The 72,089-nt window shown below is 38.3% G+C and overlaps 4 protein-coding genes and 3 long non-coding RNA genes across 7 annotated transcripts in view; 4 read left to right on the top strand and 3 right to left on the bottom strand.

The window, feature by feature from the left end:
• The window catches only part of LOC141621991 (uncharacterized), a 2,236-nt gene extending 1,144 nt beyond the window's left edge, over positions 1-1,092 (bottom strand). Inside the window, exons 1-2 of the long non-coding RNA XR_012532816.1 lie at positions 953-1,092; positions 746-854 (exon numbers count right to left, since the gene is read on the bottom strand). This is a non-coding gene — a long non-coding RNA (uncharacterized LOC141621991). The remainder of the gene's footprint in view (positions 1-745; positions 855-952) is intronic.
• Positions 1,093-5,814: 4,722 nt separating this feature from the next.
• LOC141621990 (uncharacterized) lies at positions 5,815-7,717 on the top strand. The gene has a single exon (XM_074438085.1). The coding sequence runs from the start codon at positions 5,835-5,837 to the stop codon at positions 7,695-7,697; it is 1,863 nt and encodes a 620-aa protein (XP_074294186.1). The 5' UTR covers positions 5,815-5,834; the 3' UTR covers positions 7,698-7,717.
• Positions 7,718-31,070: 23,353 nt separating this feature from the next.
• LOC141617761 (uncharacterized) lies at positions 31,071-33,416 on the top strand. The gene has a single exon (XM_074434916.1). The coding sequence runs from the start codon at positions 31,251-31,253 to the stop codon at positions 33,294-33,296; it is 2,046 nt and encodes a 681-aa protein (XP_074291017.1). The 5' UTR covers positions 31,071-31,250; the 3' UTR covers positions 33,297-33,416.
• Positions 33,417-36,037: 2,621 nt separating this feature from the next.
• Positions 36,038-42,039, bottom strand: LOC141620600 (uncharacterized). Its single transcript, XM_074437428.1, has 3 exons — positions 42,031-42,039; positions 40,177-41,583; positions 36,038-40,066 (listed from the first exon to the last, which is right to left on the bottom strand). The coding sequence occupies exons 1-3, from the start codon at positions 42,037-42,039 to the stop codon at positions 36,038-36,040; spliced, it is 5,445 nt and encodes a 1,814-aa protein (XP_074293529.1).
• Positions 42,040-44,652: 2,613 nt separating this feature from the next.
• On the top strand, positions 44,653-53,610 carry LOC141617759 (uncharacterized). The gene is made up of 3 exons (XR_012531200.1): positions 44,653-44,758; positions 44,789-44,866; positions 53,545-53,610. It is a non-coding gene; the product is annotated as an uncharacterized LOC141617759 (long non-coding RNA).
• On the top strand, positions 51,319-52,858 carry LOC141617760 (uncharacterized). The gene is made up of 2 exons (XR_012531201.1): positions 51,319-51,796; positions 52,364-52,858. It is a non-coding gene; the product is annotated as an uncharacterized LOC141617760 (long non-coding RNA).
• Positions 53,611-54,897: 1,287 nt separating the features above from the next.
• Positions 54,898-58,182, bottom strand: LOC141620599 (uncharacterized). Its single transcript, XM_074437427.1, has 2 exons — positions 58,063-58,182; positions 54,898-55,902 (listed from the first exon to the last, which is right to left on the bottom strand). Exons 1-2 carry the CDS (start codon positions 58,180-58,182, stop codon positions 54,898-54,900), a joined length of 1,125 nt encoding a protein of 374 aa, XP_074293528.1.
• Positions 58,183-72,089: the final 13,907 nt, after the last annotated feature.

Here is a 72,089-nt window from a genome sequence, read left to right as displayed (position 1 = left end):
CAATAAGCTATACATGTGAACTAAAGCTTGATAAATGGCCTAAAACAAGAAAAAGGCCGATTATCTAAATCATTCAACCGAATTTTTACCCGCAACCCCAGCCCTGCGACAGGTACGGGTCAAATTGCGGCTGACCAATCACTCAATTAACTGACATCGCATCAGTCAAAGGGACTAAGGCTCAGGTTTCGGCACAATCAACAAAGCATTACAATTATCCCTATACAATTCATTCTGAGCCTATTATTTACAAATTCATTTTGTAAACTATCCTAACATGTGATAACTATTAATATAAGCACAATTTTTTCCATTAACATAATTTTTGTTACTAGTATGCTTCAATTCAAATTACTACCCTTTTGTTACTTATACTATCCTAATATTAATTAACCCGAAAAGACCAAGATTGTACGAAGACCCGCGAAACAAGCACGGACCAACCCGGGCCAACCCCAAGACCGGTCGTGGCTGCCGTGGGCTGGCTTTGCTTTGCCGGCCGCCGCACCATTTCTCCTCTTTTTTTTTCATTTTTATACATTATAAGACCGTCTGAACATTAATTAATCGTTCCCAATTCAACTTTGTTAATTTAAACAAACAAAAGGCATAATTTAAGCTAACAATTGACATGCATGCAACCATTCTAAACATGTGAAAACTAACTCTCAAACAAAAATTCACCAAACATACAAAAATCAAAAACATGTGACGATCTTTCGTCGAGTAACTCGAAATATGTTACCTTAAGCTAGAAAATGAGCAATTAGCACCTCAAAACCGAAACCCTAACAACAACTAGCCGCTATCCTCTATAATATACGAGTCCCCGAACTCGTCCTCCAAATCTTCACCTAATTAAACAATAAAAACACACTAATTAAGCATAAAAACCGAAATTACCGAATTTTGGTCTTAAAAAAACTTAATGAAAACTGAAATTAAATTATACCAAGTTGTAGATCGCGACGAGAGGATTCCGGAAAGGTAAATTATGCGAAAAACGGACTAGTAACGAAGAAACTATGGTGATTTTAGCTTGGAATTTGTGAAAATGGTGTTTGGAACAAAGAAGGAGATGAAGGAAAGATGAAAACCAGAAAAATAGAAGGGGAAGGGGCTGGTCACGCGGGAAAGGGAAGAGGAAAGGAGAAGAGCGGGATTTTTAGTCGGGATTTTTACGAGTCGGGTTTGACCCGTTTCAATAATAATTAAATCCGTAAGTCAAATGCAAATTCCGTCAAGACCAAAGTTTTTAAACACGAGATTACAATAAAATTGAGTATTCATACTACCCATTTCCAAATTCGTTTACCCAACGTTCAAAAGAATTGTCATTTCCCCCCGATACGCCCTTATTTCGAAATAAAAGATTTTACACGGTTTAAACTATTTTTAAACATTTCAAAACTATCAAAATAAATACTTTTCCTCAAAATATAATAAAATTATATTTCTTTGAATTATTTTTACTTTATATATATTATTATCAAATTTTATTTGATTACTAAATTATTTTCGAAATATATTAACGGTCCAAAATTACGGGGCGTTACAATAAACACCACCCACTCCTTCGCACCCATCTCACGCCCAGCCTCCTCCAACCAATCCCTTACCAACTCAAACCCCTCTGCATCTCTTACCTCCACCCCTAACCCCTCCCAGACCGCATCCACCCACCCACAACCTCGGATAACATGGAGACATGTTTCCGTTCTTGATTTGCATTGTGCGCACTCAACATCAACCGAACCCACCCGCTTGGAAAGATTCATCCTGGTTGCTAACGCGTCGTTACATAATTGCCAAAAAAACACTTTTATCCTAGGCAAGACTGACGCATTCCAAATACGATTCCAGAGCATCAACTCGCGAGCACTATCCGACTGACCGGCCATATCCACACCATCCGCTACTAGAAATTTATAAACAGATCGAACCGAATATACCTCATCCCTCTCCGCATCCCAACACCATTCATCCAAGGGTCGAGCCTCACTAATCCTAATACTCAGCACACGTTCACATTCAAAAGGAAGAAAACACTCCCTAACCTTCTCCTCATCCCAATCATTCCCCTCCTCATTCATAAGCTCCACTACACACATCCCCTCCGGCTGCACACGCCTAGGCGAAATGACCCGCCTTGTCTGCGTCCCAGGCAGCCAAGGGTCCTGCCAAACCCGCGTCGACACTCCATCCCCTATCCTCTTTCGAACTGCAAGTTGTAACACGGACCGTGCCTCCCAAATACTGCGCCATGTGTAACTTGGACTTCCCCCTAGCTCTGCCTCCCTAAAAGACACAGTAGGAAAATATTTCCCCTTCATTACACGCACCATCAGACTCTCCGTATCTGTCAAAAGCCTCCAAGCCTGCTTGCCCAATAAAGCCATATTAAACTGTTCAAAATCTCTAAACCCCATTCCACCCCTACATTTCGGCCTACACATTCTTGACCACGCCACCCACAAAATCTTCCTTTTACCATTCTCAGAACCCCACCAGTACTTCGAAACAAGAGATCGCAAATCGTCACAAAAATTAACAGGTAGCTTAAACACGCTCATCGCATAGTTAGGAATAGATTGGGCAATAGGGTTTAATAAAACTTCCTTCCCCGCCTTACTGAGCAGCATCCCCCGCCAACACTGCAACTTTTTACTAATCTTGTCTCGAATCACTGCCGTTATCCCTTTCTTAGACCTCCCCACCACAGTAGGTAAGCCGAGGTACCTATCATGACCCGTTACCTGTCGAACCCCTAGTATATTCGCCACAGCCTCACGCCGCCTCGCTGTAGTACCATGGCTGAAGGAAACAGTCGTCTTGTCCAGACTAACACGTTGCCCTGAAATAGACTCATACTTTCTCAATACATCCCTCACCACTCTAGCCTCCCTCTCATTCGCCTTTACGAAAAAGATACTATCATCCGCAAATAATAAGTGAGAAATAATAGGAGCAGCAGGAGCCACCCTAATACCATGAATGGATCCGTTCTCTACAGCACGCCTCATAAGACTCGATAGAACCTCCGCACATAATATAAACAGGTAGGGAGAAAGAGGATCACCTTGTCTAATACCACGTTGGGGCGCGAAGATCTCCGAGCTCTTCCCATTTACCAACACTGAATAATTAACCGACCGGACACACTTCATCACACAATTAGACCATCTAGCATCAAAACCCACTACAAGAAAAACTCCAGTTAGCAACCAATTTATGCAACTAACAGGAAATTGGTTGCTAATTAGCGACCAAGAACATGTTAGATGCAAACTAGCAACCAATGTTCAATTAGTCGCTAAAATTAGTTTCTAATTAGCAACCGTTAAAATATTAGTCTCAAATTTGCAACTAAAGTTCGGTCACTAAATTAGTCGCATATTTGCAACTAATTTAGCGACCAACTCAGTTTTTTTCTTAAAAAACGTTTCAACAAGGAAGGTTAAGAGTTGAATTAGCTAGGGTTTCTTGTACTACCTTATAATAACAGCCGCTCTACATCTCTTCCCCCCAATCCCAGTCCTCACCCTTAACTCTCACTTGTAAAACCTCTTCTTCCTCCTTCCTTCACCATATTTAGCTTTTATAATGAAAATTGCTACAAGACTCCATCCCACCCTTCACCATATTACCTCTCTCGATCTCTCCTTAATCGTGCACATATTTTCGAAACTTGCTCATGAGGCTTCTAAGATTGCCTAATTTAATTTTTTTGTTCTTCCAAGGTCAGATCTACTATTATACTCTTTATTTTTCTTCCCTTTTTTGTTATTCTTTCTATTAAGATCAATTTTTATGTAAATCTATTGTTGTTGCTTCTTCTTTTTATCTTTTTATTATTTTTGTGTAATTTGGTCTCTTCTTGGTTGTAAATCTAACGATTTTTGTTGAAGATTGCTTCTAAGATTGTATTAAATTTCATAGTATGTCGGGCTTTTTGTTATTGTGATCATTTATTTGTAGATCTTAAATTTTTTAAATTAATTAGGTCTTTTCTTGTTATAGGCTGAATCAAGATGTAGAATTTAGTTTTGAAACTTTATGCTTTATTTCTCATTTCTCAATTAATATTGTAGATATAAGGATTTAACTTGTTCATTGTTGCTTAAGTGATATTTGGAAAATAAATCTAAAACATTGTTTTTCTTTGTCTTAATTTTTCATGTTCTTAGAGTTGGAAGCCATGAATCTATGATACTCATGCACTTTGAAGCCTTATCTTGCTCCTGCCAGAATAAGAAGTCTGAGAAGTAAAAGCTATGGGAAAAAAGTTGGTCGAAGATGAGGCTAGCCTTTATTCAACAAGTTGTATGTTCATAGTTGTACCAATCATATGAGTATTGGTTGTAAGAATAAATTCACGAGTATATACTTGGTTTAACACGCCTCATATTTTAATAAAAAATCGTTTCAGCATACTATGTGTTTCATGTATACTGGCGATTGTCTGGCATCGTGTATAAATGTATTTGTCTACCAACAAAGAAACTACCATATACACTATACACTGGTATATACACTATACACTGGTATAGTGTATATTCCTTTTTTTTTTAATTGGCATTTAGCAACCAAAAACCAAAGTTGGTCGCAAAATTGCAACTGATATTTGGTAGCTAATTTGAAACCAACTTTAAAAAGTCAGTCGCTAATTAGAGTCTAAAGTAGTGAGTCGCTAATTAGAGACTGTATGATATGGTCGCTAATTAGAGACCGCAATATTTGGTCGCTAATTAGCAACTAATATAGCAACCAAAGGAATTAGCGATTGAGCCTACAGCGTCCAACCTACATTGGTTGCTAAATTAGTCGCAAAACCCCTTTAGCGACCAATATTCACTATTCAGCGACCAACTTGGTTGGTTGCTAACTAGCCTTTAGCGACCAATATTCACTATTCAGCGACCAACTAGCCTTTTTCTTATGCAAAACCGCCTCTAAAAAGTCCCACTCAACCCGATCATAAGCCTTTGCCATGTCCAACTTAAGGGCCATGTGTCGTGATTGTGTGCTATTTTGATGGAACAATACATGTACGTTTTAGTGATCTTTTGTGTAGCATTTAACTAGCCACGAGTTATCTTTTCCAATTTACAAAGTAATAATTAATTATTCAAAAAGTAGCATATAACCACCTCGCTACAATGGCATTTGAGTCATATTTGAGGCAGTGGGTAGTCGAATATTCGAGATTTGTTAACACATTTAGTTGTTATTTTTTTTTTTTTAAAAAAAATTTAATTAAAATTAGGATATGAAATACAAGATGTGTTTGGCGTTTCATTGAGAATATAAAAATTGGATATGTAATTCATCTTTTCCAATTTACGGAGTAATAATTAATTATCCAATTGAACATACCTTAACAATCATAAATTCCGTGGAGGAAATTTCCGTAAGGTATTTGGTGTTTTACTGACAATATAATTTCTCTCTTTGTTAATTGATAAACGTATGATTTGATGAAGATGAAGATATGTGTGTGTTTGTTCTGATATGTATTGCAGTATAATATTTGGTATAGTTTAGTTTAATTTAGTATCTTTTATATTTTATTTTTTTAATAGATTGTGAATTACGGTTTTATCCCTACGATATTGACGCAAACACGAAAACTACTTTTTAATTTTTATTTTTTTACTATTTTTTGTCGCCCTAGCACTTCCCAAAAAGTAACTGGGACGCAAGGTGTAGCTCATAACCTAGTCCTTGGCACCCAAGTAATCGAGTCGCATATATAAACCCAGCTCAAACACCACGCACCTCTACACACAATTTCCATCCCTTGAATGTCTTTATTATTCACCCAACCAAAAATAATGACAACCATGATGATGATGCCGCCTTTAACCATCCTCCTAGGCCCTCCCCAACCCGACGCCGACGCTCCTCCTCCTTCCGCTACACGTGGCCTCACTGAGAATAACTCCTACACTTACCTCAATTCCGGCAACACATGCGTTGATTTTTTCTTCCACATGGTCCCCGACACTCCACCTTCGGAACTCGTCCGTCTTCTAGAACTCTCTTGGAAGAGGGACCCACTGATCACGCTTAAATTGGTGTGCAATTTACGGGGTGTTCGTGGGACCGGGAAGTCGGATAAACAAGGGTTTTACACGGCATCATTGTGGTTATATGAACATCATCCTTGGACTTTAGCGCTTAACATCAAGTCGATTTCGGGTTTTGGGTATTTGAAGGATATGCCTGAGATTTTGCTTAGAGTTTTAGAGGGGTCTGAGGTTAGGAAAGATTTGAAGCGAAAGAGGGAAGAAAATAGAAACAAGGTCCACAAGAAAGTGAAGAAGGAGAAAACCGCGGAGGAGGACGAGGAGGAGAACAAGAATATTAAGAAGGGGAAGAAAAAGCAGAAGGATAAGATTAGGAAGCAGAAGAAAAAAGATAGGATTAGGAAGGAGAAGGCTAGTGTTTTAAGGCATACGAGGAAGAATGAAAGGGCTAAGAAGGTTTTAGACAAGTATAGTCGGGATATTAGTTTTCGAGCATTACATGACTCGATTTCTGATCATTTTGGGGAGTTGTTAAGAAACGATGTGGATATGCTTAACAAGGGTGATATGTGTAAGATTGGTTTCGCAGCTAAGTGGTGTCCGTCTATTGATTCGACTTATGATGAAGTCACCTTGCTTTGTGAGAGCATTGCAAGGAGGGTGTTTCCAAAGAGCGATTTTGAGGAGTATAAGGACATTGAGGAGGCTCACTATGCCTATAGAATTAGGGACAAGTTGAGAAAGGAGGTGTTAGTTCCTTTACGAAAGGCGCTCGAGTTGCCTGAGGTTTATCTTTCTGCTAAGATGTGGAACACTTTGCCCTACAATAGGGTACCTTCTGTTGCAATGAAGAATTACAAGAAACTCTTTAATAAGCATGATAAGAAGAGGTTTGAGGGGTATTTGGAGAAGGTTAAGGCCGGGAAGGTGACCATTGCAGCCGGAGCTCTGCTTACTCATGAGATCATAGCTCAAGTGAAATATGGACAAGTTGATCAAGTGGCAGAGCTCCAATGGGAGAGAATGGTGGATGATTTAGCTAAAAAGGGAAAGTTGCATAATTGTATGGCTATATGTGACGTGTCTGGGTCAATGCGTGGGGATCCAATGGAAGTCTCGGTGGCACTCGGGTTGCTGATTTCAGAGCTAAGTGAGAAGCCATGGAAGGGGAAATTAATCACTTTTAGTGACAACCCTGTATTCCATAGAATTAAGGGGAAAACACTTTCAGAAAAGACAGAGTTTATAAGGCGTATGGCTTGGGGTACGACCACAAACTTTCAAAAGGTGTTCGACACGATTTTAGACTTGGCAATCAAAAGAAAAGTCCCTGAAGAACAAATGATCAAAAGATTGTTTGTTTTCAGTGACATGGAGTTTAATCAAGCATCGCGTAATAGTACTAATTGGGAGACTGATTACATGGTAATACAAAGCAAGTTTAAGGATGCTGGTTATGAGAATGTGCCTGAGATAGTGTTTTGGAATTTGAGACACTCGAAGGTGACGCCAGTGCCTAGTAACCAGCCTGGGGTGGCGCTTGTTAGTGGTTTTTCCAAGAATCTGGTGACATTGTTTCTGGAGGGAGGTGGGGTTATCAGCCCGGAGAAAGTTATGCTTGATGCGATTGGCAAGCCTGAATACGATGCTCTTGTTGTTTACGATTGATTCCTTAAGAATTGGTAGTTTTTTTTTTTTTTTGAGTGTGTGTTTTTATTTAGAGTGTTATGAATTCTGCTATTTCTATTTTCTATGCTTAGTATGATTCGTTTTCAGTTCATTAGTAATCATGCGATCATATTCCTGTTATGAACTTCTATTTGCCAGAGTATTTGCTGTCTTTGTTTTGCATCCTTTGCCAATTGTTTAAAACACATCAACAATATTCATGAAAACTCGAATAATCAATATCTATCTATATTAATAAAGGAAGCTTTTTTCGAGCGATTATAGAGAGTCCACCTTTTCTGAACTACCTACTTTAATTAAATATAATATATAATAATTTAAGAATAAAGTATGAGAGATCATCCACACTTCTATCTTACGTTGAATTCTAATGCAAGGCATTAACAAATTTCTTAGTATATAAAGAAAACTCTCCACCATCTTATTTTCAACCCTGAATCTTTATTGCCTATGCTTTTAATAGTTTATTCCATGAAATTTATTTACGTTGTTTTACTTTCGTCAAACTGAATCTTTAGTCTTTACTAACGGATTTCTTTTGTTTTGTTTATAGGAATATGCCCCAGCCAACTGAGTCGGGCATTGCAGGTATGGAGAATAAGCTTATTACGGATGAGCAGATGTACGACAGAAAGCAGTAATATGATGAGCGGACTTCCAAGTTATAACAATTGAACAATGACCAGCTAACTAGGTATGGTGTCGCAACTCAAATTAAGTACTTTAACGCTATCACGTGAGGTTAATTTTTGCTATGACAATCTTATGTTTATTACTTATTTCAGGTGTTTAGGAAGAGGAAATAGCAGTTGTGGAGAATAAAAAAGGAAAAGTAATTTTCGTTTATGAACATGGAGGAACAGGAAAGATGTTCTTATGTGGGGCTTTTAGCTATATATTGTACTCAATGTAACATTTTATGTAAGAAGATGCTTAACTTTTAGTCATATATTTGTTCCAGAAGCCAATGATAAAACACTTACATAAATTGTTTACGAAAAGCACTTATTTTTTTATTATTAGGGGTTGTTTGGTTGCCACTTAGAAAAGATGGGTATTGGAAAATCCCATGATTTTGAAAAACATGGGTTGTTTGGTTGCCATAAATTTTAGAAAATGTAGGAATTAGAACTTCCCAGGAACTTACAATGCCTACATGATGTGGGAAGTTGTTTACCTACTCCCCCTGGTCATTTTCCAATGCCTACATGATGTGGGAAGTTGCTTATCTACTCCCCTGGTCATAACACTTTTCCGAAATTCACCTGAATTGGATGAGGGAACTTAATTCCCATGAATTGTATTTTCCTAGGAAAATTAAGTTCCTTAATCAACCAAACAACATTATTGTGTTATATTATATGGTAACCACAAGAACTACAGATGATAACCATAAGAACTACAAATGAAGTGGTTTGTGTTAAATTGATGACTTTGATTTCCCTTTTGCAGGAGGCATAATTCGTTTAACTGAAAACTTTACATGTACTGCCTATTGTCTTACCTAATACTCCATAAATTAGTTATTGACAAATTGCTTATTGTGTTTAGACAGTTGCATCGAACAAAATCCGATTTCGCTCCACCTTACTTGCGGATAGTTGCGTCAATCAAATACTTCGTAGTATTATAGACTCCAGCAATCACACATTACTTTAGAGAGCTCTTATTAAAATTTGAGCTTTTCTACCAATATTAGATACTCCATGCTTTACAAACTACTTTATTTTATATCCAAAATTCTTATAATGATCGTCTATTCCATGCATTAGTAAGTATGTAGACGAGGAAGAAAACACAAGCACGTTATGTGTTTCACTATACTTAAGTTTATCCGTAAACGGACCGAGCTATTAAAAAAGAATATTTAGTGAAAAAATTGTAAACTTTTCTATGAAAGAATCAAGAGTACGAAGTGTTAGTTAACTAATGATTAATTGACTTTATCATTTATCAAGGCAGTAACTTAAACAATATAAGACGGGAAGTTTAAGTATGATATAGATATAGTATGTGCAAAGACGACCGTTCTGAATTCATTTTTGTGTAAATGATCAATCATATCAAAGTGTTAATCCTGAAATATTAGCGATCACCAGTTTTTAGATAGGAAATTTCATTAGTTTATATATAAATCAATATCTATCTATATTAATAAAAGAAGTTTTTTTTGACCAATTACAGAGTGTCGAAATTTTACGAACATCCAAGCGATTAGAGATAAAATTTAATCCAAAATTTCTATCCCACCATCAATATCGACATCTGAGTGACTAAAGATAAAATTTTAATCCAGAATTTCTATTCTATCGTCAATATTTCACGGAAGTACGAAATATAATAATAGCAAAAAAAACAAAATAAAGAGAGTCCAGCTATACCTCAAATAACTTTGCAATTGGCATGTGAAATATGATTTACTATAATATAAATACATTACACATTTGTTGATCACAAAATTCCAAGCGTATGTTATGTTAATGATTTGTATGTTATAATGGCTAGAATTAGATTCCAACTTTTTCTTAAATTATAGCACCAATCTTTAGTACTTCTTTCGATTCAGATGGTAATATAGGAAAAAATGGGTTATGTAAGAAAATGTGGAAATGTGAGGGTAAAGTAAAAAAGTTTGATTGGGGCCACATGAGTAGGAGGATTAAATAGGTAGTTGGTAAGTGAGTGAGTGAATGGTAAAATTGTAAATAGGTAGTGGATGTAAGGGTAATTTAGTCATTTTTCATGTCAAATATTGTATGTTCCCATTGGTGTGGTTCGTCTATTTTAGGTAAGTGTTACCATCTTTTTTTTTTTTGGTCTCACGAAGCGCGCACATAGTCGCATTACAATAAGGGGAAGGGGGGATTTGAACCTGGGACCTATTGTCCACAATACCTCGGTCTTAACCACTAGACTAAGACATCCTTGGTTAAGTGTTACCATCTTTCTGGATCAGAGGTGATAGAGTTCAGTTTAGCTCTTATAAGCTCATTTGAGAAAAATTAAGTTCAGTTCAGTTCAAAAAAGTTAACCCCCTATAAGTTTAACTCAACTTCTACAAGTTCAGTTCAGAAAAGTTAAACTCAATTCATAGCCATTTTTCTATAAGTTAACAGTTCAATTGAGCTCCTATAAGTTCAGTTCAGAAAAGTTAAGCTCTTATAAGTCCAGTAAAGCTTATATATGTCCAGTTCAACAAAATTACGTCCAAAAGAATATAGCCTTAACATATCATTACATAATAATCATAGGATATTACAAGTGGCCCGGGCATCGCCCGGGCATTAAATCTAGTATATATATAAAAGAGGCTTTTTTCAGGCAATTTTAGAGTCTCCAACTTTTGTAAAACACCTTTATACTTTAAATATTAATATGTACGAAAAGATATAAAGTTTAATACAATAATTTAAAAGATATGTTTTATTAGTAGACATAAAAATAATCTAAATATAGTAGAGTCCTAACCAGTCATCATTGTAACATGCTTTTCAATGTCGTACAATATTTATTCCCTTATAATAATCAAATTACATAAACGAAAAAAGAATTCCAATCGCAGTTGTCTGTTGTATCTCGCATATTTCTTAGAGTCCATATTGCACTTAAATCTAATAAAAAAACAGTATTTAATTATTAATCATCCAACTCTAACAGATAACTTAGCATTATAAATACACTTAAAAGCCAATTTTATTCCGCCTTTCCATTCAAGTTTTCATTTATTCTTTTTCCTTTTTTTCCTATTTTATCAATATGACTATTAGGAAGTGTTTTAATATGCATTGATTATCTAATTATTACGTTTGAACTAATTTTTATTTACGTTTGTTAATTTCAGGAAAATATTGATACAATGAAATTAAAGCGGAGCACTGCAACAATGCACGATATAATCTGCAAGCTCAATGGGTTTGGCTAAATTGTTTTCTTTTCTTTTGCAAGTTGTTCATTCTCAATCAGTGTAGTCAATTTCTGAATTGTTAGTTAATTACTACGGTTACATTGTCTATTTTAATACTCCTTATATTGAGATGATATACAGTTGAATGTACGTAAAATAGTTTTACCGTATTAGAGTTATAACATATGGAGTATAGATAAGTTTTTCGTTAATTGCTTGTGCTTGCCTATTTTATGAGTGTAATTGATTTTTAGTAAATTTTCATTTTTAACATCACTTTATATATATATTTTTTTCCAATATTCACAATATAGTCCATATTCATATGATTTTTCAATAAATATATATTCACATCTCATTGAGATATGGATATAAAAAATAATCCAATTTATTAAAAAAAATTCAAAAAAAAAAAAATCATTGTCTTTGACTAGGAGACGTACATTTCATATCCGTGTTAAAGTTTGAAGATTATGCAACTTCTATCATGCAGAAGATTTCTTGAGGTAGAACCTTTACCTTTTTGATTCTATATATACTTTTCGATCTAGATCTAAGGCATCAAAAGCCTTCAATCAAATACTCATCAATCATCATATGTAATCCCCATCCAATCAAATACGCATTTATCAATCATACACACCAAAGATTCGCATTAAACATGTATTTTGAGTACTATTACAAATTTACGAGCACCTTTACTTAATTCTTTTAATTAAGTGTGACAACAAATGACGAGAATGCCACCTTGGTATGCACAATGAAAGATCAATTTTTTTTTTCAATTATTATTTTAGGTATGTATCTCAATTTTGATCACTACAAGAATAATAATAAAGATTTTTTTAGCATCGGTTAGTTAACGCACTCCTTATTCCACAAGAAATAAGGAAATATGTGGTATGACAAACGTAAAAGAGTTGGAATTTAACTCAATCTCTAGCCAAGTTAGCTAAAGTATTGTTTTCGAAAGTGCGGAGTATGTAATTAGCTAAAATAGTTTTGGGCAGAGCTAAGTTATTTATAATTTCTACAATTTCTCACTGTTTCAAACTTACGCATGAGCCAAGTTATTTATAATAACTCGGTAAACATTAGTAATGTACCAAAGTCGGTCACAACAATAGAATAAGATGGGGTAAGAGGTACGTTAGTTTAGATTTGTTGTAGTGGCGCACGAAATTGCACAAGCCCGATTTTTAGCATTTAGGTTTCATTTCAAGGCTACGACAATCTTAACGATACCTTAGATTATCATTAACATAAGGTTAATACTTTGACAAGTTTCGATTACCCCATATATACTTCAAACTATAATAAATATATTGAATTTGAATCACATTATAATTAATCACAACTGACAAAAGATCTATCTTCCATTTGAATTTGTTAAGAACTAAAACACTAATTACAAAGTAGGTATATATATAAACCTGTCAATAAATACTATGAGGATTGAAGACGATGATGATGATGAATTCAGTACAGATAAATCTGTAGATGAAGCACATGACGGTTTAAAATTGAGAAAACTAATTAAGGTTTTCTGAGGTTAAGCGAAGATATCGAAAAGAAAGCAGAAGTATTTATTAAAAGGATTGAAGACGGCGATGATGATGAATTCAGTACAAATAAATCTGTAGATGAAGCACATGACGGTTTAAAATCGAGAAAACTAATTAAGGTTTTCTGAGGTTAAGTTTAATTAAGCCGTATTAGGTTAGATTGTCGGTGTTTTCATTGTAGATTTGTGGTTGTAGTTCCATGACAGCTACGTTGGTTTTATATCTTGACAATCTATACTCTGTGGATGACTAGAATGCAGCACGACCAAGTCATCTGAGGGGGCTGAAAAGCCAGACATGGAAGAAGCACCCGAAGAAGAAGATTATTGTTATTACGAAGCACAAGACTTTTTTAGTGAATCTCCAGCTCACAGCGGGCTCAGAACCAATAATCAAGGCAGTGTTGTGATCGAAAGGCGAACAAAGCTTCCTGACCCAGTTGAAAAAGAGAAAGCTGTCAGCCTCTGGTCTATGATTAAAGACAATGTCGGAAAAGATCTCACCAGAGTTTGCCTCCCAGTTTACTTTAACGAGCCTATATCATCGCTTCAAAAATATTGTGAAGACTTGGAATATTATGAACTATTAGATCGAGCATATGAATATGGAAAAGCTGTACAAAATTATAAAACTACGGAGTAAAATTGTACAACTTGCAAAAACACAATTAATCTTTGATGCCGATGAAAGAGTGAGAGATTGAATAGTTATATCTAACTAAACTTCAATGATATCATCTTGCATTTGCATGTGAGTAAAAATGAGAATTATGTGCATTTATGGATTTACAGAATTGAAATAGTAATAGATTGAATGTGAGGAGGAACAAGGAGTGTATGTGGGTCGATGAGAAATGGAAAATGGATATCTACCGGGGAGTTAGTGAATTAAAGAGCTGAGTATTAGGGGTAAAAGTTGGGGACGGGTGATGGGATTTTAGGGTTTGACAATGGATAATGGCTTATGTTGTTAAGGATGACAGACTTGCAAATAATAATTATTCAACAATTCGGCCCATCAATTTGATCCTGACTCCTGAGTTGGTGTTCATATAAATGTTACTCTACCTAAGGCTCGATTTTCCGTGACACAAGGATTCAATAATGTAATTAACTAATTTGTGTTTGAATAATAATGATAAGACATAACATCATTATATATATTATTATATAAGCAATAAAGAGACGTTGTTGTTGGTTGAATAACATTTTATTATAAATACTTTTATTTTTAAGACCTTCACGTTATTTTATTTCCTCTGTTTAAAATTAAATATTTTTTATGTCTATAAAGTGATTCACAAATTCTGTTGATAATAATATTAGTTGGTATCTTTAAATTAAAGTATGATTCATTTTTTTATGGCATGTTAATAATTATAATTTTAAATCAAAATATACAATAATAACACTATTGTTCAATTGCTAAATCAAGAAAAAAAAACGCATGAAATTCAAGGCTAAATAAAATTGGATTTAATATGTATTTTAGGTACAATGTGGACTCTATCTATATATAAAGAGGATAATTATTGCTAATGCAATTATTAATTATTTGGATTAAATTAGTTTTGATTAGATAATTATTTAAATTAAAAATTATAAAATAAAAATTTAAATTTAAATATTTTTTTAAAATAAAGAGGTTGATAAATTAAATTTGACTTCAACAATAATTTTACATTTATGTTCATGTCATCCACAATATCTTACTTCCTCCATTTCATTCAATTCCATACATTTGCCTTTTTGAATACTATTCACAAGTAGGGAGAATTTTCGATACAACTTCTAATATATAGCATAAAATATAGTCATGTGAGATCTTGTTTTAATTACCGAGTACATTGTAAATAACAAATTTTTATAATTTTTACTAATATGTAACTAAATATAACAAATATAGTCATGTGAGACCTTTTTAGTTAATATTGAGAGATGAACCAATATTATAACCCGTGCAACGCACGGGCACAAAATCTAGTAATAATAATAATAATAATAATAATAATAATAATAATAATAATAATAATAATAATAATAAGGCGTACTGCGACACATAAATCAATTGCTCGTAAAATTCAACTACCACAAAAAAAGCTACAGTAACTTAAGCTACAGGAATTTGTATAAAAAGCTCAAGTTACAAAATATACTACAAAGCTTTTGGCTTGCTTACTCGCCCCAAACCCAATAACCCGTTTATCTGTGAGTCAAATTTTCAACTTGAGTCCAGCACGTGTCCGACCCTTGTTCGTATTTGATCACTATACTAGCTACCATGTTCCAAAACACAATGCTTGTCAAATTGAGGACTCCTTGATGTTACTCTATTGAAACGACGAACATTGTCACGTTAATTAGTGCATCATAATTCATACATACTGTTAAGTGCTAAGACCTACATGCTGTCCTATTGGCCCATGCTTGTTACCATCTCGTGCTTGATTTTCCTAGTTACAGTAGTCATGCGCGTGATTCATTCCGGGCGATTACAATGACAAAATTGTACATGTACGATAAGCTAATTTTGGCTCGGCTCGAAAAGCTCTTTCACAAAAGTATTATTATCAATTTGTCATATATCTGACTTATCACAAACCGTTGGGTTTATGCAATGGCCCATTTAGGCCTTAACGTTGACCCATTGTTAATCGCCATGAATATCTGAACGGCCGTGTTAAATATCGCCGACACTTTTACTAATTATCGTCCACAATTAACACATCTTTTCAATATTGCCCCCATTAACTCCCCCCCCTCTCTCTAATCTTTCTAAAATTAAAAAAAAGACGGTTTTTCGGAAAAAAATCGTAATTTAATTTACGAACTTTTCGATTAAAACGGTTTTAAACATACGGTAACAACGATCAAGTTAGTAACGATGTTCAAGAGATATGTTTACGTTTCAAGTTTAGTATTTGACGAATGGATTAGAGTAAAACGGATTAGCGATTATTGATCCCCGCGCCCAAAACTAATTTAAGACGGAAATTAATAATTTATTTAAAAAAAATATGTCGAAAAAGGGTCTGGATGAGGATTTTTTTTGTCTGGACGAAAAATTTCTTTGTCTAAAAAAAAAATATCTGGACAATTTTTTTTTTTTTGAAAAAAAAAATCATTTTCAGACTTAGATTAATTTTTGGCGCGGTAATCGATAATCGCTAATCCGTTCTAACAGAAACAATTCTATTAACCAAGTGTTGTGAGTGCAGTGGAGCGCGGGTCACTCTCAAAGCATGCAATGACATGAATTGCGAGGTCCCGGGTTCGACTCCCTGCATGAGCAGTATGCGGTTATTGCACGGGGACCTTTAGGGTCTGTTAAAAGAGAGTGTCGGCTTACCGTGCTGTCGCGTATCTCTCGGGGTTTGGTCTCGCAAAGGTGTATCTCCCTAAGCTGCTAATGAGAGATGTTCCTCGTTACTAAAAAAAAAACGATTATATTCTAAACCACCTAAAACTACTAATTACTTGTCGTCGATTCCTTGAATTCGGTGGCGGAATTGAAGCGGTGGTGACGGAAATGTCGTACTTAAAAAAAGATGTTAAAATATGGAAGGTTTAGAGTGAGGGGTAGAATAGGAAAGTCATTAAAAAATGTCGACGATAATTAGTAAAATCACTAAAATGTCGACGATGTTTAGCAGGTTGGTATCTGAAACACTCAAGCCCAAACCTAACTTACAACACGTCGTATTAGTTGAGCTAGTCCATACAACATTCGAGAAGCTCGAGCTCAACTCAAAAATTGAACGAGTCCAATCGAGCTAGTTTTGTCTGGGCTCGAAAAGCTCGGTTAATATTCAACTCGGGTATTGAACGAGTCTAGTCAAGTTAATTTTGTTTCGGCTCGAAAAGATCGATTAATGTCCGACTCGAGAACTTAACGAGATGAGCAGAGCTAACGTTGACTGATTGGCTCGGCTAAAAAAGATTAACTTAAAAGAACCAAGCCGAGCTTCAGTTAACTCAAGTCGGCTCGAAATACTCGGGAGCAGCTCGAACTTGTTTAATTAAATAATATCTCAATCTAAAGAAAGACGAAAATTTAACAATTATAGGCTCAAATTGAGATTGAGCTCGAGCTCGGTTTAAGCTCACAAACTTGATGATGAGATTAATTTTTTCAAGTTCGGGTGCGACCGAGATCAGCTCGAACCCGAATTTTGTTTCATGAGCACAAGCCTAACAATCAATGTTGTTAGGATCGGGATTTTACTTTAAATCGATTGAGTTGGCAGGATTGAATCCATAAAATCCGTAAGATCCTACAAAACTAACTAAATATAGTTTTTTATTTGGTAAAAACATATAATTGAAGATAAAAAAACTTATTATTAATATTTATCCATAAAATATTGATAATTAATAAATTTAATATCATTATATTAAACTAATCAATATATATATATAAAAGAGGCTTTTTTCAGGCAATTCTAGAGACTCCAACTTTTTAAAATTACCCAATTAATTTTTATTTAAAATAATATTATGTATAATCATCCAATATTTATGCAAATTCTCTCACAAAATACCCATTTAGGGTGAGTGGAGAAGCACATGGAGGGTCCCACCTTTGTCCCCTCTACCCATTTCCTTTCACACAACTACCCGTCTTAAAATCCGACCCGTTTTAAGCAAGACTTACTCTATTTCTATATATATGACCCCGATAAAAAATTTTTATTCTTTCCCTCCCTACAATTAGCTAACGATGATTTTTTTGTCTTATACCCTTCCCACTATTAGCTTATCTATTTGTGGTGCAGGGGTGTCTTAAAATAAATGGAGGTCCAGTGCGAAACGGGAAAATGAGGTCTCAAATATGAATCCACAAGTATATTATAGTTCGATGTTTGTATTGAATTTCATTAATAAAAGTTTATAATCAGGTAACCAAAAGCGAAGGTCCGGTTCCCACGTCCGTGGCCTTAGACACCCTTGATGTGGTGAGTTAAGCTATTTAACTTAATGGTTATGACATTTTGCAACCATCTTTAAAATGATTATATAAGCAAATGAACAAACAATAAAACCTATACATAATTTTTTTTTCACAGTTTATATAATCATTATTTTAAAATGTTATAATATCACTTGTTTATATAATCATTATATAAGCAAATAAAAAAACAATAAAACCTATACATAAAAAGACAATAAAACAATATGGTATTTGTACCTATGAGAAATCAAAGTTTAGGTCCACTTAACTTCTTAAGTAAGTTGACTTTTGCAGTTTGTTTAAATTAACGACTTTGTAGAATAATGTAATAATAGTGCTCTATTTAAAGAGGTAACATACACAGATGAAGAAAGGGCTTAGCTAAACATGGCTAATGATCATGGTAAATGTTCACTCATAGAGCTTGGAGTTTGGGGGCAGTGGGGCACCACAATATCAAAATATATAGCTGGGAGTAGAGAATCACTATAATTTGTGATAGGACTCTTACAAGTTACAATCATCATACGTATGATTCTAATCATAATTCAAGTAGATATAATTCTCATTCTGATAGACGACTCCTATTCTCTGTAAACGGTAATCGCTTGAAAAGTTCTTTAGATTATATTTTTTTTACCGATTTATTTATAATTATCTTATTTAAAAATTTTATAACTAAATAATGTACAAATTTTATTCATACATATAATTTATTCAATAAAAGCAATAGCCAATGAAATCACTCTAAAACAATAGCCAATAATATCGCTCTAAAAATTCCTCTTTTAAGTATATATACTAGATTTAATGCCCGTGCAATGCACGGGCCTAGAAATAATATCGCTTATTTAACATTTCTTTAAGGCTAAAATACACTATTTAAAAAATACATTCTCGGTGCTAACAATACAAAATACATTTTCAGCTTAGGCAGATTATATCGTTTACTAAAAAATACTGTTATCGCCAGTAGTTTTCTCAAATGAAAAAATGAATGAAATACAGAAACCATAACTTAAACAATAATTTATTAATGATTTGGGATGTTCTTGCTCAAGAACGAGGACTTGTGCACAAAATAATGAAAATCAAATGGGTAATATAACTCACTCATAGTTAATAAATAGGATGCTTATATATACATGAAATATATGTTGGTAATGTCGCACCAGATTTTGTAAATCGTTTAAATAAATGAAAAAGAAATGACCAATAATATGGAAGGATGAGAGTTGTGTGTGGAGAAGGAAACCTGTATTCCATGCATAATTTATGTGAAACACTATCAAAATTCTTATGTACTTTTAACTTGTTATATACGTATTATATATAGAAAGTAGTATTTGCGTACAATTAGACCTGTTAAACGGGTCGGGCGGGTCAGATCTCGGGTCGGTTTGGGTTAGGGGTAGAATACGGGTCAATAAATAATTTTTAACGTCTTTTTTAAACGATTTTTTAATTAAAAAGATATTTTTTTAAAAAGTAAAACATATTTAAAATTAATATTTTTATCATATTCAATGCTTACATAAATTATATTGACATAATTATTAAAAAAAAGTTTTTCTAATAATTATTTTATTATTAAATATTATAAAAGTAATATAAAATTGACTTTTTAGTTGTGTTTGTAATTTTAAGTAATAAAAACAATAATTTTTTAACTATTTTTTCAAATATAATATATAAATATTAATATTTTAATAAAATTTATGATTGACCTTTGACCCAACGGGTCAACCCGTTCGGATCGGGTCTCAAATCTCAATCCTAAAATAATGGGTGATTTTGGGTTCCGGGTCAAACGGGTCGCGGGTCGAAAAAAACGGGTTTGTAACCCTAAAAACGGGTCGGGTGGATCGGGTTTTCGAGTCGGGTCGAGTTTTGACAGATCTACGTACAATATATTGTTATAGAAGCAGGTTTGCACACAAATACACGACATCATGCTCTTAAATTCAATCATATAAATTACGGATTTGAATTAGCATTGCCTCAATAATTCTGACTACACCCAAATTCTATCTCAAATACTCATAAGAAGATAGTTAGATATAGTAAAACACTATTTTGATAGTAAAAAACCATGTCTTTTATCTATCATAAAAGTCCATGTTCGTGCGATGCACATTTCTATCACAATGTGCAATGATTTACCGGGTATATGAAGTGGTACTCTCTTTATTCCGGTCATTTGTTTACCCTATTTAATTTTGGTGTGTCTCATTCATTTGTTTACTTTTTTATATTAGGAAGAATTTTATGTGTAACTTGACCACATTCATATATTAAAGTCCACTTGTAATCCTCTAACAACAATCGCATTTCTTTGTAATGCCAAAATCGAAGATAAGCAAATTAAATAATCGCGACGGAGGGAGTATTTGTAAAATGTCAAAGTTTATAATCTCAAATTCCTTAACAACCATACGTCTCTTAATGTAAAAAGAAATTTGTAGTTCAACTTTTTCAAAGTATATAAACTACTATTATTAAGTACAGTATTAATTAACAACGCTTGGTTTTAGTACGCAACACAATACTCGGGATTATATTCCGCTCGGTTTTGATTAATATAAATGTACAATATCTAATTGAAGTACAACTTTTACGTATAATTCAAATGATATTAAAAGGTCTAAATAATTAGAGAAATGACAAATTTAAAACCCGTGCAACGCACGGGCACAAAATCTAGTATATTTGTATTTTTGTACAATAGAACCGGATCGTATGATCGTAAGATTGTATAATGATCATATCTCTAAACTTTTTCAAATGAATATGATTATAACACCATGATGGAATCATAGGATCCGGACTGAATTACACAGCTCGACTCGACTCGACTCGACTCCGTTCATTATCACCACTAACCGCACCTTTTTTTGTCGTTGGGCCACTCCTCAAGTTTCACCCTTTAATACCCTAGCTACTAAAGGTCGTCGACAAATTACTAAATATCGTCGAAAATTTTAATGAACTTCCAAATTTGCCCCTCCCTCACACTCCCCCTAATATTTTCCTTTTTATTCAAAAACTACCTATCACATTCCAAATTTTGAAAAAAAAACAACCCGACTCAGATTTTGAAGAAAAAAACCCGACACAAACGTATCGACCGCATCATTTCCGTCACGAATTCAAACATTCAACAAGGTATGTGATTCGGGATTAAATTTTTTTTGTAGTATTTTGCTTAGTTTGTAAATGTGTGACGGAATTAGGATAGATGCCAAATTAGTGACGGAATTAGGATAGATGCTTTGATTTCAATCGGATTTAGTCGTGTTACGCGAAAATCAAACGGAATAATCGAAACAATTAATCGAAAAAAAAAAAAAAAAGAAGACGAAAATCTGGGCTGAGACGTTGGGTTTCTTCGTCCCAGACCCAGGCCAGACGAAGCCAATTCTCGTCTCATGTGGCCTTTGGACGAAGGATTCCTTCGTCTGGGCTTGGTGTTGGACGAAGGAATTCTTCGTCTGGCCCAAAAGTTGTTGTTTTTTTTTTTTTTTTTTTAAATAAAATTTATTCCGTCTTGTTTTGTTATCGTTATAAAGTAATAAATTATTAATAATAATTGTCGTTCGTGGCGAAGTCGTTGTAAATATATATTTTTTCCGTCTCGTTTTGTCGATGTAAAATATAAATTAATTATTACTAATAAACTTTTTTTGGGGATATTTTGTTTTTTATTTATTTTTTAATTTACATAAACTTATATTTATAAATTCTTTGTTTTATTAATTTAAGTAATCAAGTTGTTGTAAATATATTTTTGTTGCGTCTCGTTTAGTTTACGTAAAATATTAATTAATTATTATTAATAAACCCCGTTCCGGGTTATTTTTTTTTTTTTTTTTAATTTTTAATTTACTTAAACTTATATTTATAAATTCTTTGTTTTATTTTTTGAATAGATGGCCGGTGGAGGAAATGACCGTCACGTTCGAGCTCGAAAGGGGCTTCAGTTTGAGTCTGAGGTTGGAGATGGTACCGATTCGTGGACTGATGAGCGGTTGGAGGAGGAGCTGGTTCGGTCTGGTGATGTGATAGGTGAGGAGGAGTCGGGTTATGAGCGAGTGCGTAGGGTGCCACGTAGACGGAATGAGGAGGGGCGTTTCATGCGGAGGTCGGATGGTAGTTCTAGTAGTGTGGTGGCTCCGAAGAAGAAGTCGGGTAAGGATGTCTCTTGGTTGATCGATCATCGTGTTCCTGGTGGTCCTGACTTTCCCCACGTGATTCCTAGCTTTGGGGGCCACATTGCCAACACCTTATGGTCGACTCCTAATGAGGTCGGTCGACCAGTTTTGACGGTTACCACCGGTTTGGTAAGACGAGGTTGTTGAGTTGTTGGCAACTCCTCCTACGTTAAGACTATTTATGACCGTCTCTGGTCTTTCTCACCTATTAGATTCCATGGCCGAGAATTATAACATGCCCCTTATTTCGCTTTTGTTGAGAGATGGCAACCCGACACCAACAACGGTTTTTCACATGCCTTTTGGGGAGATGTCCATACTCCTTCACGATGTTGCGCAGATCTTAGGCGTTCGGGTTGATGGTAACTGTTGTAAGGTGGAGAGTAATGACGGGACGTTGGCGGATCCCCTTATGTATGTTTGTGGCTTTTTTGGGATTTCATCAGAGCAGTTGAGGTTGCCGTTAAACTCTAGGAAGAAGGTCCCTATTTACAAGAGTGGGGGTATATTGGTAGATGCGGTTGTGAAACGGCGAGAGCTAATTGCGATGTTGTTTTTGCTCGGGGTTTTTGGTCATGCGGTGTTGGGGTCGACACTTTTTGTCGACAAATCAGGTGATAGGTTACGTCCTCAGTTGTTTCCTTTAGTGTATGATGCTGATGGTGTACACGACTACGCTTGGGGAGCCGGTGTACTTGCCTTCATGTACCGACAGTTGGGGGTGGCTTCACGTGCTGGTGTGAAGACTATTGGTGGTTGCTTGACTTTGTTGCAATCGTGGATCTATGAGTATTTTCCTATGTTCAGACCCGGTCCACCTTCGGCAATTGACCCTACTCAGCCTCGGTCGTGTTCTTGGAGATCCGTTGGTCCCTTCGCTCAAAATGCGGAGAAATTGTTGGAGTATCGGAGGTTGTTAGATGGGCTTACTTGTGCTTCCATTAGGTGGGATCCGTACGGGCCGCGTCAGGAGGAGTATCATCCTCGTACTTTGTATGCCGGTTGTATTCGTTTCATGGACATAGCGGAGCCGTACCAGCCTGATCGGTGTTTACGACAGTTTGGGTATGTGCAGATCATACCCAATCCCATTATGAGAGATTGACGCGCATCGTCCCGCTTCGGGGATAGGGTACGAGGTTAGGGTTGGGGTTGCGGAGACCGATCATCTTTGGAATTGCTTTGGCGAGATCACGTGGTTCACTTTCTCGTAAATCGAGACCAGTTAGTTTCCGGGTGAGACGGGCGATTATGAGGCTTGGTATAATGGGAATTCTCACCCGTTCATCATTGATCCCGACCACCATGATGCCCCCGCGCCACATGATGATTTCGATATTCCTGCTAAGGTAATAATATTACTTACAGTTGTTGTAATAATTGTTTAACTTTCTTACTGTTCCTCGATAATGTTTATAATGTTTTAGTTGTTTTTGTCAATTTGCAGACTGCACGTGCTTTAATGTTTCAGTTTTTCGAGGCCAAAAGAATTAAGGATGACAAGAAACAGCTTGCCTTCCTCCGCAAGATGATGAAGAACATCGACCCATTGATTGCGAGGGCTGGGGATATCATACGTCAGCGAGGACCTCGTCAAACACCCGGTGATGTTGTTCAGCGTAGATCAGATGGTGTGTACACTGATAGCGAGCAAGAGGATGATAAGTAGTCGGGAGACTAGTTTGTGTTTGTTTTCTTTTATGTTGTACGTTTTTGAAGACATTTTTTATGTTGGATGATTATGTTAGTTGACTATTTGAACGTTGTTTATTTCAAAAAACATGACGGTTTTAAATTCTGAAATTTCTTAAATTTCTTGAATACATAGCAACTGATGCAAATTCATACATTTCTGGAAATAGTAACTACTTCATGACAATGGCCAACATAATGAAAACAAACAAATACAAGATACACTTGAAATAAAACTTCATCATCCTTGTCATTTCCGAAATCTCCTTTTTTATACCTATCACTTGCTCTTTCATGACATTTCCACTTGATGCATCATCACCTTCATCTTGACATGCTATATTCAACTTTTTTGTTATTGTTAAATGATCTTCAGTCAACCACGACACAAAATGATCGCAAGGTACGCACTTAAAAAAGCTTTCTTCGGATTAGTAGTCGACCTTAAAATCTTGATGATAGCGTTTCTTTGACAACGATTGCAAATTTGATTCTTAAAATCAAGGCCTTCAATTGGTCGGGTTCCCCACATTGAGGATGATGTTGACATAAGTAAAGATTTGAAGAAGAAAATGGAAGATGATGAAGATGATTGGAAAATAGAAAAGGTTGAAGATGAGTGCAAAATTACAACATTATGTAGATGTTTATATAGGGAAAAATGTGACCGTTATAATTCAAAATAGCCGTTATAATTCAAAAATAGCCGTTATAATTCAAATGTTACCGTTATAATTCAAAATAACCGTTACAATTCAAAAATAGCCGTTATAATTCAAATTTTACCGTTATAATTCAAAATAACCGTTATAATTCAAAATAGCCGTTATAATTCAAAAATAGCCGTTATAATTCAAAATAACCGTTATAATTCAAAAATAACCGTTACAATTAATAGGTTATAAATAGGCCATTCTATGTCAATTTCAATCACAACATCCAAATCATCTTCACTCACTACAATACTAATTATTCACTCACAACATCCAATCCTAAAATGGTTCTCACAAATGCTCAAAAAATCAAAGTTTATCAAATAAGAATCGATTTAATTGTTCAAAATTTACCAATTCTAATTGAGCGTCTTGAATCAGTGGTTCCCAGTGACACTGTATGGCACATGCTTGAAGAACCTCCAATTGGGACCCTTTGTGTAATTTTACAAGGAAACCCGGATCATGTTCTAACTCCAGCAGTTAGAGATGAGGTTGTTTCTGATGAAGTACTAAACGAGAAGATGTGGGAGTTTCGTAGGTTGAAAAGTGATATCTTTACATATTTTGAGCGCATTCTCACCGTGATCGATTACCCAAGACTATCAGACTTATGTCTTTGGTAGAGTCTTGAGGGCAAGGAATTCTTTATCTCTACTTGAATGATTTGTTGACTCAATATATGTCTACCCAACCTGAAGAAATTGAGATTCAAGATCATGAAGAAGATAAGGAATCGTCATCTTCATCATCGGAAGATAATTAAGTTCGGGGTTTGGGGTTTGGGGTTTAGGGTTTAGGGTTTGGGATTTGGGGTTTGGGGTTTAGGGTTTAGGGTTTTCTATTTAGGGTTTGGTATTTGGGGTATGGTATGTTTTAATTATGTTTTTATTGGTTTATGTTTTAATTATGTCAAAACGCGTTTTAAGGAATGTTTTAATTAAAATATGTCAAATTGTGTTTTAAGGATTGTTTTAATTAAATTACGTTTTAAGTCATTTAATCGGATGCAGAAGATAATAAACTACAATAATCGGATAAATAAAATAAAATATAAGGTACAATATTCGGATATATAATATAAAAGATACAATAATCGGACAAATAAAAGCTAAGATGAACTCGCGAAATCGCGCCATACACGAAACTGATGTCGATACAGGACATTATAATGAGCTACGCTTGCATCATGTACCCAACAAGGGGCTACTGGAGGCATAGGTGACAAGGGGCGTACCCGGAGCCGCAAATAGTGGTTTCCCGCATGTAATACCCATAAGACACCATATGGGGTACGTATCTCGGGGGCTCGTAAAGGCAAATAAGTAAAACTACCATTCCAATGTCGCTGACTTTCTCGATCGTCAAATGCAGAAATACAACATATCACCCAATTGTACATCGTAGCATAACCATATAGATCGAAACCGTCCATCCAATGACCCGAGCCACACGGTATCTGATCCATAAATGTAATTCTAGCTACCTCCGCATCAAATCTCCCTGGCCCATAAATATGTTCACGGTAAAGGGGACTACAGATTTCCCTAAGTAAATCTGTTCTAGCCATCGTGAAATGAGATTGGTCACCCCGAACAGCATGTGAGATAACTCGAAAACCACAATGACCGTCTCCTAAGGATTAAACCACGCTTCTAAATGCTCGTGAAACCATGAAGGCAAAAAGTCACGATAAGGAAAGTACCTCACATGACCAATGGTGTAGTCGACCTCAAGAGGTGCGCAATGCGATGTGCAAACTCCCGTAGTCGTGGTAGCAGTGGTAGACGGTGTACCGGGGCCCGTTTGAGTGGATCGGGGGGTACTATACGGAGTAAAACGAACCGTCGGAGTAGAACGGGGAGTAGACGACGGAGTAACAGGAACCGTCGGAGTAGAACGGGGGGGTACTAGACGGAGTACGTTGGGAAGACGGAGTACCTACTCGAACACGAACCCGTGCATGCTCAACGGCGGACGGATCTCTACGAGTTCCCCTACTCGGACGTCCTCTAGGGTTCTCGTTCACCCGAGGCTCGTTTACATCCTCCTCTTGCGGATGTATCTGAGAGTAAAGGGCATCGAACATGGATGATCTCATACTCGGATCTGCATTCCGAATTTCATCGAATAACTCCTCCAATCAATCATCGTCACAAGTCGGCATTGCCTCCAAACCATCGTACTCCAACTTCCTCCAAAATGCATGTAACACATCAACAGGAACCCGAGATCCGTTTCTAGCAATGCGATGAAGTGAACAAGCACATAACAAACCAAGTGTAGTAGCCTTTACACAACCGCAATCGATCATCAAGGCATCTTCCGTCATCTTGGCACCCTTTCGAATTCTTCACGCAATTCAATGATGGCATTCTTTGATATTTTATAGGAAAGTCTGGAAAATAATCTCTGAATCCCCATCAACCGCTTCGTTCTAGATAACTCCAACAAGTGTCGGATCTCAACATGTTGCGTTTCCATCAAAGAATGAAACCGAATCCGATGCTATCAATCGCTTTGCCGATTTCGCTATTCAGCCATCTCTTCAAATTCGCATGAGCCGACTCAACCCGGGATGTAGAAGTATTCCCAAAATGACTTATCTTGTTCGTTCTATACTTGGCCCATTTTTCCAAGTGCGGGAACCATTGCCTCTCAATATAAGCCGCCACTCCCACCCATTCCCTTGCCAATTTGCCCCACGCAACATTAAACTTATCTTCGGTCTCCGCCTCGACAACCGCTTGAAACAAAGTACAAGTTACGTGCTTAGCCCAACTATCCTGACCCGTGATATAAAGTGCTTTCGTCTCCACGTTAGAATATATATGCCAAAGACATAGCAAGTGAGACGAATCGGGAAAAACAATGGGGATCGCGTTCAACAAACCTCCCTCGCAATCGCAACAATAGCATTAGGTTGAACGGCATCATTGAGCGGGGGCCTTCGGTTTCCGTAGGACCCACAGATATTTCTCCTCAGAATCATGCGTCACAAGAGCATACGCGAAGACAAAGCTCTTCCCGACGGGTGTGACTCCAACCATCTCAACAAGCGGAAGACGGTATTCATTTGTCTTGTACGTGGAATCGATCTGTACCACATAATAGTATGATCGAAACATCTTAACGGCTTCGGATGAGCCATGAACACGTGGGTTAGCTCATCGGTCTCCCGATCGCTGACCCAATAATGAACGTACTTATCTTTGAACCGCAAGTGCTAACATCTCAGTGCCGGGTTTCTCCCATCTCTTTCCTCGGCCCTTACTTTCTGAGAACGATTGTAGATTTGTCGCCGATTAGGTCTTGACTTTTCCGGATTCCGCTGATGCAAACCCGCACTAATAATTGCCGGTCTAACGTGAGCTCTAACTTGGGCATCGATATAAGCCAACTCCTCGTCATCAAACTTTGCAAAGTATTCGCCGTCACAATACAACGTTAAACCATGATTATGAAACCCGGATCTCATCACAAGCTGCCACTTATTCTCTTCTAATTCAACAACTTTCATTGAAAATTTGCAATTGCACCACGCGGTAGCCGTGTTACCCCTCATTAAAGAATCGGCATCCTTATTTACGGGACCTTTTCCACCCATCCGACAAACAAAATAACGTTGTCTCAAATTCGTGTTACGACCAACTTTCTTGTTGCTTGCTCTTTTTATACCAAACCCGAGTCGGAGCCCGATCTCATATGCCCAATTAAACGCTTCAATACTGGATGCAAAGAACAAGCTAGTCTTAAAATGATCTGAGTAATCAATACCGTCTCCATCGTTAATCACCTGCGCACGCATTTCGATAATTTAGTTATTAATTAATTATTAGCTACGGAACGAGTCGGAGTAAATAAAAAATAATATAAAAATAATACAAAGACGGTAATTAGTTATTTTATACAAAACAAGTCGGAAATATTAAAGATAAATTGTTTTATAATATAAAGACGGTATTTAATTATTTTAAATGTTTTATACAAAAAAAGACGGAAATAAATTATTTTAAATGTTTTATACAAAACGAGTCGGAAACAAACAAAAAAAAAAAACACTGGCTGGGCCTTGGACGAAGGATTATTTCGTCCAAAACCAGGCCTGGACGAAAAAACCCTTCGTCCATAATGGGCCTTGGACGAAGGATTTTTTCGTCCAGGCCTGGTTTTGGACGAAAAAATCCTTCGTCCAAGGCCCATTATGGACGAAGGGTTTTTCGTCCAAAACCAGGTCTGGACGAAAAAGTTCTTCGTCCAGGCCCAGTTCGTTTATTTTTTTTTTATTTTTTATTTTTTTCAATTGCATTTTCAAATAAATCCGTCACAAATTCTATCATAATTCCGTCTACATTCATGGCATCTATCCTAATTCGGGATTCAAACGATAATAAAACATAAATTTTTAACAAAACTAAATCGTAAACTAACCTCGTTACTAGCTTCATTGTTGGAATCGTTGTTAAAATCGTTCCCGTTCATGTTGTTAATTACAAAACTCGACTTTTTTTTTTGTTTGAAATATTTTAGTGAGACGGTGACTTGTGTTTTAGTGAGACGGAAATTGCATTTCTGTTTTGAGACGGAAATTGCATTTTGGTGAGACGGATATGGAGTTATGATATGGAGGGCAAACTTGGAAATTTACGTTAATTGTCGACGATATTTAGTAATTTGTCGACGACGTATAGCAGGACCCTTTAATACTCCCGTTGGTAATGATGAATTTGGCATGAGCAACTTTAAGTCTAGACGGGAAAAATGGACTGGATCGAATCATTGGTCTGGACCGAAAACGAACTTGATTCTTTTAGGTCCATCCTCGGTACACATTTTTTTTGTTTCAGTCTTTGTTATGGTCCAGTATAAAATCGATTAATTTAGATTCAGACCGAATTGACTGAATTACATGTTTTTAAAGACTATCCACTTAAAAAAAAATCATAAAACGAATGATTATTTTATCTTCAAAAGATATTATAAATTAATATTAACAATTATTTTCATGTAAAACAATCGTCTAATTATTCAATGTAATTGATTTAGTGAAATTTAAACGTATTTATCATATATGAAATAGTGGAAAAAATAGTTTTAGGTCCATTTCGGACTAAGATCGGACCAGATTAAATATTTTCAGTTCAGTCTAATCCAAGATCAAAAGTTTTAGGTCCAGTATTTTGGGTCGTGCTAAAGATCGTCGACACTTTTACTAATTATCGTCGACAATTAACACATCTTTCCAATATTGCCCCCCATTAATCTCATTTGTCTCTTTTTCTAATCTTTCTAAGACAAAAAAGATGGTTTTTTGGAAAAAAAAATCGTAATTTAATTTACGAACTTTTCGATTAAAAATGTTTTAAACATATCGACTAATGACGGTAACAACGATCAAGCTAGTAACGATGTTCAAGAGATATGTTTACGTTTCAAGTTTATGATTTGACGAACGGATTAACGATTATCGATCCACGCACCCAAAACTAATTTAAGACGGAAATTAATAATTTTTTTTTAAAAAAAAAAAAATTGTTGAAAAAGGGCTGGATGAAGAAATTTTTCGTCCAGACCAAGGTCCGGACAAAGAAATTTTTCGTCCAGACCGAGGTCAGAGACAAATATTTTTCGTCCAGACGAAAAATATTTTCGTCCGGGAAAAAAAATTTTTTAAAAAAAAAAAAATTTCCGGACGAAAATATTTTTCGTCTTTAAAATTTTTTTTTTCCCGGACGAAAATATTTTTCGTCTGGACGAAAAATATTTTTGTCTGGACCATGGTCTGGACGGAAAATTTCTTTGTCCGGACCTTCGTCTGGACGGAAATGTTTTTCGTACGGGAATTTTTTTTTTTTTTTTTTTTTTTTTGAAAAAAAAAATCATTTTCCGACTTAGATTAATTTTTGGTGCGGTAATCGATAATCGCTAATCCGTTCTAACAATAACGATTCTATTCTAAACTACCTAAATCTACTAACTAATTACAAATTTTTTAAAAATTAAACTAGTTTAGATTACTTGTCGTCGATTTCTTGAATTTGCTAACGGAATTGAAGCGGTGGTGACGGAAATGTCGTACTTGAAAAAAAAAGTTAATATATAGGAGCTGTAGAGTGAGGGGTAGATTGGAAAGTCATTACAAATTGTCGACGATCTTTAGCAGGCAGGTTTTATTTTCGGTATTCGGTCCAGTCCGGTACGGTCCTGGACCGATGTTGATCCCTAAATTCAATTGTGTGCCCAAACTACCTCTATGAGACGTTTTTGGGCTTCCTTTCCCAAACTCCAAGCCCACATCACATACATGAATCTACATACCCTAATCCTTGGCCATCAAGCAAACTTTTCCCCAATCCCCATATATTACCCAACTCAAACACCTCCATTCCTCTAATTCAATCAATCTTCAATTCTTCCCTATCAATCCTCTGTATTCCAACTTCAAATCAAAAACTCAATTAACCAAATCACTCCAAAATAAAAATAAATTAAAAAACATGGCAGCAATTTCAACCACCCTCCTCGGTCCTCCTCAGATCAACGTCCCTCCTCTTTCCGCTGCTGCTGCCGCCGCCGTTGACGATGTCATTGATAAAAATACCTCTGACTCATCATCATCATCTTCGTACGGGTATGATTACGATTCTTACTTATCATATTCGCCTTACACAGCTACACGTGGTCTCACCGAGACCAACTCCAAAACTTACCTTAATTCCGGCAACCCCTGCGTTGACTTTTTCTTCCACGTCGTCCCCGACACTCCACCTTCTGAACTCAACCGTCTTCTTGAACTTTCTTGGAATAAAGACCCACTAATCACGCTTAAATTGGTGTGCAATTTACGGGGTGTTCGTGGGACCGGGAAGTCGGATAAGGAAGGGTTTTACACGGCCGCATTGTGGTTGTATGAACACCATCCTAGGACTTTATCGCTTAATATGAAGTCGATTTCGGGGTTCGGTTATTTCAAGGACATGCCTGAGATTTTGTTTAGGGTTTTAGAGGGGTCTGAGGTTAGGAAAATATCGAAGCGACAGAGGGACGAGTCTTTGTTGGCCAAAGGGATAATGCCACGTAATCGAAGTCCCTTTTCCGGGTTGGGTGCGGCATATAGAGGGATATTTAGTGGTGGTGGTGGTGGTGGTGGTGGTGGTCGTGGGTATAATTCTGATTCTGATTATGATGATAGAGATGAGGAAAAAGAAGAGGAAAAGGCGAAAAAGGTCGACGAGAAGAAGGAGAAAACTGAGGAAGAGAAAGAAAAAGATAGGATTAGGAAGGAGAAGGCTAGGGTTTTGAGGCTTAAGAGGAAGAATGAGAGAACTAAGAAGGTGTTAGACAAGTATAATCAGGATTCGACTTTTAGACTATTACATGACTCGATTTCTGATCATTTTGGGGAGTTATTGAGGAATGATGTTGATTTGCTTAACAAGGGTGATATGTATAAGATTGGTTTTTCGGCTAAGTGGTGTCCTACGATTGATTCGACTTATGATGAAGTAACCTTGCTATGTGAGAGCATTGCAAGGAGGGTGTTTCCAAAGGGTGAATTTGAGGAGTATAAAGACATGGAGGAGGCTCACTATGCTTATCATATTAGGGATAGATTGAGGAAGGAGGTGTTAGTGCCTTTACGAAAGGCGCTGGAGTTGCCGGAGGTGTATCTTTGTGCTAAGATGTGGAATGCTTTGCCTTACAATAGGGTTCCTTCTGTGGCTATGAGGGCTTACAAAACCCTCTTTTATAAGCATGATAAGGAGCGGTTTGAGGAGTATTTAGAGAAGGTTAAGGCCGGGAAGGCGACTATTGCAGCAGGAGCATTGCTCCCTCATGAGATCATAGGTCAATTGCATGATCCTGAAGGCGGTCAAGTGGCCGAGCTCCAATGGAAGAGAATGGTGGATGATATGGCTAAAAAGGGAAAGTTGAACAATTGTATGGCTGTTTGTGATGTCTCCGGGTCAATGCATGGTATTCCAATGGAAGTCTGTGTCTCTCTCGGGTTGCTGATTTCGGAGCTGAGTGAGGAGCCATGGAAGGGGAAGTTGATCACTTTTAGCCAATCACCTCAATTTCATACTATTACGGGAAAAACACTCTTGAAAAAGACCGAGTTTATAAGGCGTATGGATTGGGGTATGAACACAGACCTTCAAAAGGTGTTTGACAGGATTTTAGAGGTGGCAATCAAAGCAAAAATCCCAGAAGAACAAATGGTCAGAAGACTGTTTGTTTTTAGTGACATGGAGTTCGATGAGGCGTCTACTAATACAAATTGGGAATCTGATTATATGGTAATACAAAGGAAGTTCAAGGCTGCTGGTTTTGAAAATGTGCCTGAGATAGTGTTTTGGAATTTGAGACACTCGAGGTCGACACCAGTGCCTAGTAACCAGCCTGGGGTGGCGCTTGTTAGTGGATATTCGAAGAATTTAATGACCTTGTTTCTTGAGGGAGGTGGAGTTATTAACCCGGAGGCAGTTATGCTTGAAGCCATTGGCAAGCCTGAATATGATGCTCTTGTTGTTTACGATTAATTAACTCGTTAAGGATTGGTAGTTTTCTGAGTATTTTCTCAGAAGTTTATGTATTTGAATTAAGTTGTTAGGTTCAATTGGTGGAATAAAATTTTCAGGGATTGGAAATTCTGTTTTTAGCATTCTGTTCTGTTTTTTCAGCAATGATTCTACCAATACTACAATGCAACATGGTTCAATTTATCCGATTTTGCTCAGATTGCATATCTATTATGAATCATAATAATACCCTCAATTTATCGTTGGGATTTGGAACTTATTGGTACCATTGCACTTTATTGAACAAATGTCTGCAATCTATCCTGCATTGTGTTTCCATCTGACTGACATATTGAATCAGCTAAGTTTGCTCTTTCCGAGCATGTTCTCGTTGCTGCAGGAGTAATGCTTGCTGTTGCAGTAATTAGGAATGGGTTTTGGAACGCGGTTCACACATGAGAACAAATCGTTTTTCAGGTAATACATCCTAGATAAATTTGGGGTGGTTGACAGACAACTTGGGTAACATGCCTCATAATTCTTATTGATTTAGTGCAGCTGATTCATGAATTCAATTTATGTTAATCATGGCTGGTTACTGTTAGTGACATTTTTACAGCTGATTTTCCAACAACTAGGTGCAGTTTTTCTATGCTGATAAATCTTTGACAGTCACAGTCAATGATCTTACATGCTTATAAGATATATGGTTGGGTTTCCTTGGCCTCTGTTTCAGCTTTTTTGTTGATGCATGAATCATGATGAGATGAATTACTTAACCAATGAACACAAAAATTGAACTTCATGCAGCATTATAAAACCTTAAGAAGTCTTATTAGTGTGATTTATTAAAACAACTGCAAGCATAAACTGACCATGTTTCTAACCCTTCTGGCTCTTGAGGCCACATTCAACCGAACTTGTATTACATAAATCACAGCAGGAACATTCAAAAGGAGCTGAATTTATTTATTTTCGACCTTAAGGGAGCTACGATGGCATTTATTTTCTGCTAGACTGGTGTGCATCTGCAGCAGCTTAACTTATTCTTTTACTTATTTGTACATATGCCTGCAACGCTTAAATGTTGTTCAATTAAAGTCCAGGTGGCGGTGGTAGTGGTAGTGGCGCTGGTGGCACAGTAGATTGTGATCTTATTACAAAGGGAAGCTTGTTAGGGTTTATACGAACACCAGGAGGATTCGTAATTACTATTGGACGCGGATGAATAATTATCTCAACTGGAGGCAATGGAACTGTTAGTAGGGCACGAGGAGGAAACCTGAAAGAAATTGGAGGCGGATTTGGCGGTTTTGGAAATAAAGGGAAGCCAGCAAAAGACAGTGGCTCAAAAGTTTTGAATAAAGTTGTTGTTGGCCTTGCATATACAAAAGAGGGTGTGCTGAGAAGCGCCAACCCAATGAACAGACACAAGAAATGACTGATTGTGGACATTTTTTGTATTTGATTGCCCAAAGTAATTGAACTACAAGAATTATGGGTTTCGATGGGCACTCTATTTATAGCTGATTTTCTCATTACGCTTGTTCTAATGCTGATAATTCTTTGATTTTGACTTGAATCTGTCAGTGACTTCTACAAGACTACAACCTGCAATTTTATTGATTTGCCGTAGAATTTCTTCATGAGGTATAATCAGCTACTTTAGCATTCAATATTATAGCGGACTAATTTAGTTGAATAATTTCTGCCTGACAATGTAGACATCATATCATTTTAATTGGCACCAGACTAACGATGTTCCATATTAGTTATAGTAGTAAGCAATTTGGGAATCCAGAAGATCTCTGACAGATTGAACCAGCTAAGTTTGTTCTTTTCGAGCATGTTCGCTGCTGCATGAGTAATCTCTGTTGTTGCAATAATCACGGATGTGCATATAGATGCGATTCAAACTTGAGAACAAAGTCATTTTCTGATTTGCTGCAACGAACCATTCCAACTATTTTTCCTGATAAATTTGCTTCGGAATGGTTGACGCCTCGACTACTTGGGTTACATGCCTCATGTTGCCGCTTTATCTTACTTATTTTGTGCTGTCGATTCATGAATTCATTTTTATTAATCAGTCAAGAACAACACTACCAGAATGTCTCAAGGGCACCAGCGAATGGTGGAATATGGAGTCGGGTGTATGCAACCTTACCCATTTCACCATTTTTAACACAGAAAGGCTGTTTTTCAATGACTAATATATATGATAATTGTATTGAGAGTTGCATCGAATCGTGTATTGAATCATTTTGCTTTCCTATCATCATCGGAACAAAGAACAATGAGCCTTGATATGTCCCGAAAGTGCTTAATTATATCACAAATACATTTGTGTGCCACTGAAATTAATTATGGACAATTATTATTATGCATTTACTACAGTATTTATGCTTCAGATTTTGTACCCTGGGAAATGGGTTAATTAAACTACAGATGGCGGTGGCAGCCTTCTGACAGGAGGCAAGCATATTATGTGTGACACTACCAGTGGCCTAGTGACCGACTGTGGCAGTTTAGGGATACCAGCAAGAGTTGGCGGCCTGAAAATTCGTTAAGGTAAAACCAGATAAATCACAGCAGGTACATTCAAAAGGAGCTGAACAATTTTTATTAAGGTTTTCCATAAATTATTAGGACTAGTTTATTTCCTAATTAGATTATTATTAGTTTATTTTATTTCCTAGTTAACAGAATAAGGCAAAACGGTTTTTTTTTTTTTTTTTTTTTTGAGGAAAAAAGCCTGAGGCCTATTTCATTAACGATAAGTCAAAAAGTACAGCTGAGTTCGCAGTCGGCGGTAGATTATCAGCCCATTCCACCCGACCAGACTCATTAACTAAAACATGAGCTAACGCATGAGCAACCGTATTGTTTTTCCTACTCGTATGCGACCAAGAAATTGAAGAAAACGAAGAACATAATAAAAAAATATCGTCTAAAACTAAATGAAAAGAACTCCTGCCATGCTTGTAATTCCGAAGAGCGTCGATGACTTGTAAACAATCGCTTTCGACCACGAGCTTATCATGTCCCCTCCGAGCCGCCTCCTTCAAGCCTTCTAGAATTGCCACCGCTTCCGCCATATGAGGTTCTAAACATTGTGCCTGCAAGACAGAAAGCCCCCATTCCACTCGTCCCCCATTGCTGCGACAAACCACCCCAATACCAATCCCAACCCCAGATAAAATCCCCGCATCAACATTCAGTTTCATCGTACCTTCCTCCACGTCCTGCCACCCCTGCCTATCTCCTCCCCTCTCCTTCTGTTTATTCCGCGCTCCCTGCCTTCCATCTTTTCCACCATACCCTCCATTAGCTATCTCCTCCAACACATCACAGCTCCTTTGCAAAACTCTCTGCGGGTTCACCTCTCTCCCTTCGAACAAAGCTTTGTTTCGACATTCCCATATAGCCCAACATCCAACCATAAATTTCCCTTGTTCCACTCCACCCAAATCTCGCCACCTTGCCTCTACCCAATCCCGCAAGCGGCCACCCTCCTCCTCCTCTTCACTCGCTAAACCCAAACCCTCCCAAACCCAATTAGCAACCCAGCAGTCTTTAAATAGATGGAGACTCGACTCAAAACAAGAATTGCATAAAGGACACAAAAAGTTCTCACCTCGAACTCGGGAGGCAATGTTCGCCCCTGTAGCTAAAGCCTCGCTGCACAGCTGCCAAAAGAATAGCTTGACTCGGGGCCACACCGGGATTTTCCATAAGCGGTTCCATAGCCATTTCTCCCTCTCCCATTCCGACATATCTCCATAGTCCACAGACATCCTTGCTCCTACAAGCAGTTTATAAGCCGTCCTCACAGAATAAACCCCATCACGTTCAGGCTCCCAAAGCCACAAATCACGCGTCCTATGCTCCCCTAGCCGAATGTTTGTAACTCTCTCCCTTTCAAACGGTAGAAAAAGTTCATTCACCAATTCCATATTCCATGTCTTACCTTCGTCAATTAGGAGCTCCGCCACTCTCATCTCCTCCCTACCCTGCTGGCACGGTGATAAAACTCTCCCGGATTGCGTGCCCATTATCCAAGGATCCCTCCAGACACTAGTTTCAAGCCCATCCCCTATTCGCCTTCTCAAACCACATTCCATGACCCTTCTAGCCTCAATAATCCCTCGCCACGTATAGCTGGGATTATGTCCCAATTCAGCCGTGAGAATGGAGCCATTGGGATAGTACTTAGCTCTCATCATTTGCGCCCATAGACACTCGGGATCCAATAATAGTCGCCAAACTTGTTTTCCTAGCAGCGCGATGTTAAAGGACATGAAATCCCTGAAACCCATGCCTCCCATACACTTAGGTTGACACAACTTCCGCCAAGCTACCCACGAAATACCCCTCTTCCCCTCTTCATGGTTCCACCAAAACCGAGACACAATAGATCTAAGCTCGTCGCAAAAGTTTGCCGGGAGTTTAAACACACTCATCACATAGGTAGGGAGTGAATTGGCCACCGCCTTTATGAGAACCTCCTTACCCGCTCTAGACAACAATTTCCCGCGCCAACCATGTAATCTTTTACTAAGCTTATCTCGAATTATGTCGGTCAGACCCTTCTTCGATCGTCCAATCACCGTGGGTAACCCAAGATACTTCGACTGCTCTTCCACCTCAACTATACCCAATCTCGTTGCTAAGTTACTTCGCTTCGTCCGCGGCACCCCTTTGCTGAATGAGATAGTGGTTTTATCAAAATTGACAAGCTGCCCCGAGGAGAGCTCATATCTTCGCAAGACCTCCTTTATCACATCAGCTTCATTTTCCGTCGCTTTGGCAAAAAAGATACTATCATCAGCGAACAGGAGATGCGAAACCGCGGGTGCCCCTGTGGACACCTTCACTCCATGCAGCGTCCTCTCCTCCACTGCTCTTCGCATTAAATTGGACAAAGCTTCCGCACATAAAATAAATAAATAGGGTGACAACGGATCACCTTGCCTTAGCCCTCTAGACGGTCTAAATTCACGTGACGGAGTACCATTAATTAGCACCGCGAAAGATACAGTCCGGACACACTCCATCACCCTGCTGATCCACGAACTATCGAAACCCATAGTGACTAGAACCTGCTCCAGAAAATGCCATTCAACTCTATCATAGGCCTTGGCCATGTCCAATTTAATGGCCATGTGCCCCTCAGAAGATTTCGAATTTTTCATGTAATGAAAAATTTCGAAGGCTACCAACACATTATCAGAAATCATTCTCCCCGGAGTAAACGCACTTTGGTTCAAAGATACAACTTCCCCAAGAAAAGTTTTGAGTCTGTTGGCGAGCACTTTGGACACCAGCTTGTAGGCCACATTACAGAGACTGATTGGCCGGAAATCTCGAATTTTATCCGGAGCTTTCTTCTTTGGGATAAGAACAATATTGGTTTTGTTTATGTCTCTTGGCGATCTTTCCCCTCTCAAAATAGCAAGCACAGTAGCGACAACTTCCGACCCAACAATATCCCAATAAGTTTGATAAAAGAGCCCGTTCATACCATCCGGTCCCGGGGCTTTCAACGGATGCATTTGGTTCAATGCCTCAATGATTTCATCTTCTCCATAATCACGCCTCAGCTCCAAATTCATACCGTCTGAAACACGATTTTCCAGGCCGATCAAAACATCATTAAAATTCGCTGGGTTCGAAGACTTAAAAAGATCTTCGAAATAATTGTTGGCCACTTTCGAAATAGCTTCATCACCTACATGGACCATACCGTTGTCATCAACCAGATTTGCAATGAAATTCTTTCTCCGTCTATCCCCTGCCCTAGAATGAAAAAAGGAGGTATTTCTATCCCCATCTTTCAGCCACAAAGCCCTAGATCGCTGACGCCAGCACTGTTCTTCCTTCTTCCGCAAACCTGCCAACTCGGCTACTAACTTCTTCCGTTTTTGAATATTAGCCGCACTTCGATCCCCTTCATTTAGCTGGGCAAGACGTTTGAGTTTTTGTTCCATATCTTTGCCAATTCGATTGATATTAGTCTTCTTCCAAGCCCTTAGCTCACTTGCACACGCTTGCAACATCGCCACCAGATCACCCCGCCCTCTATAGAACCCTCTCTCGACAGCTTCCCCGCACCCTTCCTCCTCGGTCCAGAACTGTTCAAAACGAAATTGTCGTTTCCTCACTCCCTCCATCTCCCTCCTGTTTAACACTAATTTGATAGGCGCATGGTCTGACCATTCTCTTTCGAGATAAAAGAGTCGAGCAAAAGGGAACAAATCAAGCCACGACCCCGTGCACATAGCCCTATCAATCATACTTTGCCTATTAGCATCCCCTACCTGCCCATTGTCAAAAGAGAAATTGTAACCCTCCCATGCCACATCCCTAAGACCACAATCATCAACCGCTGCTTGAAAGTTGTTCATCTGCCATTGAGGTCGACTCCCACCTTTCATCTCCGTAGAGAATAAAATTTCATTGTAGTCACCAATGCATACCCACGGAAGAGATGATTGCCTGCTAAGGATACGAAGAAGATCCCAAGATAAGTGTCGATCCGAGACAGCTGGCCAGCCATAGAAGCCCGTCAAACGCCATTCCCCTTGCTCCCCTTTGATGACAAAATCCATATAATGAACGGAAGCTGACTTGAAAACACAGTCTATTTCCTTCTTCCACAAAAGAGCTAATCCTCCCGACCTCCCCACACTATCCACTTCCATGCCATAGTACCCCTCCAACCTTTCCCTCACCCTCCTCATTTCACGACCACTAAGTTTCGTTTCACATAGAAACAAAATGGCCGGGGCCTCCCTCCGTATTAGATCACGAAGGGCAATAAACGTATCGGGGTTGCCCAAGCCCCGACAGTTGAGGCTTAGAATATTCATTGGGCCCGGCGGGGTTGATCACCATCAACCTCCGCCTCAGGTATTAAGACGCCCCCGTCTGAATTTGTCTTCATCCTCTTCGAATTCTCCACACTCGAGGTGACCTCTCGTCCCCTCTTGTTATTACCCCCTTCCAAAACAGTCAGCACCTGCTCACTCCCCTCCCTCCCTTCCATCTCCTCCCTCGGTATTCTAACCCACTTCCTACTAGAATAGGTATTTCCCTCCTTTTGCCTTCCCTGACCAATTCCCCGACCCTCAACAGTAGTCCTCCCCTCCTCCATCCTCATCGACAACTCGCACAGATCCCCTCCCTGTCTTTCCTCCCCTATCAGAGAGCCAATGTTCTCCCCCACCAGTTCCCTCCTTTCCCCATCCCACTCCCTACCCCAAACAGTACCCTCCTTTTGCACAGCCTGCTCGCCCATATTTGTACCGCCATCTCTTCCATTTCCCCTTCCACCAGCAGCCTCCTTACTCCCAATCTCAACATTACAGTCCATAGAGACCTCTTTTCGAGCCTCTAACCCACTCTTCTTGCTTCGAAAATTCAGAGCAATTGACTGTAGCTTCTCTATCATAATCGAAATATCATCTCCATTAGCAACTTTATCCGCAGCATCAAAACTAGCTCGAAGATTTCGTGCTGCTGTCCCCGTCGGCTCCTTAACAGTTTTGACAACTTTCCAAGGGGAAGCACGCAACCACTCCCCGAATCTTAAGTCTTCATCTTCATACGGCCCCTCATCACAGTCCTTTTCACCATGGCCAATAAGACCGCAGCCATAGCAATAAATTGGGAGTCTTTCGTATTTAACATTAAACTCCGTAATTAAGCCCTCCTTCATACGAATAGGTACAGTAGCTTTAAGGGGTGCCCTAACATCATGCAGGTATCTAATTCGAATAGCTCTATCAATTTCGACATTAGGTCCCGTTTCCACACTGATAAATTTCCCTAGACTGTTCCCAATTCGCTGTGCATTCGATAAACTTCGCCGTCCCGATATAGGAAGATCGTAAACCCTAGCCCAAATTGGAACGTGAAAGAGAGGGACATCCGCAATCTTACCTGACTGATTCGGCTCATTAAAGCACCATACGAACTTGTCAAAGTGCCATGGCTGCCCTTCCAAGACCCTCGCTTTATCACGCTCCGATCCAAATCGAAAGATGAATGTTTTGTCTCTGGCATCAACCACGTTTCCTAGCAAGGGCGTCGAGAGATTCCACAATTTCGTCATCGAGTCGATAGCCGCTTTTACGTTTATTGCCCTAGAAGCCCAAATTTTCCCCACCAGCATCGTCTCGTTCGTTCTATTCCCTTCCCCACCTTCATCGTCCCATTCCAACGCCTGTATATCACCCGCCTCATCTGAACCCACTATTTGTTTTCCTTCCCGGTGTTGACCCCGCGACGAACTGCTCATTGGCACCTGCAAAGAAAGACAAAAGCAAACAAGCAAAAACAAAGACCCAGCCCCTACTCACAATCGAAGATCGTGAGAAGAGCCTCGAGAAAGAGGAGGAACCAAGACAAATGGACAGAGAAACCCTAGGAGACTCTAGACTCTAGTTTTTGATTTAAGGCAAAACGGTTTTAGGTAAGTTTCAGATTGTGTTTTAGGTTAGCTGGGTTGGTTTCTAACTCCTATATAAGGAGGTCTAATGTATTGTTTATCAGATAGATTATGATATTGAATTAAAATTAAAGCTGTTGCTTTGTTTATGTTTGCAAGTTATGTAAACATAGGATCGACGCGTTTCGTTCCAAAACGGTTTTTGTCTGACGCGTTTTCAGGCTTAAACTAGATCGACTAGCACGCGTCTTGCAACATCGATCACCATTGGTTGGATTATAGGTCTAATCCAAGCAAATATACTATTTTCATTATTGTTCCTTATTCTATTAAACCGCTTCCGCTCAACTTTCGTATCATAAGTGGTATCAGAGCTTCGGCTCTTGATTTCCTTAAATCTAGACGGTCCTAGGTGTGTCAAAGCCAATTTGTTAGTTGAATGTCTGATTGCGATTGGAGTTCAAGGGTTAAACTTGAACAGGTAGTTCGAGGGTTAATCGGTTTTGATCCAAGGAGCACGATTCTAGTAACTTGCTACTCAAGGCGTGAAGGTTGCAAAAAAAAAAAAAAAAAAAAAAAAATACTGTTCACGACGCGGTACTGAACATCCGCGAAAAAAAAAAAAACTGAAAAAAAAGGGGCAAAAAGAAGAAGACATGTCGGGAGTATTCTCAAGTCAAAGCACCTACGAGGCGAATGTTAAGTTTGATCCGACATCACCTCCTATCTTTGATAAATATGATCATGAGGAGGCGTGGTACTTTATTGAGATTAAGGACTTGTTGAATTTTAGGATGGTTGATTTTAAAATAGAGGAGCATGATAGAAGTGTTGAGAAGTTGTTCTTTCAAGTTGAATCTGTTATCAAAACGATTCATAACAATCTGGCTGATAGAGAATTGTCGAGACTTGTGCATGGAGGGAGGAGGGGTGGTAGGCACGAGCTCATATGGGAAAACATGGATAAGCTTGAAGGCTGCGTTGAAGATGACGAGCTGAAAAGGAGAGCAATGATTTTCAAGAATAACTTCATGTTCTTAGTCAATTTTGCATCTGAATTTGCTAGGATTGTATTCGATCCCGGTGGATTCCATGGTTCTAAGAATCGGGACGATTCTTTTGAAGAAAGGGAGTATGATACAAAATGAAGGTTTTCCATAAATTATTAGGACTAGTTTATTTCCTAATTAGATTATTATTAGTTTATTTTATTTCCTAGTTAACAGAATAAGGCAAAACGGTTTTAGGTAAGTTTCAGATTGTGTTTTAGGTTAGCTGGGTTGGTTTCTAACTCCTATATAAGGAGGTCTAATGTATTGTTTATCAGATAGATTATGATATTGAATTAAAATTAAAGCTGTTGCTTTGTTTATGTTTGCAAGTTATGTAAACATAGGATCGACGCGTTTCGTTCCAAAACGGTTTTTGTCTGACGCGTTTTCAGGCTTAAACTAGATCGACTAGCACGCGTCTTGCAACATCGATCACCATTGGTTGGATTATAGGTCTAATCCAAGCAAATATCCTATTTTCATTATTGTTCGTTATTCTATTAAACCGCTTCCGCTCAACTTTCGTATCATGTTTTGATCCAAGTCATGGATAATTGGATATCAACACTTATTGTCTGCTAAACTGGCTATCTGCAATTAAATATGTGGTTCCTTTAAGGTGCAGGTGACGGTTGTAGTGGCGCTGATTGCACAGTAGGTTCTGAGTTTCGTAGAAAGGGAAGCCTGTTCCGGAAATCAGGAGGAATCCTAGCTACTACGCCAGGCCCTAGCGGAATCAAATTCTCAGTAGGAATAGGAAGCACTTGTAGAGCAATAGGAGGCAAATTCGGATCTTCTGAAAGTGGATGGAAGGTAGTAAAAGTTGGCGGCCTTGCATATATGAATGAGGGTGTGGTGAGAAAGGCCAACCCAATGAACAACCACAAGAAATGACTGGTTATAGACATTTTTGGTTTATGAATACACAAGGATGGTGCAATATCAGAAAATTGGTTGCTATGGCCACTCTATTTATAGCTGATTTTCTCATTACGCTGGTTCAAAGAAAAAACTATTCACGAAACTACCGTGGAATAGCATTTATTCGGTATGAACATGAGTTAGTCATCACGATCATCTATGTCGACTATGTGTCGTTAACACTCGCTCTAAAGGATGAGTACACCGACCGACCGTGACCCCATACCCTGCCATTTATAGGGATTCGTAAGTCATTGAGGCAGTGTTTTGTTGATGTTGGTTGTACGTTCAGATCGTTAAAATTTAGGTAACTGATTTCTAATGCTGATAAATCTTTGATTTGACATGAATCTGTCGTCGGTGACTTCGCAAGCCGCAATTTATGATTTACTGACTTTACTGCTGGTTAGTCGATTTTGAAGAATTTGGTGAACTATTTCTTGAGGGAGGTGGAGTTATTAGCCTAGAGACGGTTTTACTTGTGGTGAATATGCGTAGTGCATAATTCACGAACTACTGTATACACTTGTAAGCCATTGTCTCGATTTCGCAATTTCATATGTAACCTGGTTTTCTAGCTGGTTTTCGAACAATTATGTAAATACGTTTTCAATGCTGATAAATCTTCAATGACGATTCGTGTGTGATTTATGCAAGTTTCAATTTGTTTTTCCTGTGCAGGACTCAAAATTATACTCCGTAGCTATCACTAGTTAGTAGTTACAGGGAAGATGCAATTTGATAACCCTGAAAGATACATGCTTCTCAGCCATATATTCCTATAAAAGAAAGGTTCGCGATTCAACCCCTTACTGCCATGTATTGAGAATTTATTATATATCAACTCCTTGAGTTCCCATTTATTATCCGCTAAAGTAAGTGACGTCTGCAAAAGGTAAATTTATTTGTATATCTGCTTGCAACGCTTAAACATCAAACAATGTATCCTGTGATTTGGTTTCATTTAGGTCCTGGTGGTACAATAGGTGACGGCCTTCTAAAAATGGGACGAAAGCACGACATTATAGGGGAGCCAGGAGGAGACTTGAATAGCGGAGGCAAATGCGGAAAAAGTGGCCCAATAGGAGGCACTGAGGCACCAGGAGGAGACTTAAATAGTGGAGGCAAATGCGGGAATAGAGGAGACGGCCTTGTTATGATGGGAGGCAGGCGCGGTGTTGGAGGAAACTTGAAAGAAATTGGAGGAAAACTCGGAACTTTGGGAAGCGGAAGGAAGCCAGCAAAAGGCGGTGCTTTGAATATTTTGGGTAAAATAGGTGTTGGCCTCGCATATACAAAAGAGGGTGAGGTGAGAAGCGGTAGCGCAATGCACAACCACAAGAGATGACTAGTGAGAGACATATTTGGTTTTTGAATACTCAAAGATGGTGCAATACAAGAACTATGGGTTTCTAAACCCACCCTATTTATAGTTCAATTTCCCATTATACAACAAACTGGTTCGGCTTTTTGGAATTGCATGTAGGCGGTATGACTAAAAGACGAACAATGAACAGATAAACTTACAGAACTTGAAGAGAAAGATGTCGTGGCGTGATAGAATCACTGCCCTAAAGTTGAATTTGCCCCGCTCGATACACACGGCCTCTTGGCAACCAACCCCCAGAGTTACACGACGTCCGAGTCTAAGGTGTACGACAAAGACTCAGAATGAGAACTACTTGCAGAACGTTGCCAAATATCAGTTTAGAATATCAGAAAATATTTAGAGAAAATATAAGAGAGAATGGATGTTGTTGTGTGTTTTGAAATGACAAAATAGGTAGTATTTATAGGTACATAAGAAGGATCCAGAAGCACCATTAAAGCACCTCGGAAATAGATATTTAGAAGACTGAAAAATCAGTGTTGGAAAAACCTTAATCATCTTTAGAAGACCACACAATTAGTATAGTAAAATACGAAATCAATAATAGAAGACTGAGCATTCAGTCTCGGAAATTGCACAAAAGAGTATAGAGAATAAGTGATCCAAAAAGAGCACCTTCACTACTACACATCTAGTAGTGAAACACAAGTGATCACTTATAAACTATAATACTCCAACTTATTCTACCAATGTGGGATAAATAGAGCTTCTTTTGAAGCAACACTTCCAACAATCCCCCACATGATTCAAAAGAAGAGAAAAGGAATAGCTGATATAAGGCAACGGAACGTAAGTCTTAAGATGACAATGTTCCTGAGGAATTGAATTGTCACCCAGTGCATACAGTTACCTGCTACAGCCGTATCGAGTTGCTCTCGGCATTGGACTCTCCACGGTGGTTTGTAACGGATAACTGCGCACAAACCCGCATTCGAATCTGTGTTCGTCCTCGCGAAATGTCATAAAAGGTGCCCCTCACATGCCTGGGATCTCGTGAACGCTCTAGAGGTCCTAAAGCCTAAGGACCTCATAGGGGTAGGGCATTTCCCCACGTTCACATAGGTAAGTCCATCAGGTTTGACTGTCACAAACCATCCTTAAACAAGGACTATGGACTTATTAAGAGCTTAGCTCAACCTTCCTCACATGACAGAAAATATCTCAATATATAGAAAGAATACTACATCACTTTTATTAAAATAGGAATGGTAGTAGTATTACAACATGAGATCCTCGTGACTTCGTTTGACCCATTGAACTTGGTAAACCCAAGTGGGGGAGCCCCGTCACGATTCACTCCCAATAGGCTTTAAACCCATTCCTTGTGGTGCCACCAACACCAACTTCTACCATGGCCATTGGTAGGAGGATCTCAATATCCTCTTCACAATTTACGTACGTACTATCATGATATCACATTATTGTGTAAGAGATCTCAATATCCACTTACAATTCACAGCCTTTGTGAATCCATTATCCGATCAGATTATCCATCATTCTTGATAATCTGCCAAAAAACCTGATGCTTCAGATTATGATGCATGACAATTAATGGAGTCAAAATATTCCCACAAAGGAATACAACCACTTAGCCATTCAGCAGCTTTTTATCCTGCAAATTCTTCACAATATATTCATACTCCAAAACATATCCAACAATGCGGTTATGCATCTATAACTTGCATGATATAGCATTATGAAAGACACCGTTTGTCAAATAAATATCATAATTATTCGACGTTCAATAAAAATGCAAACTCATTCCCAAAGATACGATTGTTTTCATTGATTAACTTACAAAAAACCATGGTGTCCATCACCTCTAACAACGATATAAGCTATATCATATAACGCATATAAACATCATGAATGTACCAACCTTTCCATCAATTTCGTTTTGTCATGTATAAACTCAAGTATACATCTTAATTAAAACCTCATATCTTAGTGTTCCAATTATCACCAACTTCCGTTAAAGAAAAATCGCAAAATTAAAACCAAATAAATATAGATTATGCATCGTTTACCTTTTCTTGGTTTGCTATAAACATTTAAACCAAATAAAAAGTAATTACTCCAACACATGTATTACCAACCAACCATTCATAGATTTCATAAACGGAGAAACAAGTTTATACAATCACAATATCAGAGTATTCACAATCTATCAACCAATCCCATGTAATTGTCATTTTCACCACTTTCAACACTGAAACCCAATTGTCTTACGACAAAACTAAGGGTAGTCGAGTCTTACCTTTACCGGACACCCCCACAATCCACGACTTACCTCAAAGCCTTGAATAAGCAAACATCCTCTAATCAGATCAATCATGCTCATAGGAATTGACAATATTAATAATGTTTATAAAACGTCCGGCTCAACAACAAAACTTCAAAGCAGTGAAAAAGGTTAATATCTTAAGTTCGGCCAGCAATCAGGAATTCAGCACAAAGATGAAAGATTACACATGTCATCCATTTTCCAACAGTCATATACGAAGTAATATTTATCTATTAAAACCAAGATGCCAATTTTATTCATTATTGTAACCGACAGAACGTACCAAAGTATCTTAGGTCCAATGCATACTATATTTTCTCTTAACACGCTTTATATATTACCAAGTATATTACATAACGGAAACATTTTTCACAACTTAGAGAGAAAACACAACTTTTCAAAGTTTTGCTCAAATAATACTACTTCCCCCACATGTTGTCACATCATACATAAGTGATAACATAATATAACGTTCACGAAAAAATACACAAATACGTAGAGATACATACGAGAATTTCACACAAGATTTAGTCTTGTAAAAAAACTCATTTTGGGAGGTAAGTACATATCAATGTATCACTTTTGGTCAACCGTATGAATGGCAGAAGTTATGAACCCCCACATTTGTTTACTCAGTTAGAGAACAACTCAAAATTATCTCATATTGAGAAATAAGAGAACAACTCAAATATGCATTTAAACCAGATAAAAAGTTATTGTTCTAACAAAATCAAGACGTAAATTAGGCATCACAATCTTTGCCTAATAATAATAGGGCATGACAAATACTCAAACACCACGACTCAAGCGAACATTAACACAGACTATTCTACACTTGAGAAGTTTTACAAGATATTTTATTTAAAAAAATCAAAACAATCAAAGGTTACTAAATATCTCAAATTTGATATGGTATAGTGCAGTTGGGCGTCAAAATCAAACATTGAAATAATTGCCCGACCCAAGTTTTCATGCATAATAATTTATCACACTTGAAAATCATATTTCAAAATTATTAGCTTCAGAGAACAAGTGTGAATTTTTGAAAAAGGAATGAACACACAAAAGCACAGGTGTATATATATGCTACAGTTCTTTGTTTAACCCAATCTTTACATTCTTTGTCCTACAACCTCACTGTTTTATCAAAACAACAATAGTATAATAAACTAACAAATTGAGTGTAGCAATACAATACATACGAAAAATAGACTAATAGCGAGATCTAAACTTCTCATTTTACCATCATTATTCACTCACCATGCATGCTAACAGTAGGCTCAAAGAAACAAAATGAAAAAATCACAAATGAAGAAGAAATTGGACAATTTACGATAAGAAGAGTTAATAGCTTCATAATTAAAGATTTTACTAGAAGTCACAAAATCAACAATCATTAATTGCCTGAATGAAATAAGTGGCAGGTAAACAGCAAGGCCTAAGATCATGAGTATAATATATATATTCCTCTATAATGAGAACGTGCAAGGTGGTCTACTCTTAATCACATAATTGATGAACTTTAGTTCTTACGAGATGAATTCTGTTGCAGATGGCTGATCAATTACATGCATAACACATTATCGGATTACTAGTAGCCATATCGCCTTAAATAAAAAATTTAACGAGCAAGATTTTTTTTTTTTTTTTTTTTTTTTTTTTAAATTCAACTTTAGACTGTAGGCGGTATGACTAAAAGACGAACAATGAACAGATAAACTTACAGAACTTGAAGAGAAAGATGTCGTGGCGTGATAGAATCACTGCCCTAAAGTTGAATTTGCCCCGCTCGATACACACGGCCTCTTGGCAACCAACCCCCAGGGTTACACGACGTCCGAGTCTAAGGTGTACGACAAAGACTCAGAATGAGAACTACTTGCAGAACGTTGCCAAATATCAGTTTAGAATATCAGAAAATATTTAGAGAAAATATAAGAGAGAATGGATGTTGTTGTGTGTTTTGAAATGACAAAATAGGTAGTATTTATAGGTACATAAGAAGGATCCAGAAGCACCATTAAAGCACCTCGGAAATAGATATTTAGAAGACTGAAAAATCAGTGTTGGAAAAACCTTAATCATCTTTAGAAGACCACACAATTAGTATAGTAAAATACGAAATCAATAAAAGAAGACTGAGCATTCAGTCTCGGAAATTGCACAAAAGAGTATAGAGAATAAGTGATCCAAAAAGAGCACCTTCACTACTACACATCTAGTAGTGAAACACAAGTGATCACTTATAAACTATAATACTCCAACTTATTCTACCAATGTGGGATAAATAGAGCTTCTTTTGAAGCAACACTTCCAACATTGCATTTATTCGATATGAAGAGCGTCCTCTCTGTACTGTTAATACGCTTATAAGGTTGCTTCAACCTGACCCCCTACCCTGCAATTTACATTTTACAGGAACCTGTTTTGTTGTTGGAAATTGTTCAGTTCGTACAAATTTAGGCAACTTATTTCCAATGCTGATAAAATCTTTGATTTTGACCTGAATCTGTCACTGACTTCTAGCAGCTGAAATTTATTGATTGGCGCTGGAATTTCATAATGAAGTATTATCAGCTACTTTATTGGGAGACTGGTTTTAAGCCTGCAGGTAATGTAATTGTGTCTGACATTGTGTTCTGGAATTAGAGACACTCCAAGACGATTTCTGTGCCTCGTAGCCAGCTCGGGATTTGTGCTGTTCAGCAGGGTTCGAAGAATTTGACGATCTTGTTTCTTACTAATGCTATTAGTTCATAGCTCTTAAGTGGGTTTTCAAAGAATTTGATAATCTTCTTTGTCAGTAACAGTGCTATGTATTCGCAACTTCAGTTCATGTTAATCACTGAGAATGTCCAAGAAGTGCAATGAAGAAAGAAGGAAATGATTATAAATAAGATCATGTATACTTGTACTATTTATGTTTCAGATAAAGTATAAGCTAGAGAAAAGGCAGTGTTTGCCTATCTCAGTAACGATGAAATGGCACTGGAGGCACAATGAGTGGCGGCCTTGGTATAATGGGAGGCAAACTCGGTGTTGAACCGACACCAAGAGTAACTGGAGGCGGCAAAATACAACACTGGTGGAGGTTTTTTTGGCGTGACTCAACTTGTGTTCTAAACTTTTAACCGTGTGACCGGAATTTTTTGGTTAATTAGCGTTAGTTAGCAAAGTAATTAGGTAAGTAGCTTTCATTTGAAGCTATTTGGGTCCATAGTGTCCACGTCATCACTTTTTATTTTTTTCCAATTTTTATATGAAACCGCTAAGAAACCTAGCGGCTTCACTTAGTTTTTTTTATATATAAAAGGCAAAACCGCTAAGAATCTTAGCGGCTTACCGTACCAGTACTGTCATTTTATAGTGTACTTTGTTGGATTTGTTGGAAATTGCTTGGGTAAGACGCTGAAGTTCTCAGCGGCTTTGCTTTTTAATTTTTTTTTTTTTTAATAAAACAGATACAAATATTTGGACGATGACATTTTGTAAAGCCGCTAGGTTTCTTAGCGTTTTGCATAAAAATTGAAAAAAAAAAGGTGATGACGTGGACACTATAAACCAAAATAGTTTGAAACTAACACTTATTCCCTAATTAACTTGCTAATGAACACTCATTAACCAAAAAAATCGTGTGACCGGGCATAAGTGTGCATTTTTCATTATACACGTAATTTTTTTGTAATTACTTTTACAAAGAAAAATAGGAAGTCAAGACAAAACATACATGGCATATAAAAAGTGGAGGGAGTGCTATTCATTTTGACCACCTAATATATTTCATTATTTTCAAAATTATGGAAACCGGTGGCGGTCTATAATACATTCAGGATAATAAAAACAATAGGAAGTAGGAACAATTTGATGCAATTTAGGAGTGTTGCAGTAAAAGTAGCTACTATAGATGGAGGTGTAAATAATGTAAATTTTCTTTGTTACCGAGTAGTTGGCTGAAATATAGTCATCAGTTAACAATATGAATGTATTTCAGCTAACTTTCCCTACTATTTAGGTAACAAAAAATTTACATTATTTACATCTAGAAAATTAGAAAGCATAGGCCAGATAGTTTCTACCATAAAAATGTCAGAGATTGTTGTGGGTTACCCAGTTAACTTCAACTTGTTGAACAGAAACCAATCTAGCAACGACACGAATAACAAGCCAGCTACCGATGTTGAAACTGGTCATCGAATGAGCGACAATCCTTCAAGTGATGTGACCAGACGATACAAACCGAACATCGAAACTCAAAGAATGAATAGCAGCACCAAGTCCGTAATTAAAGAATGTATTGGTTTATTGTGTCGCTGTGGAACTCTTGTGTCGCTTATACTCTTGGTTGTAGGATCCATTATTGCACCAGTGGCCCTAGTGCCACGCAATTATCCACCCTTCAAATTCCAGCTTAACTCACTACAGGTAGCTTCTATGATAATCTCTAATAACAATGCAACTTTTGATATTCACAATTATGTGTCAGCAGATCTAAACCTAACGCTTAGCTTTATGAACCAAGATGAGCAACTAGCGACTGGACCCAGGGACGAAGCTAGGGTGAAATTTTGACCTGGGCCGATTTCGACTTCTTATATACAAGGAATTTTTGATTAGATAACTTACGAAACATACAAATTAATATGTATTTTCACGGAATTATTAAATTATACATTGGTTTTTTAAACGGACTTACTCCATATTTTATATATAAAGCGTAGATTGGTGAGACAAATCTAAAATATAAATGATAATAAAACTATTTTAAGACGGTACTATTATAAACTAAGGTGAGACGAAAGACATGAAACAATCACTATTGCAGTAATGGTAAAATTGTTTACTAAATTAGGACCATTCATGATATACTTATGCTTGAAACGTTCACCCGGGCCGTGGCCCATCCGGCCAGGGCTGAGCTTCGTCTTGTAGTGTCTATTAAGTATGGCAAGGAGTTTCTTTCCTCGATAAAAATGGATCCTTTCTTCGCAGCTCCCCAAGACCGTAAGAGCATTCAGTTGGACATGGACATGGACATGGACATGGGTATTAGAGAATCAAAACTCGAAGATGCGATTGTTGAGTCAATGGCTAAAGATTTGGCTATGGAATTCACATTAATCATTGAGGGTCGATATTGGGTTATAACATCAACAGCAACACGTTATGTGGACATTACTTGTCAGGGTATCTACGTCAAGTTCTCGACTGCATCTAATTTAACAACTGGAAGCCTGATTGACGGTCCGTGCTCATGTAATTCAAGTCGATGAGCAAACGGGTACCAGTTATGAGTTTAAACTATTAGGAGAATTACGAATCATATGTAGTTGAATTAAGATGTTAAGTTTTCTAGTGGTTATAAAAATATTTCAGGGTTTGAAAACTCGGGTTTTAACTTTTAGCATTCTGTTCTGTTTTTTCACAAATGATTCTACGAATTCTGCAATGACATGGTTCAATTTATCAAATTTTGCTCAGATTGCATATCTTATAAATTTTTCAATTTTTAAATTTTGCTTAGATTATATCTTATACGAATGGGTTTAAAAGCGCAATTCAAACTTGAGAATAAGTGATTTTTTGATTTGCTGTAAACGAACCATCAGGTTAATTATCATCACACAATTTTGGGAAGGTTGGGAATTTGGGCAATCCGCTTTATATCTGCTTAATCTTTCTTAATTATGTTCCGTATTCACGATTTAGTTTATTTTGATCACTACAGTGAAAACTAAGTTTGCATTGAATCACGACTACTTGGCTGTAACAGAAGTTTGGTGAATTCGCAGCAGTACATACATTTATAAGCAGCTTAACTTATTTTTGGTTTGGTCTAAAAAGAAACTATTATTGCATTCTCATGCTATCGATTCTTGAATCCGACTTATGGATGTCACCACTTATTATCCGCTAAACTAGGTGACGTCTGCAATAAAAAGTAAAACTTATTTCTGCTTGCAAGTTGCAATGCTTAAACATCAAACAATGTACCCTGTGATTTGGGTTCATTTAAGGTCTTGGTGGTACAATAGGTGACGGCCTTCTAAAAATGGGACGAAAGCGCGGGTTTATAGGGGAACCAGGAGGAGACTTGAATAGCGGAGGCAATTGCGGAAAAAGTGGCCCTACAGGAGGCACTGAGGTACCAGGAGTAAACTTAAATAGTGGAGGCAAATGCGGGAATAGAGGAGACGGCCTTGTTATGATGGGAGGCAAGCGCGGTGTTGAAGGAAACTTGAAAGAAATTGGGGGAAAACTCGGAACTTTGGGAAGCGGAGGGAAGCCAGCAAAAGGCGGTGCTTTGAATATTTTTGGTAAAGTCGGTGTTGGCCTTGCATATACAAAAGCGGGTGAGGTGAGAAGCGGCAGCGCAATGCACAACCACAAGAAATGACTAGTAAGTGACATATTTGGTTTGTGAATACCCAAAGATGATACAATAATACAAGATATATGGGTTTCTATTTATAGTTATATTTCCCATGATTCACCAAACTAGGTCGGCTTGCAATTATTCGATATGAAGATAGGTGAGCTGACAGCATCATCTCTGCCTTGTTAAAATGTACGTTTGTAAGGCTGCGTCAACCTGACCCTCTTAGTTCGCCATTTAGAGGAATCCTTGTTGTTGTTAGGATCGTTAAAATTTAGGCAACTGATTTCCAATGCTGATAAATATTTGATTTCGACCTGAATTCGTCACTGACTTGTACAAGCTGCATTTTATTGAATTTCGGTAGAAATCTTAATAATGAAATGCAATCAACTACTTTAACATTAAATATTGATTTAGGTTGGACTGATTTTGTTGAATAATTTCTTCCTTACACTGTTGTTTACAAGATCATTTCAACACATTGTACTCTAGAGTGACGGTAGCCATTAATTTCAGCGTTTGCCTAACTTAGTAACGAAGAAGTGTCACTGACTCACTGGAGGCACAGTGAGTTGCGGCCTTGCCCCTTGGAATAATGTTGGACCGACACCAAGAGTAACTTATGGCGGCAAAACACGACACTCTGGAAGTATTTTTGGGATGAGTCAAATCGTGTTCTAACTATGTGACCGGACGTAGTGGGTATTTTTCATGATAAATCGTAATTTTTTTCTAATTACTTAAGCAAAGAAAAATTGAAAGTCAAACATTTACCTCGAAAAACAAACAGGTCATGTAAAAAAGTGAAGGGAGTGCTATTTAATAGACATTTTTATTTTGACCGCCTAATATATATTTCATAGTAATGACGGTATTTAAATTAGCAAGTCCGATTATGATACAAAACTAAGTCCGATTAGGAAGTTCAAAATTTATATAACTTGAGCGAATCAATTGTTAAAGGCTGCGAAATAATAAAGACTGCAAATTAATCTGGCTATAGATGTTCATAACTGGAAAATTAAAGCATTATGTATGATCTTGTAATTATTCTTCAAGGTACTAAGTATATATACATTAATCATGAACGACACAAATCATACTTAGCCCTAGAAATAGCATCATCCATGACACCTTTATCAGTCAATCAATCATAAACAACAAGAGCATCGTATTCAGGCTTGCCAATGGCTTCAAGCATAACTGCCTCCGGGCTGATAACCCCACCTCCCTCCAGAAACAATGTCATCAAATTCTTCGAATATCCGCTAACTAGTGCCACCCCAGGCTGGTTACTAGGCACCGGTGTGGCCTTCGAGTGTCTCAAATTCCAAAACACTATCTCAGGCACATTTTCATAACCGGCAGCATTAAACTTGCTTTGTATTACCATGTAATCAGTCTCCCAATTAGCATTATTAGACGCCTCATCAAACTCCATGTCACTGAAAATAAACAGTCTTTTGATCATTTGTTCTTCTGGGAGTTTTTCTTGAACTGCCACCTCTAATATTCTGTCAAACACCCCCTGAAAGTTTGTCGTCATACCCCATTCCATACGCCTAATAAAACTGGTCTTTTCTTCGAGTGTTTCTCCCTTAATCGAATGGAATTGAGGATTATCACTAAATGTCAATTTCCCCTTCCATGGCACCTCACTTAGTTCCGAAATCAACATCCCAAGAGAAACCGACACTTCCATTGGATTGCCCTCCATTGACCCAGACACGTCACAAATGGCCATAGAATTATGCAACTTTCCCTTTTTAGCTAAATCATCTACCATTCTCTTCCATTGGAGTTCGGCCACTTGTCCGCCTTGACCATCATTCAATTGACCTATGATTTCATGAGGCAGTAGAGCTCCGGCAGCAATGGTCGCCTTCCCGGCCTTAACCTTCTCTAAATACTCCTCAAACCGTTCCTTATCATGCTCATAAAAGAGTTCCTTATAATTCTTCATAGCGACAAAAGGAACCCTATTGTAAGGCAAAGTGTTCCACATCTTAGCAGAAAGATAAACCTCAGGCAACTCAAGCACCTTTCGTAAAGGAACTAACACCTCCTTTCTCAACCTATCCCTAATCCGATAGGCATAGTGAGCCTCCTCTATGTCTTTATACTCCTCAAATTCGCTCTTTGGAAACACCCTCTGATAGTATCAAATATGTCGTGTCTAGTATGATAATTTTAGGTTGTTTATTCAAGTGTTGGGGCCAAGTTAGGCGTTAATCTCGGACATACCGGCTTACTCTATTTCTTTGTAGTTTGGGTCACAAAGGACTTAGTCTTGGATTGGTCACCTTTTGAGGCAAAGGAAGAAACCATATCAAAGAGTAAAGGTGAAGATTTCATGTTGTTTCAACCAAGATAAGAAGCCCGGCTCAAGCAAGCAATGACGAGTGAAGTTTGGAAAGTAAAGAAGCAAGCAAAACTTGGAATTTGATAGGGAAGTCCCGAGCGGGGGCGCAGCCTGCGCCACATTCCTGCGCAGCCTGCGCCGCCTTCAGAGTTTCCTACGCCAGCTTATTTTAAACACGGGCTTAGTTAAGCAAACCATGTTTTTGAGCTTGTTTTTGGAGGATTTAACCTAGGAAGGAGTGCACCCCTATATATACTCCTCATTTTGAAGACCTAGTTATCACCTAATTATTGAATAATCTCTAGAAACTTGTAGTAGCAAGAACACTTCATTTTGGGTAAAAGTTGTAATCTTTTAGCTTTGGATGTTAATCTTTCTTCATTTCTTGGGTTTTTCTAAGAAGATGGAAGGTTAATCTTTCCTTTGCTTGATGTAATTTGATCAAAGTAACCAACTTTGGTATTGTAAGACTCTTGAACCTCTCTTAATTTATCTAATGCTCTTTTCTTGTGCTTAATCTCTTATGTTGAGTAATTGAATGTTTGGTTTGATCATCCTTGCATGTTATTTACTTGACTAGTGCAAATCCTAAAGAAATGGTTTAATTTAGTTGGGATTGTTGAAGCAAGTTTGTTGTTTGTTGATTTGGTTTAAAGGATTCTTACAACAAATAGGAAAGTTCATGTCTTTTGCTCATTTGTATGGTTTAATCTTATGAGGAATTGATCCTAGCTTCATCTTTTGGTTAAATTCTTAATGCTCATGCTTAGTCTCTTTTCATGGTTTAATGAATTGTTGCTTAAGTTTGAAGGGTATATGTAGATGGTTTAATTTACATGTATCACCATCTTGAGGTGATAGTATTGGGTAGATATTTGTAAGAGAGTAAAAAGAGTCAAGCTTTACCATTGTTGGGTTACTAAGAGAGAATTACATCAAGTTTTCCCCTTTATATTGAATCTTGCATACTAGTTGTTTGTGGAATTGTCTCAATAGGAAGATCCCCAATCTTTACTCATATTTCCATGTTTGTTTCCCAAAACCAATCCCTTTTCATCTATGTTTCCTACTAGTTGACCTTTGTTAATACCCATTGTTTGTGATTAGTGCCTTTTGTTAAGTTTAAATTGTCATTAGGATTTTAATTAGTAGTAGAGACCTACTTAGTAGTCGTTAGTTTACAATTCAAGTTTTTAGTCTTAAATCCCTTCTCTTGGGTTCGACCCTTACTTCCCTTTACTACTATTCTTAATAGCATAGTGTAGAGTTGAGTTTGGTTTATAAATTGTTAATTTGATAGGTTAATTCTAGTATTTTAACGACCTAGTCTTTATTCTTATCAAATTTTTGGCGTCGTTGCCGGGGAAGGGCAATATAGCTAAAGGCTTGATTGTTAGTTGCATGTTAGTTATTTTTCTTCTCTTTGTTTTTGAAAGTAAGTGGAAGTTCTAACTTGTGTGTGTAGTGCAAAGGTTTATGTTTAGTCCTCTACAAGACGGTGAATCAACCCCCGTTGAAGAGGACTCTTTTGGAGCATATTCGTGGTTATTACCAATCCTTGGTACCAAAGAGCACAAAGAGAACATCGAGTAGAAGAAACACCTTCGGAAAAGCCTATTGAAGTAAATCTGATTGAAGTAGAGTATCCCTCTATCGCGAATGACACGAGAACAATCCGGGAGATAAGAGCAAGGAATTATGATGAACAACCCTTGTGCATTACCTACCCCCTTTAGGAGCCAATGCAAATTTCGAACTCAAAGGTTTCTTTATTGATAACTTGCCCAAGTTCCATGGCCATGCGGGGAATGACCCAAACCGTCACCTTTCGGAATTTCACATGATGTGTGAAGGTGCCATTCCGAATGGGGTGACGGAGGATCAATTTAAACTACGTGCCTTCCCATTTTCCTTGTTGGATTCGGCCAAAGATTGGCTCTTCTATCTTACCCCAGGGTCAATAGAACTTGGAAGGAAATGAAGGCGACTTTTCTTGAGAAGTACTATTTCACGACACAACCGTGCAAAGAAAGACATTACCACAATAGAGCAAGACAATGGGGAAACCATGTATGAGTATTGGGAGAGGTTTAAGAAGTTGGGGGCTCAATGCCCATACCATGGGTTGAGTGATGACGATCTCCTTGTGAACTTTTATGAAGGGTTAGGCCAAGATGATCAAAGAATGGTCAATTCCGCTACCGGAGGAGGTTTGGAGAATTTTACCATAGTGGATGCCAAGGAAATCATTGAGAGACTTGCCTCAACTACAAGGAATTATGGTAGGAGTCAAAGGGGAACAAGGAATACATCTTCAATGGGAACCTCATCCTCATCTACTCAAGATCTTGAGCAAAGTGTGAATGACTTAACTCACCTAGTGAAGAATATGTTGGTGAACAATTCAAACAAAGATGGAGGTCAAAGAAAACAAGTGGAATGCAACTATTGCCAAGGTCCTCACTTGGAGGAAGCTTGCCCCATTATGATTGAAGAAGGGATTGGGGTAGAAAATGTAAGTGCAATGGGTTATGGAAATTACAATGCTAGGAATCCTTCCGGGGGAGGATATTACAACTATGATCCTAGTGGCAACACTTACAATGTTGGGAGTAGAGACAACTCTCGACTTGGTTGGGGTGGTGACACCTCAAAGAGCTTTGTGAATGGCCAATTCAACCACTTGAGGGACCAAAATTCCCGACAAGGTCAAGGCTCAAATTCTCAAGGAAATAGGAATGGGAATTTCAACAACCAAGGTAGAAACCAAAACCAAGGTCAATCATCCCAATTTGGCAATCAAGGTAACAACACCAATTCTCAAAAGGAACCAAGTGTTCAAGACTTGCTTAAAAATATTTTGCAAGAGCAAGTCATAACAAACAAGAGGTTTGACAAGATTGATGCCGACAAGAGTGTTAGTGATGCCAAGGTTGCCAACCTTGAAGTTCAACTTGGCCAAATTGCCCAAGAACTTGCCAAGCAAAATCAAAGGAACTCAACTTCTATTCCCTCCACTACATTTTCTCCTAGAGAAAATGCTAGTGCTATGACATTGAGGAAGGGGAGATTTAGAATCTCCTCCCAAGAAGAAGAGAAGGGGCAAGTCACATGAAAGGATTATTGACATTGAAGAGCAAATTGAAGAAGAGCTTGTGGTTGAACAAGAGAAAGGGTCATCTTCAAAAGCTAATGTGGAAAAAGAAAAGAGTCCTTTGAGCATTGACAAAGGAAAGGAAGGAAGCACCAACACAAAGGATCAACTTGAAGAGATTGAAAAGGAATATGAACCGGAGGTACCATTTCCAAGTGCCCTCACAAATCCCAAGAAGTTTGATAAAAACTCCGATCTTTATGAGACTTTTAGGAAATGTGAGGTCAACATCCCTCTTTTTACTATCATCAAAACCGTTCCTAGGTATGCAAAGTTTCTCAAGGAACTTTGCACCCCTAAACGGAAGCCAAGGAAAGGAGTTGAAAGAGTCACGGTTAGTAGGCATGTCTCGGCAATTTTCAAACAAAATCTTCCCAAAAAGTGCGATGACTCGGGCATGCTAACTATACCGTGCTCAATTGGAGGCAAAGCTTTTGCTAGAGCTATGCTAGACTCGGGGTCCTCTATTAATGTCATGCCTTACTCAATTTATGAGACCCTAGAATTACCCCCCTTGTCTAAGACCAATGTTGTGATCCAATTGGCGGATCGCTTTACAATTCACCCCAAAGGTCTTGTAGAAGATGTGTTGGTAGAGGTTGATAAATTCATGTTTCCGGCCGATTTTTACGTTTTAGACATGGAACCGGATTCCAAGGCTACACCCCTTTTGCTAGGGAGGCCTTTCATAAGAACTTCCAAAACCAAACTTGACATGTATGATGGAAATTTGACCATGGAATTTGAGGGGAAAGTTTTGAAGTATAATGTGTATGAAACTATGAAAAAAGCCGATGATTTGAGCTTTTGCTACTTTCTTGATAAAATTGAACCTTTGGCAAATCGAGTTTACCAATTGAATCATAGGGATCCACTTGAAGTGGCCCTCACTAACAATGTCGAGAAAGAAGGGTTGCGGTTTTTGTTGTCTCATGATGTGCAGGAAAGTATAGAGGAATTGGAGAAGGAAGAACCTTTGGAAGAATCTAATGGGGAGGAAGAAATGAGGGAAATTGAGGAGGAAATCCCGAGCCAGAGCGCAGCCTGCGCACCACAGCGTAGCCTGCGCACCACAGCGCAGCCTGCGCAGCTCACCAGCGCAGCCTGCGCAGTCCCCAGCTCCACCAAAGCTTATTTTTCTTCTTCCTCTTATGATTATCAAGCTAAATTTCTTCCTCTAGAGGCCTCCGTTGAAAGACCACTCCCATCCATTATAAAACCACCCACCCCCAATTTAAAACCACTTCCCGACCACTTGAAGTACATTTTTCTTGGGGAAAACAACACTCTACCCCTTATAATCTCAAACCAACTTGAGAGTGACCAAGAAAAGAAATTAGTGGGTGTATTGCACAAATACAAAGAAGCTTTTGGGTGGAGCATTGCGGATCTCAAAGGGATAAGCCCAAGCATTTGCATGCACAAGATCCGGTTGGAGGGAGAAGCAAAACCGGTGAGACAACCACAAAGAAGATTGAACCCACCGATGATGGAGGTCGTGAAGGAAGAGATCATCAAATTGCTTCAAATGGGAATCATCTACCCCATTAGCGATTCTCAATGGGTAAGTCCCACTCAATGTGTACCTAAAAAGGGTGGTGTGACGGTAGTCGAGGACAAAGAAGGAGCTCTAATCCCCACCCGGATTCAAACCGGGTGGCGAGTTTGCATCGATTATCGCCGCCTCAATGCCGTGACATTCAAAGACCATTTCCCTTTACCCTTTCTAGACCAAATGCTAAAGAGTCTTATAGGTCTTCATGGATGACTTCACCGTCCATGGAGACAATTTTGAAGCTTGCTTGGACCACCTAACTATGGTCCTATCACGATGCACGGAGTCACACCTTGTGTTGAATTCTGAAAAATGTCATTTTATGGTTAAAAGCGGCATCGTGTTAGGTCACATAGTCTCAAAGAGAGGGATTGAGGTGGATGTGGCTAAGGTTGAAGTAATAAAAACCTTGCCATATCCCACTAATACTCGGGAGGTAAGGTCGTTCCTAGGACACGCGGGCTTCTACCGTCGATTTATTAGGGATTTTTCCAAGATTGCTTACCTCTTGTGCAAGCTTTTGCACAAGGATGTGGAGTTTGTTTTTGATGATGCTTATAGGTTGGAATTCGATTCTTTGAAGGAAAAGCTTGTGACGGCCCCGATAATTCAAGCTCCAAAATGGGACCTCCCGTTTGAAATCATGACCGACACTAGTGATTATGCCCTTGGCGCGGTTTTAGGCCAAAGGGAGGGGAAGGTAGCTCATGTGATACAATATGCTTCTTCACTTTTGAATGATGCTCAACGGAACTACTCCACCACGGAAAAGGAATTCTTGGCGGTGGTGTATGCCATTGAAAGTTCCGGGCTTATCTCTTGGGTGCCAAGGTCATCATTTATACCGACCACAAGTCTATAAGACAACTTGTAGACAAGAAAGACACCAAAGCAAGGCTAATGAGATGGGTTCTTTTGTTGAGCGAGTTTGACATCGAGATCAAGGACAAGCAAGGGAGTGCTAATGTGGTAGCCGACCATTTGAGTAGGCTTCACATCAATGAGGATCTAGTGAAGACCATGGGAGTATTGGACGGTAGCTTACCACATGAATCTCTATATTCCATGAGGGCCGTTGAGCCTTGGTATGCTAACTTTGTCAACTACATGGTAACAAAGAAGTTTCCCACCTCACTCTCATCAAGTCAAAGAAACAAGATAAAGGCCGATTCTAGATTTTACATATGGGATGACCCATATCTATGGAAAATGTGTCAAGATCAAGTCATTCGACGTTGTGTGCCGGATGTAGAAATCCCGTCTATCCTCAAACATTGCCATGAGTACGCTTGTGGGGGTCACTTTGGGCCTCATAGAACGGCACATAAGATCCTTGAGTGCGTGTTCTATTGGCCCAAGTTGTTCAAAGATGCTCACGTTTTCGTCAATACTTGTGACAAATGCCAACGGGTTGGCAACATATCACGACGAAACGAAATGCCCCAACAACCGATGCTTTATTTGGAGATTTTCGACGTTTGGGGGATAGACTTCATGGGTCCATTCCCCAAGTCGGATGGGTATCTCTATATCCTATTGGCGGTGGATTATGTTTCAAAATGGGTCGAGGCTATACCAACTAGGAATGATGATGCAAGGACGGTCTCAAGTTTTGTTTACAACAATATCTTCTCAAGGTTTGGCTATCCTAGGGCATTGATAAGTGACCGGGGGACTCATTTTTGTAATCGGATTTTGGAAGGGTTGTTAAAGAAGTACGGGATCGTGCACAAAGTCTCCACCGCCTATCACCCACAAATAAATGGGCAAGCGGAAGTATCCAATCGGGAGATCCAGAGCATCTTACAAAAAACAGTGAACCCCGATAAGAAAGATTGGAGTCAAAGGTTAAATGACGCTCTTTGGGCGTACCGCACCGCTTACAAGACACCAATTGGTATGTCTCCGTACCGACTCATTTATAAAAAGGCATGTCATCTTCCTTTGGAAGTGGAGCATAGAGCCTATTGGGCCATCAAATCCTTCAACCAAAGCATAGATGATGCGGGCCTCCATCGGAAGCTTCAACTTCAAGAAATTGAAGAAATCCGTCTTGACTCTTATGATAATGCCGCCATATACAAAGAGAAAGCTAGAATATGGCATGATCGAATGATAAGTCGACGGGTTTTCAAGGAAGGCACCAAGGTTCTTGTTTTTCAAAACCGGTTGAAGTTGTTCTCCGGGAAGCTAAGGTCAAGATGGGTTGGACCGTTCATGGTGAGCAAAGTCCACCCTCATGGAGCGGTCGAAGTTGAGAACCCAAGCACGGGAAGGACAATTAAGGTGAATGGACAACGACTTAAAGAGTATCATGAAGGCATGGAAGCACAAATCGTTGAACAAGTCAATTTGGAAGACCCCATTTACCAAGCATAATCATGAGAAGCACTAAGTCGAGCCATCGACGTTAAACATACGGCAACCTTTGTAAATATTCCCTCTTTGTAGCATAGAATTTACTGCTTTTTGTCAATTTATTTACTTTTAACATGTTTTAGAAGCATACATTATGGATTCTTTTGATAGTTTGTTGAAGTGTTTGAAGGGAGTAGGATGAAGTTCCTTGGGAAGCATGCCACAAGTCGTAATGGGAGGTGAAATGACTCGGGACACCATCTACACGAGTTAAATGAAGGAAAAGCACCAAAGGAAGGCCAAAAATCCCGACAAGAAAGAAGTTGAAAGCTAGCAATTTACACGACAACCCGCCAGGAAGCACAGCCTGCGCAATTTGGCGCAGCCTGCGCAGTTCAAGTGCGCAGCCTGCGCAGTTAGCAGCTACGGGGTAGAAAAAGGGCTTTTTACAAAGAAAAATTCATTCTCCCTTCTTCATTATTTCGACCTCCATCATCTAACTTCCCCCAAACCATCCCAAACCCCATCACACCACATTCAAACCTTCAACAAACCCCTTTTCCATCATCAAATTCATCTCTCAACCCAACATAACACTTTCAAGCACTCACTTCACCCTTCAAAAATCTGATTTTCCCAAAATTCGTCCCAAACCCTAACTTTCCAAGCTTCGGATTCAAGTTATTTTCAAGAGATTTCTGGGCCATTGGAGCATTCTTGGAAGGGTTTTTGCATTATACTTCTGTAACAACCCGAATATTTAATGACTTAATTAAGGGATAAAAGCGGAAAAACCCCAAGTCATTGCTATAAAAATGAATCCAGATCGTCATGGATCACTTACACATGACTAAATAATTTAGTTGAGAGATTTAATTACAAAATAAACCAACATTAAAAGCTCCTCTCATAACCCAGTATGCCCTTTAAGGGTGTCTCCACCTGACTCGTTCTTGGTACCTGAAAAACATTTAAACAAAAGTCGCTGAGCGACAGTAACCTAACCATTCTCCTATCATCGCCTTAATCATTCAAAAGCAGGCATGCGAATGGAAATGGAATGCATAAATAAGAATCACGTAAAGCATATATCACATAAGTTCTCTTATCACAACATTCTGGATATTCAAATGATACAACAATATTACTCAAAGATATTAAGAAACCATTTTAGTAATACAACAACACTTAACAAAGTTAAGCACATGTGAGCACAACAAGTCCCAATCATCAAACATGTGACATTATTACCTTGATCTTTCTTTATCGTGTAGTAACATTATTCACCATATAACAATTTCAACGGTAAATCCAGCAGGCATCATGTGAGTAAAAACTGTAGTCATTTCTTTAAAAACATTTGTTTTCTAACAATTAAGCACGGGACGTGACTACTAATGTCACACGCATACTCACGGCTTGCATCTCACCTTAAGTACGAATGTGAACATCAATCCCGCCAATCATACCGATTCTAGGAGGTTTACATCTCACCCCTAGTGCTCAGTAGGACCGGACAACTAAATTGACTTGGTTTAACAACCAGAACCGTGGGGAAGAACAGACTGCTAATGGATGGTCTCAGAGGTCCCATTTAAGTGACATGTCCCATACACTTCGAGGCACCAAGACAATCGCAACCGTCAAGGTCTGCACACGATCGCAACCGTGAAATAATAAATTGCCAAGATATCCAAAGGTAGTAAAGCCGATCAAGCTCCCGTCAATATATGCGCATATACCCACTCCACAACTTCTTGGAACACGCAGCTCCTCGGTGGCAGCCGGTCGACTACTATCCTAACGACAATCCCTCCACACGCAGCCTTCGGATGTCTTTGTCCATACTTGTATAGCATAAGCTCTCTAAGCATTCTTCCGTCACGTCGATCCCTAAACCTTACCAAGGTAGCGCCCAACATGTAACACGAAAGACTCACAAGTGTCTCCTAGAGACGATGATACGTCGATATGCGGACCATCCCGACATACTGACAAAACAACGGCACTTGGCTCAGAGGTCCCATTCAAGGGGCATACCCAAGTAAACCGGGGAAAGATCCATGGCTCAGAGGTCCCATTTAAGAGGCATAGCCAGTTATCGTTCTTCGATATTCGGTCTCAACGGTCCCATTTAAGGGATATGTCCCAGAGTGCTAGAAACTTTTGAATAAGAAACGTAAACATACATAAATTCATCTTGCTTTATCTTTTCTGAAATCTTTAGGATTTGGCAAATCTTATTTGGAATTTATTATTTCTAAATTCGTTATTTGAGGAAGGTATTTAGATTTTTACTATAGTAAGCTTAAGTTTAAGCTTCGTTTTTAAAGAGCTTATTCAAACTTCTTTTTAATAAGATTTGGTTATTTAATAAACATTTTATGTAAATCATTTGGAAGCACTACTAAATCATTTCAAATAATTTTAGAAACTAGGAGTTTAATACTTTTATAAAAGATATGAACTAAGTCACTTATTTATTAAGTAACTTTCCTTGTAATTTGGAGAAACGTTTAAATCCTGTAAACCATTTTGCTTTTGAAAACATTATCGAATACTTTAAATTTTCTAACCTTTAAAAGGATTGGTATTTAAGCTTTAAAATATAAGTAAAATTTAGACTTATCTATTCTAGCCTTAGCTATATTTAAAGAGGAAAGGTATAATTCTTTTAGGCTAATAGTTAAGAGCTAAATGTTTTTACTCATATAAAAGTTACATCCCAAAAGGCTGCGTACTACTAAATAAAGTGAGTGCAAAGATCATAAGGTAATCATATCGGAACATGCATCACACGACCGTAAATAAATAGAGCCAATTAAGATATTACTCAATTATATTTCCTAAACATGTTTCTAGGTGAGAAAATAGCACAATGATAAATCACTTGTTATCATGAAATTTTTAACATACAAATCCAACTAATTGAGTAATTAACTAGCGCATATGTATATTTCATGCCATTGTTAATAATTTAGCGGTCTAGTAATTCTAATCAGAATTTTAGTAGTCAAACAAGTTACGGAATTCATATTTAAACATATTCATTAACATTAGCATAACGAGTCTTGTAAAAATTAAGGAGGGATAGAAAAAGGTCGGGTTACCGAAGTTAGTGAAATAAGTGAATGTGCTTATTAATCCGATTTAATAAGAAATTAATCGTTATTAATAAAGTCACAAGTCCGTCTGGAATCCGTCATAAAAGCAAGAAAAGTCCAAGTCCGAATCCCGTCAAGCAAACCTTGCATAACGAAAGTTTAAGTTAGTAAATCGGGTCAGGCCCGAATCTTTATTAATTGCGTAAACATAAACGGAGTTCAACGTTTCCCCCAAATTGATTTGGGTTTTACGCAGACCAAACTCACCCCTCACACTACCAGCGTGAAGCGGAGAGGACGGCGACAGAACATCAGGCAAGGCGGCAGCGGTGGCTCTGCAGCACGGTTGAAGAACAGAACAGGGTGAGGCAGATCAGAGGACGGAACAAAAGAAAGATCGAAAAAGAGAAGGAGGGCGAGGAGAAGGAGGCTCACGGCGGTGGTGCTGTTCTGATAATAACAGAAAGTGACGGCGGCAGCAAGGGAAACGTCCTCTCGGTGGTTTGAAAGGAGTTAGAACGGAAAGGGAGGGGAGCAGCGACCCTGTTGAACAAAGTCGAGGAGGACAGGGAGGCACACAAGGAAGTTGGTGATAGTCAGAGCTCGGGTGACCCGAGTCTGGTGCTCCGGTGATGGTGAATGCCGAGGTGATGCACGAGTGAAATATCAGGTACGATTATTAAATCTGATGGTGTAACGAATGGTGGTCGTGGCAGTGCAGGGATGCGGCATTGGTGTCGATTTATGGAGTGGAGAGTGACGAGCGTTGTTTCTGTTTCAGAGACAGAAGGAAAACAGGGGAACAAGAGGACGGAGTGAGGTGCAGGTTATTACCGCGAATGGCCGTGGTGAAGGGTGCTCATGTCTGGCTCCGTGCACCAGCGGTAGTGAAGGCGAGTTGGTGTCAGGTCGATGTTTTGTTACCTGAATAAGCGTGAGTGTTGGATGGTGACGGAATTGGTATTGACTCGGATTAGGTAGTCTTATGAAGGTAAGAAATGGTGAGGCTGATTATTACAAGGTTGTTGGTCAGGATGATTGTGAGAGTGTAAAGGTAAAAACAAGATATAGGAAGAGATACATGTGAAGTTACAGGAGACATGTGAATTATAGATGGCATGTGAATGTGTATAGTGTAGTTATAGAAGTTATCGAAAGGTAGTAACAAAACTATCTGCAGAGGAAAAGATACATGTGAATGTATAGCAATACATGTGAACTAAGGCAGCTGAACAAAGGAGGTGTATAGTGGAAATGACAAAACTACATGCAGGGAAAAACAAGAGAAGCAAGGTTGACATAGCCAAATGTTTGATACACTACAATTGAGTGTGATAAATGTTTGGGGTGATGTGAAGAAACATTATTGAATAGGGCAACGATTGTCATCGTATTTTTATTTAAGACAAGCTTTTGATTACAATTAAAATGAACGAAAATCATTTATAAAAATGAGTGTTAATAAATTTAAATTGAGAACAAAATAAGATAAACGTAACTTAATATAATTGGGAAATTATAAAAGTAGTTTTAATAGTAATTAAATCGAATTAATTTGTAGCAATTTAACGCGGGATGTCACATTATGTAAATCCTTTAGATCAAAAGTAAAATTTAACGAGATTGTTTGTATGATGAATAATTTAAATTAAAATGGAAATGTGACGAAAACAATTTAAAATATGCGTGGAAAAATATAAAAGCAGATCTATATATAATTAAGTCAAATTAATCAATAGTGATTTAATACGGGGTGTTACAACTTCAATCACCTAGCAATTTAAGTGGATTCGGGGAGGTATAACAACTTTTCCAATCTTTTTCTTCTTTATTTAGCTTTAATCCGAAATTTGGTGTTTATACATTGAACTTTTGGATAATATTTGATTGATTGTAGTCTTTAATTGCTGGGATAAACTTATTTTCTGAGTGAGGGGAAAGGATTTCAACAAACATCATCAAATTCTACCTTCTTGAGTTAGTGCATAGAAGGTGTTTGTTGAATTGCCTCAAAGAGAGCAAAACTGTTTTGAGTGTTTTTGTTGGTATATTTGTACTCTTGCTTGCTAGGTACCATGGTTTTTGGAAAGAGGAAGACTCAACAAGGGGAGGGAAGTAACCCCAAAGTGTTCAATGGAGATGAGGGACTTAATGCCGAACAAAAGAAATTTTTTAAAAAACTTGAAAAAGAAAACCCCGTCCCCATCACAAAATTCCTCCACCGTGACACCCTTCAAGAGCTAGGAATAGAGGAACTCACCTTTCAACTTTTGAGTCGGGTGGGGTTAGAGCAATACATGGACCTTTATGATGACACTTACCGATATTTCACATATGAATTCTTGTCCACCATCTCAAAAACGGGGGAGGGGGCAAATGAGAGAGTGAATTTCCGTCTTCATAAAGTGTGGCACTCTATTTCTTTTGATGAGGTGAGAGAGATTTTAAGAATCACAAAAATGTCTTCCCCGGTCAACCCACCCAAGGGCAAGTTAAATGAGGTGTGGTGTCATCTCACGGGGAGGCAAGCACAAGATCATAATGGCAAACTTTCCGCCATCACCAATTCCGCGATCCGTCTTTTGACAAGAAGTTTGGCTTGTTGGTTCTTCTCCATGGGAGAGCCAACAAAAGTTAGTGATGCGGTGAGGGAGTGCATTTGGACCATGCTCCCGGAAGGGAGTGGTGTGCCGGATTGGGCAAGACTTTTTGTTGATTCTTGTTTGAAGCATAGGAAGAGGAGGGGAGGTAACATCAATAGTGGGGGTTTAATCACCCTTTTTGTGGAAAAGTTTGTGGGCTCGACTTCGGATGACCAACTCCCCGTTTGGGGAAATCATTTTTATAACACCCAAGGACTTGAGGAAACACACATGATCAAAGTCCTAGATAACGTGAATTTTCGTTGCAATTGGTTGGGAGTGGGGAAAGCTCCTTACATGATTCTACCAAAGAATGGCCCGATTCCTCATGGTACCCATGCCATTCACTTTTATTGCCCGGCCGATACGCCAGAGCAAAGAGGGGTACAAACGAGAAGGCTAGAAACACCCTCGGTTGTCCATTTTGATAGTGAAGAGGAGAGGGAGATAGGGAACATAGAGCGTGACCCACCCATCCATGACACACCAATGTTTGAGGCGGGGGGAAGCTCTACTCCACCAATCTCCCCATGGCAACAACAAATGTTTCAATACTTCACGGAGACCCGAGGGACTTTGGAGGCAATTAGTGGAAGAGTTGATAGCTCTCATGCTTGGCAACAACAACAAACGCCAAGACTTGAGAGTTTAGATCAATGGAGGGTAGCTAGCATGGAGCACCAAAGATTGAGTGCGGAGGCCGAGAAGGCCCAAATGAAGATGCTACAAGATATGGCTAAAAGGCAAGATGAGGCCTATGCTTGGCAACAACAACAAGCCAAGTACATGGAAGAAAACCAAGCCATGTGGAGGGACCAAAATGCATGGAGAGAGCAAGCAACTCAACAATTCGAGGTGCAAAATGAAAGGCACCACCAATATATTGAGGACTCCTTTCAAGATGCTCAAGCTCAAGAGGATTCTTTTGGGCTCATCCGTGGCCTTTTCGGCATGACCCTCCACCAAAATGACCCCCACTACGAACCAACCATCACCGAGCCACAAGTTGAAGAGGTCTATGAGAGGGCCAAGAGAGTAAGGCAAGCAAGAGAAAGGAGAAGGAGAAATCAAGGGACATATGAGCAAGGGGAAGGCTCGGGTCACTCCAACTACCAACAATGAGAGAATGAGAGTACTCCTCCACATTGAGAGCAATGTGGAATCTAAGTGTAGGGGAGTAAGATGATTGGATTTGTAATATATGTACATTTCTTTACGTTTCCATTGAATGTGTGCTTGAAAAAAAAAATCCCAGCTAGGTGAAAACCCACAAGGGTGGGCGCCTATGCAAGATTGGAAAAGGTGGCCGAAGACGGAATGAAAACCCGAAAGGGCATTCTGGGCAAAATGAAGAATCGAGTTGCGAGCCACCGATGAGAGGAAAGGAAAAGCTAAGGTGAAAAACCCGAAAGGGCACCTTAGGCAAAATGAGGGATTTTCAAAAAAAAAAAAAAAAAAAAAAAAAAAAAAAAAATTGAAAAATGCAACACCAAAAAGATGGAGGGATAAGAAGGGAGTGATAAGGAGGGTCAAGGAAGGAGGCTAGATTTAGGATTTAATTTCTTTTTGAGTCAAAGAAAATCGTTTCAAATTGGTGGTTTTCATGTTGGCTACTAAGTTGTTGATCTTTATTGGTGTTTGGCCAACTTAGTAGCATGACTTGAATTGCTTGGAGTGATAAGGGGGTGATATAAGGGAAGCATGAATGATTTGGAGGATTGTGTAGGTCACCTTGCTATTGCCTTGGGATAAGGCAAGGGTGACCATTGCTATTTTGGAGAGACAAGAAGGGTGGTGAAGTTAATGAGTCGGAGTTGGAGGTGTGTTGTGTCTTGTTTAGAGGGATGACATAAGGAGGGCGCGTGAAAGAAGAGAGAGTGTGTCAACTTTGAGTCTTTGTTTTTCTTTTCATAGGTGGTTGTCAATGAGGGAGACATAAGAAGGTCGTGGTAAGGGAAGAGCGGTCATTTACCCTCGTACTCACCTTTAGGCTTGTGCAATTGCTTGTTTCGGGTTTTGCTCGGGACGAGCAAAAGTCTAAGTGTGGGGGTATTTGATAGTATCAAATATGTCGTGTCTAGTATGATAATTTTAGGTTGTCTATTCAAGTGTTGGGGCCAAGTTAGGCGTTAATCTCGGACATACCGGCTTACTCTATTTCTTTGTAGTTTGGGTCACAAAGGACTTAGTCTTGGATTGATCACCTTTTGAGGCAAAGGAAGCAACCGTATCAAAGAGTAAAGGTGAAGATTTCATATTGTTTCAACCAAGATAAGAAGCCCGGCTCAAGCAAGCAATGACGAGTGAAGTTTGGAAAGTAAAGAAGCAAGCAAAACTTGGAAGTTGATAGGGGAGTCCCGAGCGGGGGCGCAGCCTGCGCCACATTCCTGCACAGCCTGCGCCGCCTTCAGAGTTTCCTGCGCCAGCTTATTTTAAACACGGGCTTAGTTAAGCAAACCGTGTTTTTGGGCTTGTTTTTGGAGGATTTAACCTAGGAAGGAGTGCACCCCTATATATACTCCTCATTTTGAAGACCTAGTTATCACCTAATTATTGAATAATCTCTAGAAACTTGTAGTAGCAAGAACACTTCATTTTGGGTAAAAGTTGTAATCTTTTAGCTTTGGATGTTAATCTTTCTTCATTTCTTGGGTTTTTCTAAGAAGATGGAAGGCTAATCTTTCCTTTGCTTGTTGTAATTTGATCAAAGTAACCAACTTTGGTATTGTAAGACTCTTAAACCTCTCTTAATTTATCTAATGTTCTTTTCTTGTGCTTAATCTCTTATGTTGAGTAATTGAATGTTTGGTTTGATCATCCTTGCATGTTATTTACTTGACTAGTGCAAATCCTAAAGAAATGGTTTAATTTAGTTGGGATTGTTGAAGCAAGTTTGTTGTTTGTTGATTTGGTTTAAAGGATTCTTACAACAAATAGGAAAGTTCATGTCTTTTGCTCATTTGTATGGTTTAATCTTATGAGGAATTGATCCTAGCTTCATCTTTTGGTTAAATTCTTAATGCTCATGCTTAGTCTCTTTCATGGTTTAATGAATTGTTGCTTAAGTTTGAAGGGTATATGTAGATGGTTTAATTTACATGTATCAACATCTTGAGGTGATAGTATTGGGTAGATATTTGTAAGAGAGTAAAAAGAGTCAAGCT

This window comes from Silene latifolia, chromosome X (assembly GCF_048544455.1).
Source record: "Silene latifolia isolate original U9 population chromosome X, ASM4854445v1, whole genome shotgun sequence".
NCBI lineage: Eukaryota > Viridiplantae > Streptophyta > Magnoliopsida > Caryophyllales > Caryophyllaceae > Silene > Silene latifolia.
Note: the sequence above shows the minus strand (reverse complement) of the source record. Positions and strands in the feature narration are given on the sequence as shown.

Excerpts from the sequence above, each read along its gene's own strand:
- LOC141621990 (XM_074438085.1), top strand. The coding sequence starts at position 5,835 with ATGACAACCATGATGATGATGCCGCCTTTAACCATCCTCCTAGGCCCT.
- LOC141617761 (XM_074434916.1), top strand. The coding sequence starts at position 31,251 with ATGGCAGCAATTTCAACCACCCTCCTCGGTCCTCCTCAGATCAACGTC.
- LOC141620600 (XM_074437428.1), bottom strand. Across the intron at positions 40,067-40,176 it reads TCTTAATACCTGAGGCGGAG|GCCCCGGCCATTTTGTTTCT; the intron begins GTTGATGGTGAT and ends ATACGGAGGGAG.
- LOC141620599 (XM_074437427.1), bottom strand. The coding sequence starts at position 58,182 with ATGGTTTCCCCATTGTCTTGCTCTATTGTGGTAATGTCTTTCTTTGCA. Across the intron at positions 55,903-58,062 it reads CAAGTTCTATTGACCCTGGG|AGGGTGTTTCCAAAGAGCGA; the intron begins GTAAGATAGAAG and ends TGATACTATCAG.